Below are 60,854 nucleotides of genomic sequence, written 5' to 3' on the forward strand. Positions count from 1 at the left end.
GCTATAAAAGGCCCCGATTATGATTGTTATCTAATTGTTACAAATTCCGTTCCTTTAATAGCAGACTCATTACTGTACTTGAATGAACTATTAAAGGTGTTGGTTAAGTTAAGTAAAGATGCGTCTAACTTTTATTTCATTGGTAAACACTTATAAATTGCTATTTTCTTTCTCCTAAACAATCAAAAACTCCCTTATTATAATGCGGAAATTCATCTTAGCGAACTTATCTCAAATATAATTTTATCAATAATAACCAGTGTTGTCCTTTTCTAGATTTGAATATCAAAATAAAATAACGAATTTTTAAAACGTGTTTCCTATTGCAATTCTCCTTTTTCTTACGGCGATACACTTGTGTCTTTTGTTTAAGTATTGTTTCCCCAAACAGTAGAAATCAACACTACCAGTTGATTTTCTACCTAAGAAAATTGAAAACGTGTGTTCATTGTCAAGTACTATTTCAGACTATATTCTTATTATGTTTCAGTACTTTGAATTTAAATAAAACATGAGTTATATGAAAATTAGTATTTCCCTGCTTTTGTAACATACTATTTAGAATATTTACATAATGAATTGAAAGAACGTATGTAGCATACTTCAAATTAGATACAGATAATGAACATTCAATTGTATAAACATGCGCAATTAGAAATGAGTCAGGATTTATTAAATCACGACTGGTATAGCACGTGTTATTATAACTACATTTGTATAAATTTATTAATCACGTACTTTCAATATGTTTTTTTGAAATTTTAAATTTCTTGAACTTCTTTATTGAATATTCCATAATTGGAAAAATTATATTTGTAACACGATAAATACATCTAACCAGAATTGTGTAACCTGGTTAGACTGGTCAGAAAATGGAGAACGAAGCACTATCGTATGAAGAGCCAATCTTGGAACAACAAGACAATGAATATTTGGAAATAGTTGAAAGTCCACGGAGGAATATAAATGGGATATCAAGCAGGATGTACTTTGGCTTTGATATGCCACGAATTCAGAAGAGATCTGACAGAAATCAGTACTTCATGTTTTTTACCATAGGGTGTGTGACTTCGGCATGTATTATTGCTCCTTTGCTCGTTGCTTACAGTCCATCATCAAGACAAAGTGTTCAAAACGAAGGTAATATATTTATTACTTACTTCTTTATCATTGAAATTGCAATTTAAGACTGCAAATTCAAAATATCTTTACGACATTTAGAAAATCTAAAAGTAAATTGTGTTTAGCATAATATTACCGATGCCATTCGTTTTGTATCAGATGCGCATTTCACAATTAATGCCTCTTTAGAGATGCTCGGGGCCAAATTATTTTCAAAAGTTTAATAAATAAAGAAGCAGAAAAAGCTGGGGAAAAAACCAAAAGGACCAAAAGTAATGCCAAACCAAGGCAAGCTATCAGAGCTATTGATGAGGAAGATGGTTTCTACTTTGCCTACTACATGTATAAGGAAATAGCATTAAAAAACCAAAAAAATCATATAATTTAAATGTTTAAATCTTTAAAAAAAAACAAAAAAAAAAACCAACATAAATATGGCATGACATCAACTTTTTTGGTAAAATTGTATTTGTGCATGGTTAAATTTTGATACAGTGTTTGTGTACTTTCTTCAGAGAAATGTGAATATTCCCCATGTATGAACAATGGTCACTGTATAATCTTCAATGGTTCCAACTTTTGTATTTGTCCAGAAGGTTTCCTCGGCACTTCCTGTCAAATTCAAGGTGAGGACAGTAAAAATATTTATCGTTGATCAAATGCATGTTTTCGAGTGCACTCGACTCTCAGTTTTCCTGTTTAAGTGTTACTAGGTACGGCGGTATACAATTACGGTTGCCAATGTGATAGGAAGAATTGAAACGTGTCAAAGATATAACAACCCGACCAAAAAAGAGCATGGTAGTACATGTACATCATGATTAAATTAATCAGTCTTTTTTTTCAATTTTATCCACGGTGCTTGCTCAAAACTAAAAAATTGAAATGCTATTGGAATTAATTGTCAGAAAATATATATTTTGTTTTTAAGATAGTTTAAAAACTGTCTGTTCCAAGTTAGGAATATTCGTTTGATGTGTTTGAGCTCAATGTCTTTGGGTAACGGACTTTCCGTTTGGAATTTTCTTCGGAGTTCTTTTTTTGTTGTTGTTATTTTTTTTTTAATATTTTACCACCTTTCAGTGATATTATGATTAACCAATACTATATTTAGATGAATGTATTTCATCAATACCATGTCATCATGAAGGAACGTGTATTACTACAGACAATTCTTCATATTGTATATGTACAGATGGATTTCTCGGAAAGAATTGTGAATATAGAGGTATTTAATGAATAAATAGTATGTGTCTTCTTCTTAAAACACTCTCCATCAATTTCAGCTAACTGCACTATTATCCATGGTTCCGTAGAGTTAAAACTTTCGTAAATGTTTTCAATTAAGCAGAACTGTCATAATCTTTTCTAGGTAAAAACTATCCAAAGAGCGACGAAATATACCAAAGAAGGATTCAAACTCATAAGTGGAAATCAAACTAATAAAGCCATATCAAATAAAGAAAACAGATCAAAACACAAAACCAAAACAGTACACAAAACACAACATACAAAACTAGACTGAACAACAAAAATATTTCTTTTTTAAATTGTTATTTGGATGGAGAGTTGTCTCGTTGGCACTCACACCACATCTTCCTATATCTATTGTTTAAAAGAAAATGGTCCAAACTGGTAATGAACATTTTGATGATCATAATGACCTGGCATAAGCTTATGCAGGCAGAAATTGAGTGCAGGTTTCGGTTTCAAATTTGAAGGAAATATTTATGCACGATTTTACTCATTTCTGTATAGTTACTGTCCCGAAACTATGTCCTCTATTTATATTTATTATATACTTAGCATTAATATGATAGCTTTTGCATATGTGTAACGAACGGAAGGACACAAGCCATAATTTCCCACCCAGGCTGATAACTCATATCAGCCCGGGCTGATAACCCATATCAGGGGCGTCTCGTGCAAAAACCCATAACAGTGCTTATCTTGCGAGTTACTTCCAGTTTTTCCGGTGTCGGTTGTTTACTTTTCCATTGTGACGTCAGATATGTTTTATGACGACGTTAAAATTTACGGGAACTTTTGTGGGGATAGTTTAGTTCTTGCTAACAAATGCCATTGGTAATTATGAATCATTTCATAGTAAAACAAACATGGAGTAATAATGATAATAAAACTCTTCCAAATGTTCAATGTTTCAAAATGCCTCTATAGGAAATGTTACCATACATATATATGGAGGCAGTGATGCTTTTGGTGGACAATTATAGTATATTTGATTCATAACTCAACTTCTTTATACAGTTTTTGACTGTTTTAGTTGTTGCATTTGTTTATTTGCATTACATAAAACTTTGTCGGAAGTATATGATAAAGCGATTAATACATGGCCTTTTCCATATCAGCCTGGGTATCATCCCTCGTCCTCGACCCATATCAGCGCATCGACTCCGTCTCGGGCTGATATGGGGGTCTCGGGCTGATACCAGGCTGATATGGAAAAGGCCATGTATTAATCTCTATTTTACATATGTGCTTTCTGTGCAACACTTTTTATTTATCAAATCGGCCTTAATAATTAGATATTGACTAGTTTTACTTAACTGTTATGTCTTATTATTATGTCTTATTTATTAGACATATCAAACAGGTACATTACGATATCGGGAACTTTATTCAAGTTTGTACTATTGCGTATTTCACGAGTCAAATTATATTTTAGGTCCTTCAGGTTACCAGTTCTTCGTAGTGTTTAATCCGAGACAGAGGGAATCTACTCTTTACCTGTCATCCCGGAAGCATGGACATTGTGATATCATTTACCCGTCTTTTGAACAAACCAAAACGCTGACATTGGAAGAAAAATATGTAACATTTGATCTGTCGAATAAACATTATTTTGCTAACCATTCAGAAAACAGTGATTTCCATGTTCGTATTTTCTGTGACGTCCTCATTACTTTATTTCATTTCGTCAGAGATAGTTATGGCTCAATTTGGGAGTCATACATTGTGATACCCTCTGCATTGTTATCTACACAATATGTTGTACCACAGTATAAAACTCAGAAGAAGTTTGATGCACTTGGAATAATAGCAATCGAAGAGGATACACAAATCAATGTTAGTTTTACATCAGCACGGTGGATCCTGAGTAACATTACGTTTCGTCAGAGCATTTACCATAAGAGCCAGTTATTGTCGTTTACAACAGATCCATACGTATACAATTATATAAGTTGCGAAGAGTGTTATCTTACCGGAACGAATATTACATCATCTTATCCAGTTGCTGTGATGTTTAAATCTTCCATTACTGAGGTAGTTCCGGTCCTACCTTATAAGGAATTTGGTTGTCAATTCATAGTACCAAAACTTCATGCTGAAATAAAGACTATGGGGCTAAGAATATATGCACATACAAGAACTAAACTGGATTTAAAGGATGATAATAATGTAGTTTCTACTTCAGTAATAGATGCAAACAATTACCATAACACAAATCATAAGAACACTACGGCAATAACGGCCGACAAAGATATATTGTTATTCCTTAAGATTTACAGTCCTCATACAGGTACTATTGATGTTAATGTTCCAAGTGATACACAATATTTACCTGAATATCAGTTTATTATTCCAGAAGGCACAATGAAAAACATTGCAACGTTTATCGTCAAGTTAGGTTATTTACAAGGTATTCGGCTAAATAATAATATAATAGAATATGACGGGTTTAACCAGAAAATGACAATTAAATTAGATACCCATGTATACCAGATTTTCTCGGTCAATGTTACAACCGGGTGGCACATAGTTCATCATATTGAACATGTGCCGTTTGGAATTTTAATTCAAGGTATTTCAAATTTTCAAAACAAGCAATTTTCAAGTCCTTATGCTTATTTTCCTGGTATGAACTACAGCATGTACAGTGTGGTTTAAAATTAATACGTATACTCGTACTATCTAGAACTTTATTATTTTCGTATCTACTTATCAGGTTTAGACCAAATGCTTTATTTTTTTTGTGACAAATAAATAGAATGTCAGATATATTTCAATAGATATGTTTTTTCAGTTTATGAGCTTACATTGCTACCAGTAAATCGTCCGATGTATCCAATCGAGAAAGTTAAGTAATCAATTTTAAAGTCATAGCCTCGGAAAATTCGATAAAACCGATACTCTACGAGTACGAGTTTGTTTCCCTTTTGATCAAACAATCATTCTTCCTTTTTTGCTGAACGAAAATTCCTTTTCGAGTGCCTACCTGCTTGTCAATTTCATTAACACCTGTTAGCATATTTTGCGTCATCCAGTGAGCTGATAAAGATTATGCCCCTTAAACTCATCCAATTATTTTCTGAGAACACCGAAAACACCGATTATAAAAAAATATACACTGGGTTCGGAAAGGGTGAAATTGCCATAAAATTAGAGAAATTTAGTTTTTCCCATAAATTAGTATGAGGCACGTGCTACCTGTTAAGCTGGTAAACTTCCAAAAGTTGTTTGTTTTTATAAGTTAGTCGAAGATGAGGTCTACGCATTTTGTATTATGGTAAACCAATGTTCGCCCGTCAGTCCGTCCGTCCGTACGCACAGGACTATCACTAAAATAAGTATTATCTACTCCTTATGTTTTTTTTAAAACAACAGTTGGAGAAAAGTTACTTTACGTTACTTTAACAGAATGAATTAGGGCAATTTTTCACATATCACTCCGTGACCCCAGTATGTCTGGAAAGATTTCCTCAATACCATTTATTATTGTTGGGATTGATTAAATTGTGAGACTTTGATTGTCAGATTTTCACTTGCTTTTTCTTAAATAATTATTGGAATTGGTGCATAACACATCGTTCAATTAAAAAACCCGATATCATTCTTTGGTGGATCGTTGGCCGCGAGATATATAAAAGTCATTTTTTTAATGTACTTTTGCTTTTGTGGTGATTGTGTACCTTCGGTTATATTGTTTACCTTAGTTACAGAAGTCTTATTTTATGTATTTGTATATACTTTGATAAAACATAGACAGGAAAAAGATGTTTCGCAGATAAACCTTGAGTCAGGTCAAAGTGAAGGGATGTTCCAAAGGAAACTGTAATACGAGTTAGGAGGCACTTTGGTAGAACATCGCTCATTCAAGAATGGTACGGCTTTCATTGGGGTATATAAGCAGGAGAGAATCCTAGCTCTTTGCCATTCGTCTGATGCTACGAAGACGATGGCAATGATACGTACGGTATGTGATAATTAGAGAATAGATATTTGAGATCGTTGTCTCTTTCATAGTTTCTATTACTAAGTGTAATAAAGAACAGATTGGTGCCTGTTAATCTCTAATATAGAATTGCATTTATGATTGGAATGCAACAAAGGATAAGTTTGAATCCTGTTCTTTAGACTTGTGCAACTTGTATTTTGTCAAGTATGAAGTTTACCGTACAAGACAAGTGTGTTTACTTGTAGGGCACCACAATGTACCGTTAAGAAAAGTCTTAGCTTGAAGGGTACCAACATGTATGGGACCAGTATGGATCTGTGTGACCAATTTGTAAGGTACATATTTGTACCAAGAGATCCATTGACGTATTGGTTAATTTGTAGGGTATGTAACTGTATCAGGAAGACAAGTTTGTTCCTGACCCAGGACAAATTTGTAAGAGTACAAATTTGTACCAGTTAATATAATTTAAGTAGAATATGGATAACGATAATTTGTTATATATTTTGTAAATAGAATATTTTGGATCCAGTATCAAACTGGTAACGAGCTCATTCTAAATAGAAATAGACACGCTTACACTGTAGACGTTACACTTTGATAACATTACTACACACTTAAAACTGTTGTTGGGATTGATGAAAGTAATCCTTTGATTTTGAAAACTGTCCTTGTTTGTCTTCTTTTGACTGTTAACAGTCATAATTGACACTTACTGATACAATACGGGGTTCCTCTTAGATGTTTTTCTACGAATCAATTTATTTGTTTCTGATATAATGACTTTCCCATCACTTTGGGTCCGGCGTCCGTCGTCGTCCGTCGTCGTTAACTTTTACAAAAATCTTCTCCTCTGAAACTACTGGCCCAAATTGAACCAAACTTGGCCACAATCGTCATTAAGGTATATAGTTTAAAAAATGTGTCCGGTGACCCGGCCCACCAACCAAGATGGCCGCGATGGCTAAAAATAGAACATATGGCTAAAATGCAGTTTTTGGCTTATAACTCAAAAACCAAAACATTTAGAGCAAATCTGACACGGGGTTAAATTGTTTATCAGGTCAAGATCTATCTGCCCTGAAATTTTCAGATGAATCGTACAACCTGTTGTTGGGTTGCTGCCCCTAAAAAAATAGAGATCAACTGTAAACAGCAAAAATGTTCAGCAAAGTAAGATTTACAAATAAGTCAACAATGACCGAAAGGGTCAGTTGACCCCTTTAGGAGTCATTGCCCTTTATAGTCAATTTTTAACAATTTTCCGTAAATCTTTGTTATCGTTTACAAAAATCTTCTCCTCTGAAACTACTGGGCCAAATTATTCCAAACTTTGCCACAATCATCATTGGGGTATTAAGTTGAAAAATTGTGTCCGGTGACCCGACCAACCAACCAACCAACCAAGATGGCCACCATGGCTTAAAATAGAACATAGGGCTAAAATCGGACAACCTGTTGTTGGGTTGCTGCCCCTGAATTGGTAATTTTAAGGAAATTTCACTGTTTTTGGTTATTTTGAATATTATTATAGATAGAGATAAACTATAAACAGTAATAATATACAGCAAAGTAAAACCTAAATAAGTCATCATGACCAAATGTTCAATTGACCCCTTAAGTAGTTCTTGCCCTTAATAGTCATTTTTTAACAATTTAAAATTTGTAAATTTTCACTAACATTATCTACTGTAACTACTGGGCCAAGTTCATTATAGAGAAAATTGCAAGCAGCAAGAATGTTCAAAAAAGTAAGATCTATAAACACATCACCATCACAAAAACACAATTTTGTTATGAATTCATCAATGTCCTTTGTTAAGTATTTACATAGACCAAGGTGAGCGACACAGGCTCTTTAGAGCCTCTAGTTAATATTAATTTTATTTTGCAACTATTTTAATATGCTTCATGAACCCTCTTGGCTTACCTTATTAATTGGTGGAGTGTGCATTATGTTTTGTTGTTATCATACTTTATGGAAATATTATGATCCTTCTTTAAGTGTCACCAGATAAAAATTTGCAGCAAATTGTATGCTTCTTATATGTGTTTTACGAAAATTTCTCGAAAATAACGAAACAAAAAAGAAGTTTTATAGCTGCCGTGTTTTTGGATAATTTTAGAACATTATACATTATTTTAAATTTTATTGAAGATTGAAAATCAGACATACAAAAAGGGAAGCTATATTTTCTATAGAAGATACTTGCCTTGGTATTAGTGCTCTGAAGTTTTTACCAACATACTTTCATTCAGAATATCAACTGAAGCATCGACCATGTAGCTTAATTCCTTTGATTATTCGAAATCAATTGCATATAAATGGAGTTGAATTTTCATTGGTAAAACAGGGATAGGGGTCAATATACCATGGCTCAGTAAAATGGTCAAAACATCTTTTTCAACATGTTTTATATATACCATATATAGTTTTGAAAAGCAGTTTAAAACTAGAATGTGTCCAAAGTACACGGATACCCCAATCGCACTATCATTTTTCATGTTCAATGGACCGTAAAATTGGGTAACAAATCTAATTTGGTATTTAAATTAGAAAGATCATAACATAGGGAACATGTGTACTTAAATTCAAGTTGATTGAACTTCAACTTCATCAAAAACTACCTTGACCAAAAACTTTAACCTAAAACTCGCACTTTCATTTTCTATGTTCAGTGGACCGTGACATTGGGGTCAAAAGTATAATTTGGCTCTAATGTCAGAAAGATCATATCATAAGTAACATGTGTACTAAGTTTCAAGTTGGTTGGACTTCAGCTTCATCAAAAACTACCTTGACCAAAAAATTTAACCTGAAGCGGGACGAACGGACGAACGGACGTACAGAAGGACGAACGAACAGACGAACGGACGCACAGATCAGAAAATATAATGCCGCTTTACTATCGTAGGTGGGGCATAAAAAGTAAGGAGTATAATTACTATGTGAGGGAGTAAGCATAGCTATAGTTCTTGAAATAGGAAGTGTTGTGTTTAAAGGGAGGCAGGGGGTAATAACTAAATGAAATATCTAATCATCTTTAGGCATGGTTACGACAGCCGTGAGATTGTCGCATGACAGCCGTGCGACGATTGTTTTATTAAAAGGGTTTTGTTGGTACCCAAGATAATGTGTTTATCGGACAACAGTCGCACAAATGTGGTAAGAAACTCTCACGACGGCCACAAGACAGTGACACGACAAAAAATCGTAGAGCAAAAAAGGTGCATGTCCAATTTTCGTCCAACGATACACGACAGGGCCACGATGCTCAAAATTTGGCGCAATTGTCCCGCGATTGTCGTATGACAATCACAGATGATCCGCGATTTGACCAAACTTCAAATTTGTCGTGGGTTCGTTGTGACCAAGCTCTACTTATGAATATAATTATTTTCTGTGACTGTATCTTACATTAATTTGTAGGATCCTTTACTATAGATAATTCAGCTGATCTGTAACAATAACATCTTCATGCCTTATATATCATGTACTGTAGTACGCCGCTAGATAAAAACTGACGTGGAAAGGTAACATATGGCTACCGAAAGCTCTTTTTTGAGAGCCCAGGTGGTCGTGTGGTCTAGCGGGACGGCTGCAGTGCAGGCGATTTGGTGTCACGATATCACAGTAGCATGGGTTCGAATCCCGGCGAGGGAAGAACCAAAAATTTGCGAAAGCAAACAGATCTAACATTGTTGGGTTGATGTTTAGACGAGTTGTATATACATTATGTACACAGCCATGTATCACCATCATTGATGGCGATCCGATGGATACATCTGTTGTAGGGTTGTCACTGACTCAGGCGTACTTATATATATATATATATATATACAACTCGTCTAAACATTAACCCAACAATGTTAGATCTGTAAATTTGCTTTCGCAAATTTTTGGTTCTTCCCTCGCCGGGATTCGAACCCATGCTTCTGTGATATCGTGACACCAAATCGCCTGCACTGCAGCCGTCCCGCTAGACCACACGACCACCTGGGCTCTCTATATATATATATACAACTCGTCTAAACATCAACCCAACAATGTAAGATCTGTAAATTTGCTTTCGCAAATTTTTGGTTCTTCCCTCGCCGGGATTCGAACCAATGCTACTGTGATATCGTGACACCAAATCGCCTGCACTGCAGCCGTCCCGCTAGACCACACGACCACCTGGGCTCTCAAAAAAAGAGCTCTCGGTGGCCATATGTTACCTTTCCACGTCAGTTTTAATCTAGCGGCGTACTACAGTACATGATATATAAGGCATGAAGATGTTATTGTTACAGATCAGCTAAATTATCTATAGTAAAGGATCCTACAAATTAATGTAAGATACAGTCACAGAAAATAATTATATTCATAAGTATGTCTGAGTCAGTGACAACTGTAAATTTGCTTTCGCAAATTTTTGGTTCTTCCCTCGCCGGGATTCGAACCAATGCTACTGTGATATCGTGACACCAAATCGCCTGCACTGCAGCCGTCCCGCTAGACCACACGACCACCTGGGCTCTCAAAAAAGAGCTTTCGGTAGCCATATGTTACCTTTCCACGTCAGTTTTAATCTAGCGGCGTACTACAGTACATGATATATAAGGCATGAAGATGTTATTGTTACAGATCAGCTAAATTATATATACGAGTCTAAATTGAAAACTACGTTCAAGCCTATGACTGCGTTGGATAAAAACCGCAATTTTTATACGTGTGCATGTCAAACAAATTTCGTTGTAGAAGGGTCTAAAAACAGCACAAACAACATTTTCCAAAAGACCAAAAGAGTGAAAAAGTATATTTAAACAAAACGCATTTGACTAACAGGTCGAACAACTGATGTTCTTTAACCCTGCTGACTGCCATTGGCGATTGCCAAATAAAATTGATCACAAGATGTAACAAAATGGATCTTAATATAAATTTAATACGTCACAGAAAGAAAAAAAATGTTAACTTGTGGACAGGATGTTGTGCCACAAACATTTGGTGTCAATATTTCTTTAGTACACCATATTCGGATTTCGACAATAAATGTCTCTTCAGTGATGTTAGGGATCGAAATGTTCAGTATTTGGAAGGCCATATTAAAAGTACCCTCAGTTTTAGGGAAAGTACCCTCATTTTTAGATTAACTCTTGAATTTTAAGAGTCAATATATAGGATGAACGGATCATATAAACCGGAGAGAAAATATGATACATGCCCAAACAAAAAATATAAACGAGTCTAAATTGAAAACTACGTTCAAACCTATGACTGCGTTGGATAAAAACCGCAATTTTTATACGTGTGCATGTCAAACAAATTTCGTTGTAGAAGGGTCTAAAAACAGCACAAACAACATTTTCCAAAAGACCAAATATATATAATTATATTGACAATCCTGACTTTAAAGATAGCGTTATTTTCCTTTTTTCTAAATTTATGAGAAGATGTATTTATTATATGATAGCTAATTTCTTACAAAAATCACGTAATTATGTCAGAATTATATTTTAACAGATTGCCAATTTTTTTTCTCATGAATTTTAAAGTAAAGTAGTGATTTAGTCCAGCTGAAAAAGGTTAAAAATTAGATGTAACTGATTGTGTCCTATCCCCGACTGAAACATTTTGACTGATTGACTGATTGTGTATTCGAGGATGCGGTAAATGCATCACATCATGGTATGCTAACCCTGCCGACACACCCGGTCTTATCACTTCCGGAGTTCACGCTATTTCCTAAGTCATTGTGTTCTTTCAAAATTGCATTGGTTATTCATTGTATCTTCTTAATCTATTTATAAACTTTGAACATCGGTAAACTTTACCAGAATAAGACTAGTCTATACAAGTATGCAGAGCAAAATAATTTAAGTGTCAGTTTTATTCGAATTTGTTTCGTATTGATAGTATTCTTCTGGGCTGTAATGCTTAAAACCACTCAAGTTAAGGTATCCAATGTGTCACATGTGGAGCAGAACCTGCTTCCCCTTCCGGAGCACCTGAGATCACCCCTAGTTTTTGGTGGGGTTCGTGTTGCTAATTCTTTTAAAGTTTGTCTGTTTGTCTTTTTCATTTGAAGCCATGACGTTTTCAGTTTATTTTCTATCTATGAGTTTGACTGTCCCTCTGAGATATTTCGTTCCACTTTTATTGATGGATATTAAAAAAAAAACGTCTGTTCGGAACTAATAAGTAATTTGATGCATATCAGCCTTCATTTTTATTAATATCGAGATTTTTTTTGCCACATAACGTAATTTTTTAACTTTCTTTTTACGGTTGCTTATTTCATATATAAATTCATTGAGAAACTTCCCTTCACATCGGGGGGCAAACACGAACGGGGTATTAGTGACTGCATCAAGTTGCACTAATCCATAAACGGTCTTACTTAATAAACACACTCGTTCATGTGAACCGAAATGAATATTTAAAAAGAATACTTGAATCGAGGACTGAATAATTTTACGACGCATTTGGTTTTCGTACGGTAAGTTTATTATTTTTTGTTATTATAATTAATTTCACACACATGAAAAACTTACCTTTCAAGGGAATTTAGGCTTTACTTAATTTTTAGTCCGTTTTTATTTATTTACAGACCTTGCGTATTTTCTTCTCGAAATTGAGTTGAAATTTAGGTAGGTCAGGTTAACTAATCGTCCCTACCAATTTGACAACATTTCAAAAATGACACAAAAATTTTACAAAAATACCATGACAAGTCAGCACCTTGCATGTCCTTTATATTCACTGTTGTTTACAAGAAAAAACAATTCATGTATTTTTGTTCACTTTTCGTGAAATAGCAATGTTTACAAAAATAATGGAAATATCTGTCGAGATTGTGACATTTTGTCGTGGAAGTGAGACATAAAGATCATAAATTTCGGCGTAATCGTCAACATGTAGGTTCATTCTAGCTTTGAAAGTTTCATAATACTTCCATGGTTTTATAGACATCAATAATATTGTCAAAAATGTTTAGAATTCTTATATAGAAGCAAAGTTTTGAAACTATTAGTAATATTTTTTTCAAATTTTAGTATTTTTCAATTATTTTTTCCAGTCAACATTTATTTAATTTTACTCGTACATCTGCAATAGCAGGTGTATAGGACACAGGGTTCCGCTGAACCCTAAATCATCTAATTTTTTTATTTTTATTAGGCAAATTTATCTGTTTTTCTTTATTTTACCACTTTGCAATTTTTTGTAAAATAGTCGTTTTTCGAGGTTTCAAATCGGCTTAGTTATGATGTAAAATGATATATTTCTATATTTTAATAACTTTTTGTATGTAAACCTTAAATGTACATAGACCTTGATGAATGCATCATATACACTTTGCCGGTACATTTATTTTGTGTCTGATTAGATCAATATTAAACCATATCTGAATGAAAACCGGTTATTTTGTTAAAGTTTGTTTTTCAATAAAAGAATTTAAATATCAGCGAAACTACGTTCGGCCTTCTTATATTTTAACCTGAATTTTATATTTTAAAAAATAGAGTATCATATTTCAAATCACATGATGATATTACATAACGGTATAATGTATAATCATATTTGTATCTCGTAATTACGCGACAGTTTTCTCGTAATTACGAGATAATTACGCGATAGTTTTCTCGTAATTACGCGATAGTTTTATCGTAATTATGAGAGATATTTATTTATCTCGTAATTAGATAAATATTTTTTTTGTGACCCTAATAGGCTTTCGTAGATTTGTGTTCTTTTGAAAATAATCCGTGTTGTAATCGGCAGTCAGTGAGACCTGGTCAAAATAATCTTTGACCAAGTTGACAAATGGGTTAAAGACTACTGACTTGTGTCCTTGACAAGAGATAAATTGCTTGAACAATCCTTCATTTCCACAATAGTATCGGTCTCACTTGTCAAGGCTTTGGGAGCAGGGCCACCGCCAGTTTGGGCTCTATATTTCATACTTTCCGCATACTCCTATTTTGCTTTTGTTTGTAAGTTTTGCCATTTTGATTTGACTTTTTTATCTGAACGAGAATGCAAACCAAGAGCATTTATTTTGGACGAAATGTCTTTCCAAATGCCGTTTTTCTTGGAAATAGTAATTGAATTAGTCAATTTGCTCCGTAAAACAGTAATATTGTCATTGACCAACTGTTGCTGCATGGTTATCTCCGCTGAATCCCAGTTTGAAGATCTTATTTTCTTATCAGCGTCGTCTGGAAACTCGGCCATTTAGTTCTTGATAATAGCCGCTAAAATGCACGTGAAGGAATGAATGTTGGGAAATTGGAAATTAAACATGGTTTAAGTACGAATTATCATTTTAATTTACATTTAGTTAAACGTGGGACTAATTACGCTTTGTGCAACGGTTTTTAAAGTCTTCTTCAACTAATTGGGAATTCTAATTTTAAGTACTGTAAGACCTTTGTGCAACCCAGTCCAGGTCTTTACATTGCAACTAATGATCCAACGGTTACACGTTGTAAACTTGCAGTCGTCCCTTTCAAAGTTTTAAGGACGCCATTGCAAGTTAATTGACCGTTATCGAATATCTGTGCCACAGATAACCATGGATATAGTTCCATTGTCGTAAATACATCCCCTTACTCATTTCTTGAATGTGACATCGCAGATTGAGACTTACGGACGAATATGTCCTAACTATGTTTAACATAAGGGGTGCAAATAGTAGACCAGGATTTACCAAGCCATCCGGAGCACCTGAGATCACCCCAAGTTGCATTCCATGATGTCATTTGTAGAGGGTTGCTATTTACTTTGAAACTAATGATCCAAGGGTTCCACGTTGTAAAGTTACAAAGTTTTAAGGACGTAATCATGAGTTATTTGACGGTTATAGAATGTATTTGTCACAGATGACCACGTATATAGTTCCATTGTCGTAAATACATTGCCGTCCTCGTTTTCTCGAGTGTGACATCGCAGATCGAGACTCGCTGCCGAAAATGTACTGACCATGTTTAACATAAAGGGTGCCAAAAGAAGATCAGGATTTACATAGCCTTCCGGAGCACCTGAGCTCACCCCAAGTTTTAGATGGGTTTAGTTTTGTTCTCGTTTTCGTTATAGTGTTTTCTGAGCTTTTGAGAAGTTTAAATAGTATTTTTATTGGTTCTAAAGTTGACTTTGTTTTTTATAAATTGAACCATCACTAAATATGTATTGATTCACATTCACATAAATCCGATATTCGTATTTCGGCATTAAACAAGGTCATGTCTTTTATTGACTGTTATGACGTTTTACACTAAATCCGTTTAATATGTACTGATAGTCCGTGAGAGCATTATGTATTTCTTACTTTAAAAAAGCTCTCAGTTACTGTGAGTACTAATATATCGGTAATTTGTTTCTTGTGACTATATATTATTTGCTTCTATGCTTTGTGTTCATCTTATGTGTCAATTCGTTTCCAATTGACGGTTAAAGATGGTATCATCGTTGTGCTGTTTCACCATAGTCCCAAGTTAGGGTGTTTGGCCCTTAAACACGTGTTCAACTTCGCCACATTCTGAATGTCAGAACCTAAATGCAGTGGGTTTATTTATGTTGATGTCTATCATATCTGTTGTAGTTATTGTTTTGTCATATAGTTGCTCTTACCCACGTCATTTGATCGGTGTCCTATTATTGCTTAGATTCTTATCATTTTGGACAGTGACCTTTATTGTCTAAATCCTAATCATTTGAACGTTATACAATAGTAATCTCGTAGGCAATCAAACCATTAATCCTTATTGTATTATGTTTGTCTGGTTGTCATCTTTTTCGGTTATATTTTGCCATAGTGTTAGTTTCTCTCAACTAATATTGGAACGTCCCCTTGGAATCGTTCGCCCAATTTTAATATTTTTCAAAGACAATTACTTTTTTGAAAATTCTATATGGATTATTAATATAAATTACATTCATTGTATAGGTTGTTCTAGTGTTACACATGCATTGTATTTATGCAGTGAAGCCGTGATTATAAACCATTAAAAGACAATAAAAAAAATATACAATAATTCAGCTGACATTTTAAATCAACTGTATTATCGTAGTGTATTATGTCGACTCGCTCCATAAACAATTGTTCAGTAAAACACAAACATATATCTTCCTTGTTAATTTCTTGGTAATTATAAGTTTCGTTGTTAATATAGATACTAATCATTTTCATATTTATATCCGGTGGCATATTACAAAATATATTTTCGTTATAGACATTTAGACTGAAAGGATGTTGTTTGGAGCGCGTTTTGCAAGTTGTTTGGTAGGATTCTTCTTGTTAGTCGCACTGCCGTATATTCATATAGGTAAGAGAGAAAGACCCTTCAAATAGTTTCAATATCGATACCAAACAAGCCTAGTATCGAGTCATTATCGAAAGAGTAGTGTCAATTCTAGTCTATAAAGTTGTGAAAAATTATACTCACGCCTTTTAACTTGAAGCGAGTTTTTATCAACTTCAACTTTTGCAGATGACAAAACATTATATAAAAAGACGTTGACATTTACAAGGGAGCTTAAATTTACTAAATAGTCCTACCTATCTTGTATATGCATGCAGATAAATATGCGATATTCATTCAACACAAATAGCTGGTTTGATAACCCTTTGAAATCATGCTCCATCGTCAAAAACACACGGATTTTACGTCAGATACGTGCGGTAGGTATGAATTATGTTTAGTTTTGTTTCATTTTTGCGCCTGTCCAAAGTTAGGAGCCTCTCGCATTTGTTAATCTTCGGAGTTTAGTATGACGTTCCTTATCACTAAACTAGTAACATATTTGTTTTGGAGCCGGCAGAAGGATTCCTCAGTGTGCGCGAGTTTCTTGCTGCATTGAAGACCCATATGTTGCATTCGGCTGTTGTCTGTTGTCTGTTCCATGGTTGGGTTGTTTTCTCTTTTACACATTCCCCATTTTCATTCTCAATTTTATTGTCGAGTTTAGTAACGTTGGAAAAGGCTCGTAAAAGAATGGCTAGGATACACAAGTTAATTAACCGAACAATAAACATAAGTGAAGGAAAATCACTGATCAATTATACATAGATATAGGAAGATGTGGTATGACTGTTAAACATAATTATAACAAAAGCACTAGAACGAAGAAAAAATTATAAATATTATACTTTCAGTGAAATACAGACAGTTCACATAGGGATCAAAAATAGACATGTCACTGAGCTTTAAATTACTATCTATGACACACTATTAATTGCATATACCTTATACAAGTATACAAAGTACTTTATATTCTAATTGACAGTTTATACAAGTATATACAAGCAGAACCAAATACAATGAAAGTTCCTACTACATTGTATGTATGTAAACTTCTCATCATGTAGTTCAAATGAAGTGGATGTAAGGTTTTCAAGCAATAACAGTTTCCACTTTGTTTTATTTAATCAAAAATGAAAAAGGAATATCGCAAGAAAAAAGTGTGTCCCTAATTCTTATGGTAATGCAAACCGCCAAAATATTGCACGTACCGTCATTCAAATAATTTAAAAAAATTATATATAAACAGAATCACAAGTTTAGTTTGAATCATTTTCTTTGACATACAATTTTGCGTTTTAGATCTTACATTCAATTTACATTGTTTCTGTAAATTATTGAACGAATACTATTTGGTTTTCTTTATAACACATATCAAAGTAGAGGAAGTGTTCATTGGTTTTTTATGCTTTTATTGTTATTTTTTAATCTAGGAATAATTAATGCAAAAATGTGGGTTCCAAACAAGACACCTGTCTCCTATAATAACTGTACTTGTAGTTGCTGGGACACGGTTTTTAAAGGTTTGTATTATTGTTTAGTTACATTTCAACAAGACCGCTAGTGGTGTAATAAATGATATCTTGGTCAAGGAGTCATGGTTTATTTGTAAGTTAGAAATGGGACCATAAATAGTTACTGCGAGTACTCTCCTATCGGTAATTTGTATCTTTTGTAAAAAAAAATCTTAATGTGTAGTACCGATCTGGTGAGGCCAGCCCTTTCCAACTTATTCTATTACATACTAGTCAAAAATATATAAAGACCGAAGAAAAAAGATGCAGTAACAGATCACCATGCACCCTTCAACAATAAGCAAAACCTTTGTCGTATAGTAAACCATAAGTGTTCATTACAGATGTGTAATTAAGAAAATATTCAAATTAGTTTTTTTATAAAGGTTAATAATATACTTTATAAAAGTATCAAAGATGATAAATTCAATTTGGCACAAATAATTTATATAGACTATCAAATCAAATGTCATTCTAAAAAGAGGGGCCCGTGTGCTCGTTTTTCAAGATAATTATTAAAAATAACTCTCGAATAAGTGCATTCTCAGATGTGTCACAGTTTAACGTCGTGAAGAAAAAAAACAGTTTACGTTAGTAGCCTCTTTTCCTTCCCTGGAACTGTATCGTTTGCCCTTAAAAGTTAGGTTAGATTTTGAGATAAATGACGATATGTTTGCTCTTTTATAGAAAATCACTATAAAAGATTGGCTGTGAAATAACTGAACGTATCATAAGTCGGCACCTTAATTTAAATTTATGAATGATGTACTTATACCGATGATAGAAATTCGTTAAGGTCAATGGTATTTTCCGATTTTTATTTTTAGGTTCATATGAAAACCAGAAAAAAATTGGATACAAACACATGTACTTTAATGCTACTAAACAAACATTCATTATGTGGACAATAACAATGGCTGCTGTTTTGGCATTTTATGAGTTAGTGAAACACTTATTGCGGTTATACGTGGAAAGAAATTTGAGATATTCAATGCTTTTTTTAATTATACTGAGTATTTATCCACAGTACTTTTCTTGGTGGGTATATCTAAACTACCTTAATGATGATTTCTACAAACAGTTCGTCCATCAAATGTTTTTCACAGTGACAGAGCTGATATCCTTGATGATAATTGTGCGCATGTGCTCATATGGAAATGATATTGCGATAAATCACTTGATTGGAGTATTATCTATTAACTTGGTGCACATTGCTGTAGGGGGTTTAGACCAGTTCTTTGACCATTTGGTGTTAATGGATGGAAAACCATTTAAAAGAATGCGAAGTCTTGCACTTGTTATACCAGACGTCCTGTGTATTGTAATATTCATAATAGAATACAAAATATCACATGGTCGATTATTAAGTAGGAAAGAATCCTTCTATGTATTTTGGTTAACTTTTTTGTTGTTTCTACTTTTCAAATTTGGATTGTTTTAATGTAATGTAATGTTGTCTTTTGAATATGCATTAGTACATACTTTAAAAAATATTAGAAATATATGAAAATATGAATATTAGTTATCATTTGATATAACTTTGATGTTTAAATATTATTTGATTGAATAGTTCATTTTCAATATATGTCTGTTTGTTCAACAACAAAAAGTTGCTCTTATGTTGTTGTCAATATAATTGAATTCAATGCAACTGTCATACAAAATTGTTTTGCTAGCTATAAAACAAGGATGATTCCGTCATTTTTCTATATTATCAAATGCCTGTACAAAATAAAGACAACAGTTGTATACCGCTGTTTGAAATTCATAAATCGACTGAGAGAAAAAAAACAAATCCGGGTTAGAACCAAACCGTCAAAGAAACATCAAATATAAGAGTACAACGACACAACAGGAACACTAAAATGCAACACACACAGAAACGAACTATAATATAACAATAGTCATTTTCCTGACTTGGTATAGGACATTTAAAGAAAGAAAAATGGGGGGTTGAACCTGATTTTGTGGCTAGCCAAACTTTCTGCTTCAATAACATTGTTTAATATAACCCTAGAATGACAATATTACATGACAGGACTACAATACAAATAAATGGAAGAACACACAAAACAGAGAACCGCTAATCTTGATTTAAGGTACCAGGCTTATAATTTAAAACACCAGGCGCAATAAGACTCATAAGTGACGCTCATGTCAAAATAGCAAAGAAAGACCAAAAACAAAAATGATGAGCAATGATGACCCAAAATTTCTAGAAATGTGCCAAATACGACTAAGGTTATCTGCGGGGATAACAAAATCCCTAGTATTTAGAATAATTCATATTATGCACACAGTTAATTTATGAAAATGTCCAGACAATTGATATACATGTTTATACCGAATGGGTGACTAACTACAGAATATAAACGAATACGTAAAACAACCTATATCAGCACATAACAAGAGCACAACCGAAAAGGCTTTATATATATTCAGCCGAATAGATCGACGCACAAAAGTGACGTCACAAGTAAAATTCTAAAACATAAACCAAAAAAAGTGTTAAAAAAACCAAGATTAGGTTTGTAGTAATGATATTACATGTATTATAATAATGAAAATTACAATACTTATCAATATAAAACTGTGTTAGTAATGAAATAATTGATTACATTATCTAGCTATATCGGTATTTTTTCTAAATCAAACTGAAAACCAAATGCATAGTGTAAGTTTAGTGTACCCCAACTTAAATCTTATAAATGAACTGGACGATAAATTATCGTTACTTTCGCACAAAACGAACAGAAAAACGTAAGAATTACAACTAAAAACGAAAAGACATTTAACAATAACAAATTAAATATCAAAACATGAATTTTGTATAGCAAAATGCCGTGACACGTCTAATAGCAGTGCTTATTCACTCTCAGCAAAACAGCCAAACACGTGCAAAATTCGCGTTTGGTACTTAAAAGCTCAGATGTAATGGTAAACCACAAGCTAAGACATGATAAAAATGCTCTTAGTCAGTATGGACAAAAACACATAGATTTTTGTGTGCAGTCATTCGTTTTGTCAATTTTGAGGAAAAGATCAATGTATGAACCAGTCTTTCTAGTATCAGAATTAACCATAATTTCAAGTTCAGCGAGATACCGTATAGAGAATTATTATAGGGTGTAAAATTTCGCGATTTAAATTGAATAAGGTATACTAAATATTTTGGCGGTTTCAAAATATATATCAATACCTTTGCATGTGTAGTTTTAAATTGGCGGGATTTATTTTGGCGATTTTGATCTATCCACGAAAATAAGCGAAAATTTACAGCACGCGGGTTATCCGCTATGCGGTATATGATATGTAAGTATTGGCTGAAATATTGGTTATACAACTATAGTCAATAATCGAATCGGGAATATGATAGTTGTTTCCGAATCTTAAGATATGATTGGGTTTTCGATTTTACCATTTTATCAAGGTTTATCCGTACATATTTTCTCCTATGCAGTAAGTTATTCTTGTTACTTTACTTTAAAGTTGTTCGGTATCGAGGTGGCGTAAAGCAAACGCAAATCAATCAATAAAAATTAAATGTGAAATAAAAATTATTTAAAATGTAAAATGTAAAATGTTTATTCGGTAATGTCGTACCTTTTTTTGGGAACAACAAAACGCAAGAACAGCTGAAAGGCCGATATTCCCCATATCGGCCTTTCAGCTGTTCTTGAGTTTTGTTGTTCTTCGTGTCTAAAGATGATAACACAATGTTGACTGCTGTACCCAAATATTTGATTTTTTTACTAATATATCCGTTTGTTTTGTCCACACATCGTTGTCTTTATAGTTAAATTTGAATACGACTGTCATACAGGTGAGATGTTCAGCTGGCTTTAAAACAAGGTTTATTCTACCGTTTTTTTTACCGAATGTCTGTACAAAGTCAGGAATATGAAAGTTGTTGTCCATTTGTTTGTTATTTTTGAGCTTTTGATTTTGCCATTTGATTTCTGATCTTTCCGTTTTTAATTTTTCTCGGAGGTCAGTATTTTTGTGATTTTACTTTTAATTAAAAGAACATTTTGAAATTAACACGCTATTGTTCTGGCTTCAAGCAAGAAGCCATCGATATGGAGTGTTGCCACTTATATTTAAAATTACGCCTGGATTCCAACAAATATCTAAATTTATCATAATTCCCTAAATTATACTATCAGTCTGTTTTGTTTCTAACTTAAAATTTCAAAGATTCATGTGTACGTAACCTTGCACATAGACATATATTTCTATATTGATCTGGTTGTGGTCCTCGGGAAATAATTTACGTTATTTGGTTAGTATTCTACTATCCAGGAACCTAAAATCGGAATTTGATAATAATCCCGAATTGATTAATGGATGATTTAAAATTCACAATTCGAAGAGAAACTGACAACGCCATGGCAAAAACGAAAAACGACAAAAATACAAAATATACCAACATTGTTTAAACGAACAACAGCAACCCTACAAACTATTTAAATAATCTAATATCTTCCGGAAGGGTAAATATATACACTGTCCGCTTCAATAATTCATTTTAGTCATGACGTTGTCAGTTTGTTTTTCGACTTCGAGTTTGAATATCCTTTGGTACCTTTAGCCTCTCATTTACTATTTAGCTGCATTACACTTGTTTTGATGTTATATTTATTATTTTCAGAGAACTTTGTCTAATGCTTAGTCTGTTTCTGTGTGTTACATTTTAATGGTGTGTCGTTGTTCTCCTCTTATATTTAATGCATTTACCTCAGTTTTAGTTTGTTACCCAGATTTTGTTTTTGTCCATGGATTTGTGAGTTTTGAACAGCGATATACTACTGTTGCCTTTATTAATTGGCCAACAAGTCTAAATATAAGCATCATATTTTTTTTAATTGTTATTTGGATGGCGAGTTATCTCACTGGCACTCACACCACATCTTTCTATATCTAATTAGTAGTATACCGCTGTAAACTATTTACAAATTGATAAAGCGGATACAATTCTGGGTCACAATAAAACTGAGGGAAGCACATCAACTATAAAAAGAAAATAACGGAACAACAGAAACTCTGAACTGTAACAAAACAACATACAACTTTCATAAACATGGACCATTAGATAACAAATTACGTATTTCTGACTTAGTACAAGACATTTTACGAACAAAATGGTGCATTTTATCGTGTAAACCACAGAATAACAATGGACACCTCTCATGAATCTGCGACATGACACAGCAATAAAACTATAAACTATGTGTCACAATAATGTATCAATGCTCCAAAAAAGTGACGATTTTTTTGTGATGTTCATTTTAACACGAGTAACGATTTCAAATTTGTTAACTAATTCGTATTTCACCGATTAAAATCATGAGTTCAGTTTCTACCTTTGAATTTCAATTGGATATATGTCTTTTATTTGTTCGATAACATAATTGGTCGTATTAAAGATAGTTATGTTCTAGCGCTAACTAATTTACATCCCGGCGAGAACTTCAATATCTCATAGTGATTGTCTGATTCCTGATCCTTTCACATAAGCCCTGTTTGGCAGTTATTTTAGGCATTTTCTGTTTATTGGCTTTGATTTCTGCAATTGATTTTGTTTTCAAACTGTTTTAATTCGATTTTTACATGAATTTTATAAAGATCAAACAGACAATATTTGATTGATATTTTGAAACACAAAAATAGATTTTATACCGAACATTCTCTTTCAACAATCCGTATTTTTCTAAACATAGAAATTCAGCTACCTCAGCTGAACTTCACATTATCCCATAACGTTAATAATAACCTATGTTCATTTATGACCATAATCAGAGTTTTCCTTAAAATACCAAAATATTGAATGCAATCTATTTACGTTTTCTACTGTTACATTTGTGGAGTTCTGTTGGCCACACTGTGACAAATACAACTGTCACACAAGTTTCGATATTGTTGTGTTTCCAGTCACATCTTTGATTTGATTTATGATCACTTTTTATATTAATTGTTCAAACACATAATTCTTGTTAAACTACTATTTCATTTGCAGGACTTTAATATGAAAATAGGGATCCTACGCCAAGTGTTCACGGTTTCATTATTTATAAGCTTTTATAGGTGAAAATTGAAAAATCATGAACATTCTTTAGTACTGAACCTTTCATAGCTTTGAATATGATACAAATAAGATTGTTTCCTGTTTACCAGAAAATTTTCATTAGATATGACTAAATAAGGTTAAATACTCAAATAAAGTAAACAATATAAAGCATTCCGGATATATTTTATATAATAACGTTATTATGCATCAAAAAGACTTTCCTATTCTCATATTATTTCTTTATTTGGTCTTGAAACTTTTGTGCGTCATCTTATTGAAATGTAAAAAGGGAAGTTGAAATTTTAAATCGTTATACTATCGGGGGGGGGGGGGTATTTTAGTTTAACTGTTTATGACAGATCTTCAATAATCCCTTGTTAATGTTTTGATAACGTTGGTAAAGTTGGTAAAAGGTAGAGCTTGTTGCATTGCATATAAAACACCTGTCGGTTTTTTTAAAGACCGTGTGTTATCTCTTAAGTTTTATGACATTGTGTTGCTGTTACACTAAAGTAAACCTGACATCTTCTTTTTTGTTGTACGATTGTCAATAAGATCTCGCTCCATTAGATGCCAAATAACGTAAGCTAGGGGCTAAAGTTACAATAGGGAGCCATACCACTGAGTAACCTATGAAAGTCCCGAAATGGCAAATGTAAAAATTATCAAACAACTAACATCCTAAATTTAATTACAAATACAAAACGAAAAACAAATAACGTAAGGTTGTTTCTCTAGTTTGTAAGTAATTGCAAACAGCAATTACAATAAAGATAATACTAGTAGAAGTTTATTTACGTTAATTTTACTATTTTCCTAAAGCGTCTGATTCACCAGCAGTATCGTTTCTTTTACATTTCTTCGTAAAAATTATCCCCTTTACTGCTACTTGCAGCGCAGTCTGTTGGTGTTGTATCATTTTCGTGTGTATCATCTTTTTCATCATCGTACAATTCTCCACTGTAGCTGCAACTTTTATTGCTGTCTGCTGATGTTTTAGTACTGGGTATATGAGAAGCATTTTCATACATAAGTAAAGTGTTAGTAGTTTCTTTGTTACGTGTTTGACGAATTTTCCGCTTGGAATCTTTACATTTTTCTTTGTTTTTGAATATAACAAAAACAACGATAATACCAATTATTCCGCATATTATCAGTGGGTATATAATCGTTTCCCTTTCAGACAAATCTGTAAACAAATACATCAAAACATTATACTTGAAGTCATATAAAACGAGTGAGTGGTAAAAGATAATGTTTATCCAATTCTTGAAACAAATGCATGTATATATTATAAACTTAGTCCTCTGTGCACGAATTTATCATTTTTTACGCAAATATATCGTTTAATCGTTAATTTTTTTTCTTTCTGTCTGTTATGATTTAACAAAAATGGCTGATCATTAAATGCCGTGTTTTGAAGCCGAAGTTTACCGATTGTCACCTTATAGTAAACAAATAACAAAAAGCATGGATATTGAGCACGTGTTAAACATGTACAATCAGATAATTGTTTATTTTAATTACAGATCCATGAGTATTGCGATCACCAGATTTTTACGAAGAGGGTTACGCTCAGGTCACTATGCATACGGAATTTATGTCGGCAAATTGCTTCCTTGAAGGAAGCAATTAAAAATAAGTAAACCTCTTCTAAATGTGGACACATTAAAAAAAATATTCGCAGAACAAAGTATATGTACATAAGTTGTATTATTGTATAATGAAAACTATCTATTTAGTTTTCAAAAAACAGAGATTTCTTATGACTTTAAGAGAACAAACCTGGAAAAAGTAATATAAAATATCATATGTTTTTGCTTAAAGATTGAATGTGTTCTTCAAAATAAAGGTACAAGAAATATCTTTATTTTTTATCTAGCATATGTTTGATTTAAACATATACGGCAACTGTAGGAAATTAATACCAGGATTGAATTTTGAATTTACGCCAGACATGCGTTTTGTCTACAAAAGACTAATCAGTGACGCTAGAATCCTAAAAAGTTAAAATGACAAAATAAAGTACGAAGTTCAAGAGCATTGAGGATCAAATTCCTTAAAGTTTTGCCAAACACAGCGAAGGTTACTTATTCCTGAGGTAGAAAAGCCTTAGTATTTCAAAAATTCAAAAGTATGGTAAACAGCTGATTTATAAATATGACCATATGAATGATAATTCATATCAGTGCAGAAGTGAAAACTACTTGGCCATAGATACCTTTGGGGAATTACAAAGGCAATTGTAGGAAGCTTCACGTGTTGTCCATGATACTGTTATCCTTTTATCCATGGTACTGTTATCCTTCTACTAAATCATGTCAGAGAGCTCAATGAAGGTTGATAAAAGACAAGCAATAATGCTATACCCGCCGTGGCAATAGATGTATAATCAAAATGTCACTATCAGAGATTGAACTCGATCGAAAAATTTAGTTATCAGACAACTTTTCTTGTACTAGTATCATTACATACAAGAGTGCGAAAACATGTAATTCGTAGTCGTAAAGAATAAGTTGCGTCAATTTCAGTGTCGATTTCATAATAACACTGTTATGGTAGGGTTTATTTGCAGTCGGGAGTTTTTCTATACTACTAAAATAATGAGGTCCAATTTGTCAGCCGGCATGATTTTCATCGACGAATCAAAGAATTCATCTCAAAATATAACTAATATAGGAAATGGTCTTGATTAAAATATAAAACCATTTCAGACCTTTTATTTTTCAACATATTTGGTTTGACCAATAATTAACAGGTTTTAGGTCGAATGCGAATTCAAATTCGATACTTAAAGTAAATGTCACATGTTACCTAATCTGTATGTTCTGCCTCTGTCAGGAGTACCACCAAACGAAATATTTTGGATTTGCTATATATACGGTTATAAGCACAACTGAGCTTCGTCATTTTCGGAATGACACTACTTAATTCATTCACTAACCAAAAATCTCTTCTAGCATTTAACGGTTGTAGTAAGTGAACCAAGAACAGGTTTAAACAAACAGATTTTGACAACAGAGAACAATGTGTACCTGATAATCAGCATCCAATTGCAGTTCAAACGCGGAAGGGTTCAAGCCGAAAAATTTTAAAAGCGGAGGAAACTGTGCAACTTATACCGTAATCGGTACAAAAGTAGAATAGACTGATATACACATGGATAAAAATTGTATATACATGTAACTGTTATATGATTATGATATATAACAAAAAACAGTATTCTGATTTGTATCACTACTGTAACGATATGAAAGTTATTACGGTAATGTTGATGGTTTGTAACACGAATTTGTTTTTTTCAGTCGATTTATTACTTTTGAACACCGTTATAATGCTATTACCGTAGTTTGTCATAGATTCTTATTTAAAGACGTCTTTCTGTGTCAATATCGAGAAAGGGATCAAAATATGAAGCGAGCATTCAAGTTGTGTTACTCTACATAATTTCAATTTGACATGCATATATGAGATGCAATGCATTATTATGTTTTAAATGACCGGACATTATTGATAGAGCTGTCATTATTTATAACTAAAACAAAAATCATGACATAATACATTTTTGGTTTGTCTTTGCGAACGTTTTATAGGAGTTCAGCTTCAAATTTGTGCAACAAACAAGCCCGCTTGGAGGGACGGACAATAACAACCCAACAGAACACCGTTATGTCGATTTGCATGTTCAGCGTCATCTATTCTTTTTTTGTTTTGTCTGATGATTGAACTAACAAAACGAACACTAAGACAAAATACTAAGCTTCGACAATATCGTCTCTCAATGCATACATCACAAATTTCTAGCAAACAGATTAATATAAACATATACATTAAAACTTTCAACAAAATTGTAGGAGAACCATGGATAATTTTTAAATATTTCTGTCAATGATTATATACTCGTATATACAAAGGAAAAGTCTTCTAAACAGTCGTTGTTATGTGTGTACTAGTATTTTCTTTTATCGTTTAAGGTATTTACCGTTATTAGCGTTCTCAGTTTCGAACTCAAATTCCACTTCAGTTTTGCCATATTTATTGCATGAAACTATATGACCGTTGTAATATGCGTTAGATGACAAACCATTTATTTTGAATAACACCAAATCTCCTTCGTCTTTCTTTTCTGATGGAACTGTAATGGTTCTACTGCCATCAGTAGAAGATTCTAAGATGACAGAAAAATTCTGTGGAGCACCACCATCAAAGCCACTATACCATGATATATATGCTGAATATGGAGCTATATTGACGACATTGATGTTTTTTACTTTCTCAGGATTTCCTGGTAAAAAGAAACCAAAAAAACTCACCTTTCCATTCTCGCAAAGACTATATGAGACACCAGTACTCTGATACTGATTACAGGTCGATAATTTTTTAGTAAACATATAGACTCTTATAGCTGACTATGCGGTATGGGCTTTGCTCATTGTTGAAGGGCGGATGCTGACATTAAGTTGTTAATTTCTGTGTCATTATAGTCTCTAGTGACGAGTTGTCTCATCAGCTACCATACAACACCTTCTTTTTTATATCTTTGATAGTTGTATTAATGACAGTCATTCTGCATTTGCTTATTCTAATATAATGCAAAACTCAACCACTGTCATATGCTTTAAATAAAAGTCTACGGGATCTTATTCTGCATTCGACCTTTGATACTAAACATGTGTTGATCTCCTTATTTTTATATGGTTCATCAACTGGCTAAAGATTATTGGTAAATTGTATCTAGTTGCTCCGGCTTTAAAACAACCAGTAACATATACCACAGAACGAATGAAACGCAATATAAATGCGATGGTAGAGGATACAATTTTACCTCAGGTGTGCGTCTTTTATGAAAAATATGCATTGAATCTAAAACAAATGATTGTAAACAGCAAACAATTTTTGATGTTTACCAAAATGTGTAAATCACTTGAGAGTACAGTATTCTCAATTCCTCTGTCATTTGATAGACTTTATTTAAGTTGTAATATTTTTACTTGGACATATTCAATATGTACATTGTATTGAATAACGAACAAATTCCAATGACATGGACTAAAAACTGAAAGACTATTCGTAGAATCGTTTTTTCATCATGCAACAAATATTATTTGTATAAACTATTTAGCATGCCCTTAAAATGTAATTTACCTTTTGGTACAGTTTTGACATATTTCTTCACACATCCAATTTTATTACATATTAATAAACCAAGCTGCCGCTTAAGTGGATATTTTGAAATCTTGATTTTTGATTGGAGAAAATAGTTATGATTAACCCCTACTCTGCTTATAGTCCAAGGGTATGGAGAATTTTGGATCCACGTCACATTAGGTGTAGGATTGGACACAACAAACATGGTTATTCCTTCAATAAAGTTAAGTCTGACAGCAACTTTACTTCGTTGGAATATTATATTTTTAGGTTTACCTAAAAATTAAAAAAATAAATAAAAATACTATCCACTAAACATTTAGTTATAAAAAAATCTATTTATTTGATGTAATTTAACAGTGAGGCAAAAGATAACAAACGGGTCAACATTCAAACTAAATGCTGAAACAAGGAAACATAAATTGAATCAATCTTAACATTTGTTTAGTTTCAAATGTTCCTTCGCAATGCTATTTCGTTGTCATTGAGTGCATGTTATAAAAGTTTTTTTTGTATTGTGACATAAAACACCATTTCAATAAAAGATGTTTGCCAGTTAAAGCTGTTAATAAATAATAAAATTCATATGAAACATTGTTGCTATTCAATTGCTGAGCTTACTATATTTTTGATGTATCAACTTACAATATGGAGCAATAATGATAATGTCACTGGATGGTGAAATTTGTCCTTTGTCATCAGTCGCTTGACATGTTACCGAAGCTTCTGTATCTGATCGCCTTATAATTGTGTTTGGTTGTCGACTTTCTCCGTTCCAATAAAACTTGTAAGACAGGTTTTCAGAATTATCAGATGGCCAACGTTGTACTTTGGAAATACACGTAAAGTTTGCTTTGTTTCCCACCAAAGGATATTCGTTGTATGCAATAGAGGGTGTAGTAGGTTTGTCTGAAACAAAGTAATTTTGTAGTTACAAAAAGGTGCATTGATTTTTTTATTTTGCGATAAGGTATACATATTCCAATGCATTCCAATGCATTGCTGATTTGTTGTCATTGGTAGCATAATTGTTTATAGAAACTGATTTGTATTTGGACGTATATAGAGGCTAAATGAAACAGAAAAACTAAGTGTATTTATAAGTAAATATGGATAAACAGGTATTTTTTTACAAAATTCACTTCTGGATGCTATCTTTCGATTATAAACAAGCTTTGTCCAAGTTTTGTAAAAATCCAGGATGTATCAGGAAGTTTTCAAAATTTCAAATTTCAAATTTTAACCAGAGACTGAATAGTTGTGGACAACGCCGACGAAGGAATGTAGGATCTCTATATCTCGCTTTTGCGACAAAAAAAGAAGATATGGTATGATTGTGAATTGGACAACTCTTCACAAGACACCCATTCGGAAACCCGGTTGAAATAGAACAAAAGAATCGAAGCTCTTTGATAGAGAAGGCGATAAGTGTGTACTGTAATGTTTACTATAGTGACAGAAATTTTAAAAGTTAATAGAAACAAACAAAATTACAATTTTCTTCTCTATTAAGAAGTGTTTTATTTTAAAAACACCATTTGCATAAGTTTTCAATTTATCTAGTACATAGTTAAGCAGAACAATTATATATCAAGTCGACGACATGGGTATCTTTCATTGCTGGATGAAAAAATGCATAACCTCCGATTTTTCATAAAAAAAATACCATGGATGGAAAACATATCAACCTATCAGTTCAGTAATTTTCGTGTCTGCCCTTCCATTATGTGACTGGAGAAAAAATTCCAAAAAATGAGTAACAATAGCATCGGAAGGAGAAAATCGAGTGCACCTTTTAATGTCAGGGGGGTTGAATATTTTGTCTTGATATCGTACAAATCACAAATATTTCATACATCGTCTCGCTTCATATTCTATTATTCTTATATATCAAAGCTACAGGTTAACTTTATAACATAAACAAATCACAGTACTAAAAGATACAATGTATGGGTCAAGTGAATTACCTATCTAATGAATCACAAACACAGAGTATGTGGGTTCGATTAGCTATTTTTTTACTGAAAGTACTTGATGACAGTCTTTCAAGTTTAATGATGAAAATGCATATCTTCGAAAAATTATAGTTTTGTGTGTGTGATAACTAGGGTTATAGTCTTCAACCACTAAACAAATCTTGTCTTATTTCCACGAAATATTTAATAAGATTTTTTTTTAAATGTATATGAAATTTAGAAAATTCCACCTGACAACCGATCAGACAATAATTTTAAGTTGATTCAATGCAGACAAGATCATTAACTGATGATCATTAGCTAGTTGATCTATTTGTCTTTTAAAATACAACTGACATATAAGGATCGTAATGGTGCAATGTGGATACATTTATCAGTTTCAAAGAGCAAAATTGGTAGCGCGTCATCCCTAAAATGGCTTCCATTTCTACGATTCTGAAAATGAACCGGCGTAATGGGGAGATAATTTTGACGAAGTGGAATCTTGACTGAAACCAAAATGACACAGACATTAACATATAAAAAGGATCCAAGACAATAGTCGTCTGACAAGCTGAAACTTTGAAGCACTATGCATTTCTTTGCACACATTCAGGTCTTTTACCTTCTGAAGAATAAAAAAAGGAAAAAAATAGGTTTTCCCTGGTCACCCCGACGAGGTATCCAGTATGCCTCGCAATCTGCGAGTTTCGTCGCAGGTAAGACCAAACAACTTACCTGTGACAAATACAACAACGCATTCCCCTTTAAGGAGTTCTGAATTTTTCGCTTTGAACATTCCACCGTCCACCTGTTTTACATTATGGACAGACATAACAAAATGTTGTGCTGTCGTTTTTATATTATAACGACCTTGTTCATCGTTATTTACAATAACATGTTTTCCTTGTACTTCCAGTATACTTTTTCCCGTTGGTGAAACGACTGTGTAGAAATGATCCGGTAGTTTTGGTATAGAAAATGTGAAATTTGTATCCACGCTTGCATATAGATACTCTCCTGGAAAAAAATATAAGAAGATTCCAGTCACTTGAAGAAGCATTTTTAAAGCGACAGACCAACGCATGTCAAAATTTTTTTGTCAATACGACATACATATGATTTATCTAGGCAATCTTAAGAACCATTACGTACACAGCTATAATAATAAAAATATATCAAAACAAGAGTCACAAGAGTACACACGCTGAGGTGTGTCGCCTTTTCGTTGACAGTCCTAAATATAAAGCTTTATTACAACTGTCACATAAACTTAACATTAACCAAGAAAACTAGACATTGACCAATGAACCATGAAAATGAGGTCAAGGTCAGATGCCCCATTCCACGCAGACATGTAAAGGTAACAATTCTTCCATACAACAAATATAGTTGACCTATTGCTTATAGTTAAAGTAAAACAGACCGAAACACAAAAACTGAACACAGAGCAATCAATCGTGTAAATGAGACCAAGATAAAATAAAACCTGCACGACTGACATATAGATCATAGATAATTTCTATACACAAAATATAGTTGACCCATTGCATAAAGTATTAGAAAGAAAGACCAAAACTCAAAAACGTAACTATAACCAATGAACCATGAAATTGAGGTCAATGTCAGATGACCCCTGCCAGTTGGACATGTACACCTTACAGTCCTTCCATACACCGAATATACCTGACCTATTGCTTATAGTATCTGAGATATGGACTTGACCACCAAAACTTAACCTTGTTCACTGATCCATGAAATGAGATCGAGGTCAAGTAAAAACTGTCTGACGGGCATGAGAATCTTGCAAGGTACCAAATACCAAATATAGTTATCCTATTACTTATAATAAGAGAGAATTTAACATTACAAAAATAGTAACTATTTTTTTCAAGAAATTACCGAACCATGAAAATGAGGTCAAGGACATTGGACATATGACTGACGGAAACTTCGTAACATAAGGCATCTATATACAAAGTATAAAGCATGCAGGTCTTCCATCGTCTAAAATATAAAGCTTTTAAGAAGTTTGCTAACGCCGCCGTCGCCGCCGCCGAATCACTATCCCTTTGTCGAGCTTTCTGCGACAAAAGTCACAGGCTGGACAAAAACAAGCAGATAATTTGTAAATGTTTTGCCAAGCGGAAATATTCAACAGGTAGAAAGGTTATGTTTTTCATGATCAGATAAAAATGCAGTATTTGTGGTTGCCCATGTGAAGTCCAAATAGTCAAACATCCTTCAAAACATTGACAAATAAATAAATACAAATAATCAAAGGCTATCATATTTTTAGAATAAAATAACCTGTCATCAACATAAGATAATGACGCACATTTTAACACATGATACCATAAAATTGTTTAAAACAATATTTTCACAAGTTCTAACCCAGCTAGTGGCTAAATGTGCGTTATTCCGATTTCAAATGACAACGATTGTAACTTAACCTATCAAATGTCGATGGTTCTCTCCGTGTTTAATCTTCACCAATAAACATAGGTCGCAATTATATAATCAAGGGGTCTTAATGTGTCGTTAAACAAATACATATCCGGAGTCAGAAGCATATAATTTAATTCCATTGTTGTTTATATAAAAAAAGAAGATGTGGTATGATTGCCAATGAGACAACTATCCGCAAAAGACTAAAATGACACAAACATTAACAACTATAGGTCACCGTACGGTCTTCAACAATGAGCAAAGCCCATACCGCATAGTCAGCTATAAAAGGCCCCTATAAGACAATGTAAAACAATTCAAACGAGAAAACTATGGCCTTATTTATGTAAAAAAAAAATGAACGAAAAACAAATATGTAAAACATAAACAAACGACAACCACTGAATTACAGGCTCCTGACTTGGGACAGGCACATACATAAATAATGTGACGGGGTTAAACATGTTAGCGGGATCCTAACCCTCCCACTAACACTGGGACAGTGGTATAACAGTACAACATAAGAACGAACTATAAAAATCAGTTGAAAAAGGCTTAACTCTTCAGATAGACAAAAATACAAGTGGACGTGGCCGGGTACTTATACATCCCGACACAAAAAGACACAATGAACAGATCTGAGAGTACTCGCAGTTATCTGACAGCTAGTTCAAAGCCACTAACAACTAATAAAAAATCATGCCTCTAAGACTAAACAATCAATCCGTACACATCCAACATACAATTGGTTTAATGTAAAGACGTCATAAACAGCCAGAGAAAAACATGACCTTGTGCAATGTTGTTGTTTTTTAATTATATCATATTTACTAATTTTCATTCATTTTATTACCATAAATCTTCCTTCGAATGTTTTACATTTTTTTATGACGTTACCTTTAATAGTTTTGTTTGTGGTTTTGCTCATTGTGTAGGCAAAATAGAATTATATGTGTGTTTCCTATTAGGGAAAAAAATAGGGTAGGTAGGTTGGGATTTGTTTTATTTTACCTTTTTTTATTAGATTGAGTCTATGGGAGACACTCTGACTTGAACAGTGCTTATTGAAAAAATGACAAACAAAAGTTCAGGGAAGGCTGTTTTTGAACTTAAAAACGGTGTGGATACCGTAATAGGAATCTTTTTTTATTTGGCCATAAAAACGTACAGTGCCCGATACTTGTTTTATATTCTCGTCATTTGTTAGCGGGATCGTTGTTTCAGTGGCAATCATAACGAATCTCCTTATCTTCTTATTTGCATATGAGAAACTTTCTAACAAAATAAATACGATGCTGCATAAGCGACTATGAGAGTATTCTCAATCCTAATCACAATGTATAAAAGTTAACAATTATAGGTCAAAGTACGGTCTGCAACACAGAGCCTCATACCAAACAGCTCCCTATAAAGGGCTCTAAAACGACTAGTGTAAAGCAATTTAAACATGAAATCAAACGGTCTAATATATTTTTTAACTTACCACCTATCACAAAGTCTTTATCCACTTCATAATTGCCTCCTGATAGATAAACAAATAATAGTTTAACTTTGTATTTCTGACAAGGCGATAATTGAACTTCGTGTAGAATGTCAGAAACGCCCAAGTCTGCGCGATAAACCGTTTTCTTTTCAATATTATTAACTTCTAATGTTGCTGATTTGATATCACTGGAAGGAATGTTCTATGTAACTGTGACATTATCTCCTTTTATCTTTATTCCTTTTCCTTGTGACTGGTACGAAAGACCTGAAAAGTTATAGTGATTTTAATGTAAATATTTTTATTTTCAGAAGTTTATAATTTGTAAAAAAAATATAAAGTATATCAGTTTATCATACTAATATTATCGTTATTCATGTTTTCCTATACATCCTGCACCAAAAATGTTCATTTTAGAGGTCCTCTGCTGTTCAGTGAGAGTTTACATCATTGACAATATTTAGATAATAGGTCTACATCTTCTTTAAATTATTGTTAACTTATTACGCTGTAACCCCTAACGCTCATATGTTTGTAAATATTTTTAATTATTCAATAATACCTGTTACTATCGTCTCATATGGCTTTTTCTTTAGGTGAAATATATTTACTTTTATTTTTGATCTTTCAACATATGAACTATAAATATAAATGCTTACCTAAACTCAGATTAAATATCAGAATGAGAAGTACATAAGCCTCGTTCATTTCTTTTGATTTTCTTATTCTGTATCATTTATGAATGTTTGTGTGAGTGTAATGCAAATAAGCACGAGCTACACTTATAAGAACAAACTAAACTGATGAATCCTCTTTGATAAATAATTATGGAATTACTCATTATTTCCTTGTAATACAATTCTTTTGTCTTCAATCCTGTAGTCATTTCCTGATGCAAATTTCCATCTCTATTAAATGACAATATCCTGTCAATACAAATAATTACATATACAAGTGGGTTCTTTAAAATTATGATATTGTTAAGTAAATGAATCCCCTTACGAACCCATCCTCACTGAAAACTGTTAAATTTCAGCCTATTTTTCGTTTGTATTTCCGACCTTAAATGTAGTCGTTGAATCAGTGTTGTTTTTAGCATTCAACGAAACAAATTTCAGCAACCCATCCATGTTGACGTCATTTAGAAGTAATTGAGTCCTCATTGTCTTATTTGGTGAAACATTCATAACAATTACAGGCCATATTTACAGATTTCTGACGAACAATGACAAAGCTTCTTCAAAACAGACGTTATCAATACCATTGTGTTTTTGAACTTCATATGGAGACAAAATGGAAAAATTCAGTCATGATCAAATCAATTCCATCTAACCGAATTTGACTTCTTTTACAGTTTTCTGAGAAGTATATTAAGATTGTCATATTTTTATAACAGCATATAAACAAATATGAGGGAATACACGTGCATTTAATATTTTTATGCCTTAACGTACAGTAAACAAGAATGTGTCCCCAGTACATGGATGCCTCATTCGCACTATCATTTGCTAGGTTCAGTGGACCGTGAAGTTGGGGTAAATAAACTCATCATAGATACCAGGACTTAAATTTGTAAATACGCCAGACGCACGTTTCGTCTACAAAAGACTCATCAGTGACGCTCTTATTCGGCATTAAAATAAGAAAAATCATATCATTAGGAACATTTTAATTTTCTACATTGGCTAGAGGTATAGGGGGAGATTTGAGATCTCATAAATAAAGGCAACAGTAGTATACCGCTGTTCAAAACTCGTAAATATATGGACAAAAAACAAAATTATGGTAGCAAACTAAAACTGAGGGAAACGCATTAAATATAAGAGGAGAACAACGACACAACGTTATAATGTAACACACACAGAAACGGACCAAACATTAGACAAAATCCAATGAAAATAACAAATATAACATCAAAACCAAATACATGGATTTGTGATATAAAAGTACCGTGACACGTCTTATAGTAAAGTAAATTCACACTCAAATATAAGAGAAAAACAAACGACATAAACATGTTTAACCCCGCCGCAATCTTGCGCCTGTCCCAAGTCAGGAGCCTCTGGCCTTTGTTAGTCTTATGATTTTTAATTTTAGTTTCTTGTATATAATTCGGAGTTTAGTATGACGTCCATTGTCACTGTACTAGTATACATATTTTTTAAGAGGCCAGCTGGAGGACACCTACGGTGCGGGAGTTTCTCTCTACATTGAAGACCCATTGGTGGCCTTCGGCTGTTGTCTGCTCTATGGTCGGGTTGTTGTCGCTTTGACACATTTCCCATTTCCTTTGTCAATTTTATCGAAATAAGTTTCAAGTTGATAGGACTTCAACTTCATCAAACACTACCGTGACCAAAAAATTTAACCTGAAGTGGGACGAACAGACGTACGGACGTTCAGACCAGAAAACATAATGCCCCTCTGCTATCGTAGATGGGGCATGAAAATATAGGCAAGTCGATTAGTTTTCACTGTTGCTCCTAAATGATGAACGTTTGGAATACATCAGAACTGTGTATATTTAATAATTCTCTAACCTCAATTTCTGCATACCATTAATTAAATTATCAGAGTAACAAATAATATTGTTTGTAGCAAATCATATATGACATCTGAGTTTATCACTTTTACTTTTAAAATACATTAACAAAAGTTTGTCTAAGTACTCGAGTGACGGTCATCTTTAAAAGTTATGACCATCTTGTGTCGATTACGACCATAATCCAAAATACTATAGTTGAATTTACGACCATCACACATTTAAAGTAACGACCATTATCCTCGAATTTTTGAATGACTATTCTATGAAAATTGGAATGATTTTATCTATCAAATTTGGTTTCAATATCAACGCACTCACGATAAGTACCGTTAAAAGGTAAACAACAGAACAACAGAAACACTGAACTGCAACAAAACAACATACAATATACATAAAACTGTAAACCACAAAATAACAATGGACACCTCTCATGAATTTGCGGCTTGACACATCATCAGAATTATAAACTGTGCGTCACAATAATGTATCAACGCCCCAAAAAGTGACGATTTTTTTATGACGTTCATTTGTTCAGGAGTAACGATTTCAAGTTTGGTAATTTATTAGTATTTCAGCGACTATATAGAACTAATAACTAATATTTCAGATCTTTTCAGAAATCACCTGAGCCCTAGTTGACAGGAATTTTCGGCAATTTTCTGTTTTCTGTTAAATTTGCGATTAATTTTTGTATTTATTGTTTTGATTCGAGTGTAACTTTTGAGTTTTGTGTAATCGAAACGTGTATATGCCTTACAACAAATTAAGCCTGATATCTTTTGTGACCTTTTTTGGCTAAACTTTTTAAAGATTAGACAGGCACAATTTGATGGACATTTTGTACAACAGCCAACGATTTTATACGATGCATTCTCTGTCCAAAATTGTTTTTTTCTCTAAATATAGAAATAAATCAGATACCTCAATTCATCTTCACTTCATCCAACAACGTCATAATAATAACCGATGTTCGTTTTATACCATAATTCGAGTTTTCATCGAAATTGAAATACCAAAATACAGACATGTACAATTGTCGCCCAAGTTTTGATATAGGTGTTTTTCCAGTCACATCTTTGGTTGGTATTATCATTTCTTTTGTTTCAATTGTTCAAACATATGATTCTTGTGAAAGAACAATTTCATTTGCAGGAAATTATTATGAAAAAACCGAGTGTTTACGTTTTCATTATTTCCTAGCTTTTACAAGTGAAAGTATAATAATCATGAACATTCTTTAGTATTGACTGTTCATAGCTGTTTATGTCTAGACGTGTTCTTTTGTCTAGTAGAGCTGTCCTGATAATGGATGTTACCTTAACAAATAGTACATCTAAGTTGATTATTTGATGTATGATATATTTGAAAGTGGGCAAAGGAATATGATACAATTAAGATTGTTTCCCGTTTCCCAGAAAAGTTTCATTTGAAATAACTCAACATGGTCAGTAACTTATAAAAAGTTACAACAACATGCAACATGTACCGCAATTCCGGATATATCTTATATAATAACGTTATTATGCATCAAAAAACTTTCCTGCTCTCATTATTTCTTAATATGGTCTTGAAACTTTTGTGCGTCATCTTATTGAAATGACAAAAGGGAAGTTGAGATTTAAAATTAAAATCATTATAATATTTTTATTTTTTTATTTTAGTTTTAACTGTTCATCGCAAATCTTCAATTATCTTGATAATGTTTTGATAATGTTGATATACTTGGAAAAATGTACAGCTTGGAGCATTGAGTAGACATCTCTTGATTTTTGAAGACCGTGTGTTGTCTCTTGGGTTTTATGACATTGTGTTGCTGTTTCATTGACGTATATCTAACATCTTTTATGTTGTGTTATTGTCAATAAGCTAGCTCTCCATTATATACCAAATGATGAAAGTTAGCAAATAAAGGTACCATAGGAGCCTACAGTTAGCCATACCACCGAGCAACCTATGAAAGTCCAAAAACGGCAAATGTAAAAATAATCAAACAACTAACAGCCTGATTATTTTACAAATACAAAACGAAAAACAAATACCATATGGCAAAATAGTTTCCAACTAGCTTGTAGGTAATTGCACAGCAACCATATTAAGCATACTATATGTCTTTTTAAGTTAAAATTTACTATTTTTTTAAAGCATCATAGTCAGAGTCACAATCAGTATTATTTCTTTTCATTTCTTCGTAAAAATTATCTCTTTTACCGCAATTTTCAGCGCGGTCTATTGGTGTTGTGTCATTTTCGTGCGTATCATCTGTCTCATTATCATAAAAATCTTCACTGTTATTACTGTCTGCTGATGTTTCATCATTTGAGTATGCAATTCTTTTATCGTCATTCTTGAGCCATTCTTGATCCACAACTTTAGATTCTGTTCCCTCCATAGAAGCATTTTGACCGAGTTTAGATTGTTTATTGTCAGTACTGGGTGGATAAGAGGCATTGTCATACATAACTAAAGTGTTAGTCGTTTCTGTATTTCCTGTTTGAAGAATTTGCAGTTTGGAATCTTTATATTTTTCTTTGTATTTGAATATGATAACAAAAACAATTATAATATGACCAATTATTCCGCATATTATCAATGGGTATATGATCGTTTCCCTTTTAGATAAATCTGCAAACAAATAAGTCAATATATAATACATAAAAGAACAAATCTTGCAAAAGAATTATCAAATCTCTTTCTATTTTTTAATTAAAGGTATAATGAGTACTTTGATGGTACAAGACCTATTCTTATTCTAGATCTTACAAATATTTGATATAAACATTTACTGATATTGTAGGCAACCTTGCATAAACTAAGATATTGGATTTTAACATGATTTATACCATCATGGATGTCTCAAGTGGAGCATAATCTTGGTTTTAAAAGGCAGATCAATCTTCAATCATGAGATTGTCTATGTTGTGTTTTGTAGACATATATTTTCATTTTGTCCATGGTACTGTTATCCCTCAACTAAAGCACGTTAGAAAAGCAAATGAAGGTTGACAAAATGACATGCAAAACATGCCATGGCAATTAATACAGAATCTAAATATCACAGTTAGAGATAGAACTCAATCAGCAGATTAAGTGATCACACAACCTCTCCGGTATCGTAATATGCAAGAGCGGGAAAAGATGTCACATGTAAGCTGAAACACAGACAAATCGTATCGGACAACGTGGTGTTGATCATGACAATAAAGTAGCGTCATTTTCAGTGTTCATTTCTTTATTACACTGTCATGGTAGTTTTTTTTTTGTGTGTGTCAGGAGCTTATCTATACTACTATAATAATTAGGTCATATTTGTCAATCGGCATGATGTTATTCGACGAATCAACAAATTCAACTTTTTTTTTATATATATACCTAATATAGGAAATGATTTTGATTAAAATGCGACCATTTAAGACCCTTGTGTTCCCGACATGATTAATGTTACCAATATTTTAAAGGTTTCGGGGCGAATCCGAATTCTAATTCGATACGAATAGTATATGTCACATGTTACTTTAACTGCCTTTGTCAGGAGTGCCACCAAACGGTGTATTTTTGATTTGCTATATACAAGAGTCATTATCGCACATGAACTTTGTCATTTTGGGAATGACACTTCTTAATTCCTTCATCGACCAATAATCTCCTCCATTTTCAGGGTGAAGTTTGGAAACCAAGAACGGGTCAAAACAGACAAATTTTGACAGCAGAGAAAACTGTGCACCTTATGATCGGCATGAATTTATCAAATAACAATACGATTTCTACAAATTCAGGAAAAAATAAGTGTTAGATACTTTAACCAGTTATGGGACACGGGTATTTTCTAGTGAGCTCATGAATTAATGATGCGAATAGTGTCATATGCCTGTTAATATAGTCAGTAGGTGTGAAGTAAAATAAAAGTTATGCATTTATTAAGATATGTATACATACGCCAAACAGTTATCAAAGGTACAAGAATTATAATTTAATACGCCAGACGCGCATTTCGTCTACATAAGACCAATCAGTGATGCTGAGATCAAAAATGGGTTAGATGGATGTTACCGCATGTTAGTAACGCAAGTGCGTCATTGTTTTGGACATCCTATACTGATTATCACGGATGTGACCTACCTAATTAGACTAATCTACGGGGTTTGAAATAATTTGAGCATCACGAAGGGTGTCAAATGTACCAAGTCAGGAATATGGTAGTTGTTATCAAATAGTTCGTTTCTATGTGTGTTGGTGTTTGTTTTTGCAACACTTTGGTGTTCCTGTTGTTCCTTTGTTTTCCTCCAAAAAGTGATGTGTTTACCTCGATTTTAGTTTGTATCCCGGATATATTTGATCGATTTATGACTTTTGAACACCGATATGCTACTGTTGCCTTTATTTGTTATAGCTTTTTGTTGAAAGTTGTCTATCTGTGTTGATATCGAGTAAGAGATCAAGATATGACGCGGACGTTCAAGTTGTTTTACACTAAACAATATCAAATTCACATGAATATATGAGATGCAATGAAACTATATATTTTAAATGACCGGACATTATTGATAAAGCTAAAAGTTAAGAAAAGAAATGGTTTAAATGATGCATTTTCGTTTTGTTTTTACTAAGGTCTTTATTAGTTAAGCTTCATATTATAGCAACAATCAAGCCGGCTTGGAGAGGTACACAATAACTACCAAAATGGAACACCGTTATGTCGATTTACGCATTCAGCGTCAGCTATACTTTTTTTTTTATTATGTTCGATGAATGAACTAACAAATCCAACGCTAAGACACAAAAGTAAGCTTTAACCATATGGCCTCACAATGAATACATTATAAATTTATAGCCAAACAGATATTACCCATAAAAAATCGTAAGATTTCCGCGGAACCTGGTGTCTCGCCAACTTTTGCTGTTTATGGCAGGCTCAACACAAATAAGGGAAAAAAATAATTAAAACAAACCCTCTCTGTACTATCTTTTGATTGTAAGAAGCTTCTGTCCAGGTTTGGTTAAAGTCAATGCTAGTTCATGAATATGATAAATGTTTAAAAAACTGTAACTGCAGACTGTATAATTGATCGGTTAATTGTTTAACGTTTAGTGGCAAATATTGAATGCATGTTCAGGACGAGAACAATTTAACAATAAACACAATAGATAGTTCTTGTAATGATTGAGGTCATACGGAATGATGGTCGGGGAAATTTGAAATTTTAAATGAGGGTATATTGGATAAGGACAGCATTTTGCCTTGCAACACGACTCCTACCGACCACTCAGAGACTTGTTGCAATGGTTTTTAACGTGCAAAGAGCGTGACAATCTCATAAAATGAGGCATCGGATTTAACGTCCCACACTGACCGGACGTGGCTGCAAACTTGATACATCCCGCACAGTCAATCGGGCCCCTACTTTGGCAGACGTTTTACTGTCCGTGTTTGGTTTGGTAGAAATCCAAGAAATTTAAGAAAATTATAAAATTTTCAAAAATTTTACAGCGTGAATATTTGTAGACGGCGCCTCCGGCGACGACGACGACAACGGAATGTAGGATCGTTTTGTCTTGTTTTTTTCGACAAAAGTCGAACGCTCAACAGAAATGACTTCATAGAATAAAATATAATGGTTTTACACTAGTAATTTTGGGGCCCTTTATAACTTGTTGTTCGGTGTGAGCCAAGGCTCCGTGTTGAAGGCCGTACTTTAACCTATAATGGTTTAATTTTTAAATTGTTATTTGGATGGAGAGTTGTCTCATTGGCACTCACACCACATCTTCCTATATCTATATACATTTGAAAACAGAAAACTTTCAACAAAATATAAGGTGAATCATGTATGATTTGATGATATTTCTGTAAATAGTAATATAAGCGTATAAACAAAAAAAGTTTTTCTAATAGAAATTGTGATGTGTGTATTTTCTTTGATCATTTAAAGTATTTACCGTTATTAGCTTCTTCAGTTTCGAACTCAAATTCCACTTCAGTTTTGCCATATTTATTGCATGAAACTATATGACCGTTGTAATATGCGTCTGTTGACAAACCGCTAATCATTATTAACACCAAGTCTCTTTCGTCTCTTTCTACTGACGGAACTGTAATGGTTCTACTGCCATCAGTTGTAGATTCTAAGTTGATAGAGAAATTTTGAGGAGCACCACCATCAAAGCCACTATACCATGATATCAGTGCTAAATATGGAGCTATGTTGACGATAGTGATGTTTTTGACTCCATCGGGTTTTCCTGGTAAAAGAAACCAAAAAATTACTTTCTATTCTTGCACGGCCAATATGAAAAAATAATTCTTTGATACTCTTAACAGTTGAAATATTATTTATATAGAACGTAATTGATAGTTGTTTCCTTGCCAATCATTCCGCATATGCTTATAATGATATAATGCCAATCATTTTATTCGTGCTTTAAATAAAAGTCGTCGTGATCTTATTCTGCAGTTGACCATTTTAATTCAACATGGTCATCTCTTTATTTTTATATGGTTCATCAAGTGGCTAACGATTACATGTAAATTGTATATAGTTGCTCAGGCTTTCGGCAATACATAACCTATACGGCCGAACGGATGAAACGCCATATCATTCCGATGACATATGATACAATTTTACCTTAAGTGTGTGTCTTTCATGACAAAACCTGTATTGAATCTCGAAATAAATGATTGTCAGCTGCAAAACAAGTTTTGATATAAATACCAACATGTGTAAATCACTTGAGAATACAGTCATTCAAATTCCTTTGATAGACTTTATTACAGTTATTATATTTTTACTTAGACATATTCAATATGCAAATGGTATTGAATACCGAACAAAATCCAATATCATGCATTGACCAAAAAACTGAAAGACTACTGCAGAATCGTTTTTTCAGCATGCAACAAATATTTTGTGTATAAATTAACTAGCATGCCTTTAAAATTAAATAAAAAAACTTAGTTTACCTTTTGGTACAGTTTTTATATATTCTATTTCACATCCAATTTTATTACAAATTGATAAACCAAGCTGCCGGTTAAGTGGATATTTTGAAATCTTGATTGTTGATTGGAGAAAGTATTTATGACTAACCCCTACTCTGCTTATAGTCCAAGTATAAGGAGAATTTTGGATCCACGTCACATTAGGTTTAGGATTGGACACAATAAACAAGGTAGTCTCTTCAATAGAATTAAGTCTGATGGCAACTTTACTTCGTTGGAATATTATACTTTTAGGTTTACCTACAAATTAAAAAGTCGACTACACGATTTGATATTAGACAAATTTGTGAATTTTAACAGAGAAGCAAAAAAAGGGATGTGCAAAAACGAACCCAAATAAAATCGTAGAATGTTAATAACAAAACTAGATAATAAAAAAATATCCCTCCCTTTTTCATCTCCTGAACAGAAAACAAAAAAAAACCAAAAAAAAAACCAACAACAATAATTAAAAAACAACAGCTAAAAATATATGAGTTGTCAAAGGACACGGGCGTTCTGTCGGTTTATCGTGAATTTGACTCACACTTATACATCTGGGTTTATCAATATCAGTTTCAAATGTCATATCATTACAATTTTATACATGATTCATTTCGTTATAACATGTGTGGCATCATTTAAATGTTGATTTTGGTCCCTTTCACAACACACACGTTTAATTGCAGACAAAAAGGACCCCAAAAAATAAGGTTTGTTTTCGCCAATTTTACCACATATACGAGAAAATTAAATTGATATCGAAAATTGAATCAATATTCTCTTATGCAACGTTAAATAAACTCATCAGAATGATTATTCGATAATCCAATTAACTGCCTTAAAAAACATACAATTTTCTCCAAAAGAATACGTGTAGCAAATGTAAAATGCATGCATAAAATAAAATAGCGTACATTGTATATCCAAATCAAAAGAAATCATAGTTGCCTCGCCAATACCATTGTGAGCTTCGATGGTATATTTCCCGGTCTCTTCGCATTTCAACCCCTCAATATTTGTTGTGTAACTATGGACCTGTTGATCAATGGTACAAACAAGAGGTTGAATCAAATTATCCGGTGAGTGCAGGTTAATCATTGATACTGGAAAACTCTCAATATACATAACGAGTTTTAATGATTCACCCTCGATGATTGATCGCATGTTGTCTTTTTTAAGTCCTGTATTAAATGTCAATCGTCTGAAAACAGGTGAGTCTGAAAATATTTAACAAGTATAAACAAAACAGGATAAATTATACATATACATTAACATACATTTCTAAGGAAATATTCAACATTAGTTCCTCTTATGTACATATTGTATAGCTCAAAGGTTCAGAAAAGAAAGTATACCTACTGATTTGAAAATTTAAATAACGGTTATAACATGTATAATACCTGAACACTTTTTTTTCACAAAAGTACAGAAATATATCAATAAATATCGTAGTTTATAGACATTATGGCTAAATAAATAAACATTTACCCGCGTCTGGCGTACTTAATTATAATCCTGGTACCTTTGATAACTATTTACACCACTGGGTCGATGCCACTGATGGTGGACGTTTCGTCACCGAGGGTATCACCAGCCTTGTAGTCAGCACTTCGATGTTGACATGAATATCAATTATGTGGTCATTTTTATAAGTTTCCTGAATATAAAACTTTGAATTTTCGAGAAAAAACTAAGGATTTTCTTATCCCAGGAATATATTACCTTAGCCATATTTAGCTCAACTTTTTGGAATTTTGGATCCACAATGCTCTTCAAATTCGTACTTGTTTGGCTTTATAAATATTTTGAAATGAGCGTCACTGATGAATAAAGGCAACAGTAGTATACCGCTGTTCAAAACTCATTAATCCATGGACAAATAAGTACACGGATGCCCCACTAGCACTATCATTTTCCATGTTCAATGGACCGTGAAATTGGGTAGAAAATCTAATTTGGCATTAAAATTAGAAAGATCGTATCATAAGCAACAAGTGAACTAAGTTTGATTGGACTTCAGCTTCATCAAAAACTACCTCGACCAAACACTTTAACCTGGAGCAGGACGAACGAACGGACGAACGAACGGAAGCACAGACCAAACAACATAATGCCCCTCTACTATCGTAGGTGGGGCATAAATACAATATCGAGGTAACAAACTAAAACCGAGGGAAACGCATTAAATATAAGAGGAGAACAACGACACAACACTGAAATGTAACACACACAGAAACGGACCAAGCATCAGACAAAATCCCACGAAAATATCAAATATAACATCAAAACCAAATACATGAATTTGGGGTAGACAAGTACCGTGACACGTCTTATCGCAATGTGAATGTACACTCAAAAATAAGAGAAAACAAACGACGCGATGAGTCTTGTGAAGACGAAACGCATGTCTGGCGTACTAAATTATAATCCTGGTACCTTTGATAACTATTCTTTTTTTTTGAACTCGAATGAAATGCTTCAATGTATCTAAAGACATGGATGATCCATTTCTTTTTATATATTATATGTTATTACTGGACAACAACAATCTTTGAATATAAAATCTTACCTTTAGAGTGTATATACTATCCCAGATAAAAACAGCCTACCTGGTCCATCATAAATACATTTAGTCAACGCGACTTTTAGAAATCGATGGTCATGTCGTTTTATATCTTGTTGATTTCATGTCTCAAAATTAATATAGTACAGGATGTTATTTTCATGCATTCTTTTCTCTGTTATTTGTCATTTGTAGTAGAGTCTTATACGTTCTTAGCTGCAAAATTTGTGTCTGATCCCATTGTCATTTGTTTTGGAGGCAAAAAATGTTTCAACTAACAGACAGCATGCATTACTAGTGCCAGAATGTTTTATGCAGTTGTAATAAATTTTGGAGTTAAACGGTGGCAATAATTAATGTTGTCATTTATTCTGTGGCAATCACATTACTATTTAAGAGACAGCTCATTCTACAAAAAATCCTTTTTTTCCCGTAAAATATGTAAAATCAACATAAATCATTATTGTGTTTTGAACCTTCTTGTTCTCTTCGAACAATTGATTTCTAGCAATGAAAGTCGAATAGCATGAGTGTGGCTTTTCTATACCTGATATCTAGTTACAACTTTTGAACTTACACCGAACGCTGACTGTTATATTCAATGCGATAATTTTTTCTGCATTATTTGGATGCATAACATAACAACCATAAACACCACTTTGATGTCTGTTAATTGTAGGTATATATAAGACTGGACTATACGACTGGACCCTGCCTAGATATATCCACTTATAGTTGCACTCTGGATAACAATCTGCTGAACAGTTTACAGGACCAAATGTTTGACCTTCAGTTACAGGAAACTGTTTATAATTTTGGTTTATATGAACATTGTCAGGTCCAACTGGAAAAAAAACCCAAATGATTTATTGTCAGATCTTGTTTGTAACACAATTTGGAATACATTTAAAAAACCAGTAGATCTGTATTATTTTTTTAAGAAAGAGTTTGTCTTAATGGTACATGATGCATGGTGCTATTCAATTCAAACAAACACGTTTACACTATTTTATGCTCCAAAAAGAAGCATGGAATTATCACAATAAAATTACATTCTTAAACAAGGAAGAAATAAACTAATACAACCTATACATCTGTTGTGTTTCAAATGTTGCCTCGCATTGGTGTTTCATTGTTATGGAGTACATGTTCAGTTATAAACGTTAGTTTGAACTTTGACATCTAACATCGTGTTTCAAGAATCATGTTTAATTTCTTAGCTTATGATATATTGTTGTATCAACTTACAATATGGATCAAGAATCATGTTTAATTTCTTAGCCTAGAATATATTGTTGTATCAACTTACAATTTGAATAAGAAATCATGTTTAATATCTTAGCTTATGATATATTGTTGGTTGTATCAACTTACAATATGAATCAAGAATCATGTTTAATTTCTTAGCTTATAATATATCGTTGTATCAACTTACAATATGAATCAAGAATCATGTTTAATTTCTTCGCCTAGAATATATTGTTGTATCAACTTACAATATGAATCAAGAATCGTGTTTAATTTCTTAGTTTATAATATATCGTTGTATCAACTTACAATATGAATCAAGAATCCTGTTTAATTTTTTAGCCTAGAATATATTGTTGTATTAACTTACAATAACGAATCATGTTTAATTTCTCAGCTTATAATATATTGTTGTATCAACTTACAATATGAATCAAGAATCATGTTTAATTTCTTAGCTTTTAATAAATTGTTGTATCAACTTACAATATGAATCAAGAATCGTGTTTAATTTTTAGCCTAGAATATATTGTTGTATCAACTTACAATATGAATCAAGAATCATGTTTTATTTCTTTATAGCTTATAATTTATTGGTGTATCAACTTACAATATGAATCAAGAATCATGTTTAATTTCTTAGCTTATAATAAATTGTTGTATCAATTTACAATATGAATCAAGAATCATCTTTAATTTCTTAGTTTATAGTATATTGTTGTATCAACTTACAATATGGATCAAGAATGAGACTATTACTGGATGGTGATTCTTGTCCTCTGTCATCAGTCACCTGACATGTTACCGAAGTTCCTTTATCTGATCGTTTAAAAATGGTGTTGGGTTGTCGACTTTCTCTGTTCCAATAATACTTGAAAGACATGTTTTCAGAATTATCTGAGGGCCAACGTTGTACTTTAGAAATGCATGTTAAGTTTGCTTTGTTTCCCACAAAAGGATATTCGTTGTATGAAAGAGAGGGTGTAGTCGGTTTGTCTGAAATATGGAAATTCTGTGTATCACATTTTACCATGACGTTATTTGAAGTTCAATTGAAAAAACAGTTCTAGTTAAAGTTACAAAGAGGTGCATCAAATTATTACGATAAGGTTAAAATAGATGATTAAAGAAGGAGGAATGTGTTAAACAAAGCTTTACATTTGTGGTTTCAAAACTCCTACAATCATTGCTGTTTCTTTGTAATCAAAATAATCACTTGACCTCAAAAGAATTTGAACAATGAAGATCTCCGATCCATAGGTCAATTATGAAAACTTCAATCGGTCGGGAAAAGTAAAAATCAGGTAAAGTTAGAAATGTGTTGGTCGACATTAATGTGATATCACACCAACGCCATAAATATTCGTGAAACATTTAAAGGTCAGCGTACTGACTCCCACTTTCAACAGGAGTCTATTGAATATGTCAAATCTCTAATGACGCAAAGAACTATGTGCTCTTGTCTCATTGGTGTATATTCAACATCAACGTGAATATTTTTTAACAAAAACTAATAAAGCTGTCTGAAAAGGTCAAGACCGTACACCTGCAAGACACACAATCATGTTCAACTAAAAGCATTTCTTTATTCAAATATAAACCAAGTATATAGCTTGTATACTACTAACATTTTGAAATACTAAGGCTTCTCGTCCTCTGGAATAGATTACCTTAGCTGTATTTTGCAAAATGTTTAGGAATAATTTTCACAACGTACTTTATTTGGCTTTTTGTATAACTTTTTGGGATTTGAGCGTCTAGTGTACATACAAAATTTAATCCTGGTATCTATGAACCATAAAAATCAGATTAAGGATGTACACATCTGAGGAGCCAAAAATTTCTAGAATTAAACTGCTTTTCTTAACCTGATTTTTGGGTTAATAAGACTGTAACTGAAGAGAAAATCATATGGTGGTGCACTTCTTTTTTTGCTACGGTCCTTTGAAAATTTTGATGTTTTTTCCATTTTCATCGATTTTTACCTATTTTTGGGCTATTATCGTGAAAAAAATCACATTTCCACAATTAAACTTTTTTTCATTCTTTCTATAAGTATGAAGTGGACCAATCTGAATAATTTTTACTTACAAAAACTATAGGTTGGTGTTAAAATAAGAAAGTTTTATCATATTTTGACACTTTTTTGTGTAAAATTTACCATGCTGTCAATTTTGTATTTTTGTGATTTTTTTCAGTTTTAAGAACAAAATGCATATTATTTCAACTTTTTTTTTATAAATTATTGAAAAGATACATATCTAAGTAATTCGAAAGACCAAAATGATATGGGTTGTACATGATTCTTGTAAAACCATTTTTTGTATCCCTCACCCATTTTCTCAAAATTTAGGCTAAAAATATTGACTTGATACGTCGTAAAATTTGAAAACTGAATTACTCAAAAACCATTCATTGTACATACACAATTAAACTTTTTTTCATACTTTCTATCAAGACGAAGTGGACCAATCTGAATAATTTTTACTTACAAAAACTATAGCTTGGTGTTAATATAAGAAAGTTTTATCATATTTTGACACTTTTTTGTGTAAAATTTACCATGCTGTCAATTTTGTATTTTTGTGATTTTTCTCTGTTTTAAGAACAAAATGCATATTATTTCAACTTTTTTTTATATAAATGATTGAAAAGATACATTTCTAAGAAATTAGAAAGACCAAAATTATATGGGATGTACATGATTCTTGTAAAATCATTTTTTTGTATCCCTCACCCATTTTCTCAAAATTTAGGCTAAAAATATTGACTTGATTCGTCGTAAAATTTGAAAACTGGACTACTCAAAAACCTTTCATTGTACATACACAATTTTTTCACAGATTCATGTTTGATTTTAATATTTTTAAAAATTCATTGATATTTTCCACTTCTATCACACGTTTTGGAAATAATTCAAGAACGAGATTTTAACGGGACTGAACGAGACTGAAAAGTCAGAAGAAAACATCCTTAAGGTAAGATAAAAAAAAAACACCTCACAATTTTTTTTAACCTATTGCTTATAGCATCTGAGATACAGACATTAATAACTTACCTGTGACAAATACAACAACACATTTCCCTTCCCCTGATGAGTTTTCAGCTTTGAACATCCCACCGTCAACCTGTCTTACAAGCTGGACAGATATAACAAAATCTTGTGTTGTCGTGTTTATTTTATAATGACTTCCTTCGCCATCGTTTACCATAACATTTTTTCCTTGTACTTCCAGTATACTTTTTCTCGTTGGGGAGAACAATGTGTAGAAATAAACCGGCAGTTTTGGTATAGTAAATGTGATATTTGTATCCAGGCTTGTATATAAATATTTTTCTGTAAAAAAAGGTATTAGTTACAAAGTGTGCTAATGACCTAATACGATATTTATTGGGTCAGTAATTTACATATGGGGTAATAGCGACGCTCGTATTAATGATAGCCATCACCTTACACCGCATATTTATAGCGGCAACATACCAATACATTCCAAAAACTAGTTGTCAATGAGACAAACGATCCATTCGTATCAGTTAACTAGACAATCATATATACTATACTTGTCAGAGTATGACATATAAAGCAATTATACTAAAATATATCAAATTAAGAGACAAAACCAGGGAAAGAATTCGACCATTGACAAATAAATGAAAAGCAAATAATCAAATACTAACATACTCTTAAAAATAGATGACCCGTTATCAATGTAAAATAATGAAGCAAATTGAATTTTAACACACAGTAACATAAAATTGTTTAAAAAATTAGTTTTTACAAGTTCAGACTCAGATCGTCGTGTAATACTACAATTTTGAATGACATTGGTTGTCGCTTTTCATGTCAAATGCCAGTGGTTCTCTCCGTGTATAATCCTCGCCAATACACATCGATCGCAATTATATAAACAAGGTGGCTAGGAGTTGCGTTAAACAAAATCGTTGTCCAAAGTCAGAAGCATGTTATTTAATTCGATGGTTGTCTTTTTTTTTGCTGACTATCATATTTGTTGATTTTCACATATTTTATTTGCATTTAGACTGTTGGTTTCTTCATGCATCAGATAAATTTTACACAAAACGTATGAACACATAAGCACATGTATACAGCATCTGTTAACAGTATCCACCAATTTGTAATATCCCCATATGAATTTTCAATTAACCACAATGACACAAGGACGCTTAGCAGTTGGAATATAATCCGTTTAATTTATCATTCAAACTGAAAGCATTTCGATGATGATTGAAGTTTTTAACGACATTGATTGGCTATGCCACCCTCGCGTGGTCGGTCAGAAACCGTTTCACAACAAATGGAGGTTTTTAACGACCTTGACTAACTATACAGCCCTTGCACGGTCGGTAAACCGTTTCAGTCCTTCATACTTAACTGGGAAGGTAAGTGTAAAATAATGCAAATAAAAACTGTAGGGTTTTTTATGTGACAGAAGGTGTTCAAACCATGGAAAAACTTACAAACATATAAAAACACAATCAAAAGACAGGACAACTGATAGCTTACAGCAAATTAGCTAACATAGATCAATTTCCGTTACACTTAGTGTTTGGTTTTGCTCATTGTTAAAAAGACGTACAGTACCCTATAGCAGTTCTATATCCTCGCCATTTGGTCTCCGGCGGATAGTTGTCTCTTTGGCAATAATTACACATCTTCTTACATCCTCATTTGCAAATACAAACAAGCATTTTATAAAAAAATTATAAGAAGATGTGATATGAATGCAATGAGAGCATTCCCCATTTATTTGCAGAAACATTACAGTACAGTCTTCAACTCAGAGCCTTGTTTTACGCCGTACAACAAGCTATAAAGGGCCCAACAATGACTAGTTTAAAATAATATAAATAGGAAAACCATCGGTCTAATGTATTTAAACTTACCACCTAATACAAAGACATTTTCCGTTTCATGTTTGCCTCCTAATAGATTAACAAATCTTAATTTAACTTTGTATTTCTGACAAGGCGATAATTGAACTGTGTGTTGACTCTCGGTACCAGTCAAGTCTGCCCGATAAACCGTTTTGTTCCTTACAATATTATTTACTTCTAATTTTGTTGATTTGACATCACTGGAAGGTTTGTTCCATGTAATTGTGACATTATTTCCCTTTATTTTTATTCCTATTCCTTGTGACTGGTACGAATGACCTGAAAAGTTATAGTGATTCTAGTTTGAATATTTTTATTTTTAGAGGTTTACAAGCTGCCAAAAAAACAAAGTATAACATGTCAGTTTATCACGGATGTCAAGTTTGACATTCGGTTTTTAACACTCGATTTTCAACATTCAACATTCGTTTTCAACATTTGATTTTCATTTATCCTACTTAAATAAATCATTCATGTTTTCTTATTAGTACTGTATTTAAATGTTCTTCATTTCAAAAGTCCTATGTTGTTTTATAAACAAATGCCAACTCTTAATTTTTATGTTTACCAATGTTTAATTAATTACTTATAACACACTGATATTACTAAGGGACATCAATTTATTGGCTCTATATTACGAAAATAGTAGGCTGTCTGTCCGAAAGATAAGGCTATCATAATAGTGATATTAATTCTTCAATATTCTCGTTTGAGGGTATTCGTGTGTATGAGAATAATACAATGTTAAAGCCATTTTCAGTCCAACTGTATGGAAAGATTGAATATTATTTAGTATAATTTGTGAAATATGTGAAAAGTTTATTATAATGATGAACCTCATTGTGTAGAATAGGTGATAAGAATTCTTGCAATGGTTTATGTCATGACACTTTTGTAAGATATGCATAAAGAGAGAGACAAGAAACCAAGGGGGTATTCAAGCTCACAAGTCCAATAGAAACTGACAGTACATTTGCAAAACAAAACTAAAACAACGAGGAGACAAACAAAATACTTCACAGTTAACTTAAGATATTAAGGTAAGCGAACCCATTAAAATAAAGGCAACAGTAGTATACCGCTTTTCGAAAGCCATCAATCGATTCAGAGAAAACAAATCTTGTTTTAAAGCTAAAACCGTAAGAAACACATCAACTATAAGAGAAAAACGACGGAACAACAGAAACACTGAAGTGCAACAAAACAAACAACAATACAACACACACAGAAACTAACTATAGATAAGAACTTCTATTATATTATCTTGTTACTGGACATTTCAATAAAAAAAATCATCTGGTATTGTGGCTAGCTAGTTTAGTGGGGTAATTACAGTTGCTCCGGACATATTGTGCAATATTTCAGCAAAATTCACCTTAGTGTTGAACATAATTGTGGTCATAAATGCATGTAAAGCTATAGCGACTATTAAAACTCAGTAAGACTAAAACATACAATTGTACAAGACCCATTCATTTTCGGGATAAACCCGATTACATATTTATCCAAAGGATTCGGTTGTGTACAATAATTCACAAACTGACATCAAATGAAGGTCGTAGTGTTTGCAGGAACATTTACACTACAGACAGAAATTAAGCACGAACGAACAAAGCTTGGTACTTTATTCAACTTAACTAGGGGTATTGCTCTGGATAGGAAAAATACAGTTGTTAGATAACATACGATAAATATAGAAAAACAAAGAGACATTTTGTTCTACAATTTCAAATTGAAAGTTTTGTCCTTCCTTGTCATTTTTTTTTATTGTTAATTGATATATAACTCCTTAGTATACATGTAATAATTGATTCCTTATTACTGTCTTACCGCTAATAATGTCTTTTAAGTATTCAAAATTAAATATTTTTTGGAATATTGCTTGGACCTGTTGATATCATCCCGTAAAGAGTTGTCTTTATAAAATAAAGTACATTTACATTTTTTCCTATTTTATCATTTTTCACATATAAAATATAAATATAAAGGCTTACCTAAACCGAGATTAAAAATCAAAATGACAAGAAAATAAGCCTCATTCATTTCTATTGATTTTCTAATTCTGTATCATTCAAAAACATTTAGTTTGAGTATAATGCAAATGAGCACAAGCTGCACTTATATGAACGAACTACACCGATGTACCCTCTTTGATGAATAAGTATGTAATTGACTCATTATTTCCTTGTTGTATTACAATTATATTGTCTTCAATCCTGTAGTCATTTCCTGATATAAATTTCCATCTCTATTTAAAAAATGACAATATCCTGTCAATACAAATAATTAAACATATTAGTGGGTTCTTAGAAATTAAGATTTAAATTATGTTTAATAAATACTTACACTAACGAATCCATCCTCACTGAAAACTGTTAAATTTCAATGCTATTCAACTTTGAACTTGTTTAGCTTTATAACTATAACGATCTGAGCGTCACTGGTGAGTCTTATATTAGACGAAACGCGCGTCCGGTGTATACAATTCTGGTACCTTTGATAACTATACATTTTCAGCCTATTTTCGTTTTTATTTCGACCTTTTATGTAGTCATTGAACGAGTGTTGTCTTTGACATTCAACGACACAAATTTCAGCAACCCATCCATGTTGACGTCATTTAAGAAGTAACTGAGTCCTCATTGTTTTATTTGGTTAAACATTAATAACAATTACAGGCCATATTTACAGATTTCTGACGAACAGTGACCTATTTTCTTCAAAACAGACGTTATCAATACCATTCTGTTTTTGAACTATATATAGAGGCAAAATGGAAAAATTCATTCATGAAGTCGTCATCAAATTAGTCCCAATTAACCTAACTTGACTTATTTTCAGTTTTCCGTAAAGTGCATTAAGGTTGTTATATATATTTTCACATCAGCATATAAAGGGATACGGGTACGGGTTATAAAATGCATGTTTAAACTCCTGGACCTGCTTGGCGTTTGAACCTGGTCCAACCTCCTTCTAACGTTAATAATTAGGTTGCTGTCATATTCAGCTGAGGCTGCTGCAATCACTACATACGGAATTGAGTTAAAATGGGTTATATAGTTTTTAATTCAAAATCATATTCAATTTCATACTAAAAAAATGAAATTATGTTAGAAGGCCAGCTTAATTATAAATTTCATTGTAAAAAAGGTTATGGTCAGATAAACTCTACCAAACGGCAGTGTACACATTACAATCATTCAATACAACAATTACAGATTTTCCTGTTGCGATGAGTATCACAGAAACAGACCTATTCACGAAATCTTTACATTGACCTAGGAATCTTTAAAGTAAGGTAAAGTTCACATGATTCCTGCCAAACCAACATATTACAATCATTCCATACACCAATTATAAATGACAAATTGTCTATAAAAATCAAAGTTGCAGACAAAACCATTGGAATTCAACTTTAATCCCAGATACCATGAAATGAGATCAAGGTCAGACGATCACGGGTCGACAGACACGTAGACCTTGTATTGTGAATTCAAGTGTTGAGCTAATACAGATATTCAAATAGACTGGACTGCAGAATGTGCCACAACCATGAAATCCAACAGTATTGATTTTTTCTCGATCCATAAAAAATTATACTAACAAAAATAATTAAACAAGAGTGTTCACGCTGAAATGTCTCATCTGCTTTACTTATGATTGATTATTTGATTATTTGTTGAAAGTAGTAAGGACCACATAAACATAACTTTGACAATTTATTAAACAAGGTCCAGATCATATGAGCCATGGCAGACAGCCATATTCACCATAAATAAATTTGGAGATCATTTTGTGTATGCTTATAGTTCCTTAGAAGCAGACTAATAAAAAAAAAACACTTGCTATTTAGCCCACGCAACCTTGATGATGAGGTCGAGGTCATATGAACCTGGCAAGATACACATGTTCACCTTACAATCATCCTATAACCAAATATAGTTCACCTATAGCTTGAAGTACATGATAAACTGACAAAACCACAAAAAAGTAACATGACCATGAAAATAAGGTCAAGTTTATATGAACCTGTCTCAGTGATGTGTACCTTAGAATCATTCCATACACCAAATATAGTTTGCCAAGTGCTTATACATGAAGAACCTGATAACTCAATAAAAATGACTTCAAGGTCAAATGAAAGCTACCAGTCAGACATGTACACCTTACAATAAATCCGTATTGCTTTCAGTATCTGAGAAATAGACCAAACGACAAAATTCAAAGCATTGTCCACAGAACCATGAAAATAATATCAGTCAGATGAAAGCTGCCGGTAGGACATGTACACCTTACATGAGCATTTCAGATATGAACTTGACAATGTAAACTTAACGTAATCAAAAAAATCAAGGAACTTGTATAAGGTACGAATAATGCCATCCAATTACTCATAAGCGAGTATCTAACATAAATAAAACTTCTTTTCAAGCAATCACTAAACCATGAAAGTGCAATGGATATAGAACAGAAACGTTTTTAAGGTTTATGGATACAAGGTGTGAAACATTAAGGTCTTTTCTTCTGAAATAAAAAGTTTTTTAAAAATAATATACGCCTTAACAGCTTTCACATTCTTCAGATGATGTAAGAATCGAAATGACCATTCGAGATCAATTTAATTTACTAGTATTATTAGTATTATCTTCCTGGAAATGAGATGCGCTAATATTAATGATGTATTCATGTCAGGTTGAGGAATTTTTGTCAGATGTTCAGACAGCTGGTTTTTTTCGTACAATACAGGGTTATATATTTTGCCCTATATCACCCACTTTCATTGTGATAGAGAACTCCAATAGCTCATAAAGGTCATTACTAAAATTCAAGCAAATTCTAGATTTCTTTTAATACAATTCGAGACCCAAATAACGCCAATTCTAAATATAAGGTAAAAATTCAAGCAAACCTTTTCCTGCCTTTTCAAATATCTTGAAAAAGAATTGCATAACCTATCAATATTATGTCTATGTTGTTCCTGAACTATGGTCGTTTGATTAAAAGTATTAACTTTGTAAACCAGACTTCATTTAATTACACTGGACTACTCTCAATACATCTGCACATAAAATATCATTGACTTACCATTAGAAACTTTAACTTGTAACCCCTATGTAATAGCAGTTATTAGACCATGACTGAGGGGGTGATTAGGTCAAATTTCTCCAAGGAAATAGGATATGCCCATGCTTATACAAGTGAATACGAAATATTATTAATCATAACATATATATCATTACCATAAGAAGGTCTCCTGAAACTGCCCCAATAAAAAAAGCAAATTGTTGATCCCGTCAAACAACACGTGTATGTCTTGCCTATGCCACTCTCATTATGGTAAGCTACAAATCAAAAGATGAACAGTCCCTCTATGTGGACTTATTTGTATTTATATTTTCTTATCAATTTTGTTTTTAATCATTAAGACTTGTGTAGAAAATTATCATAAATAAAATATGCATTTCTGGAATTGTCAATCACGAATGTGAGACAAACTAAACTCAAGAAAAGGCTATTTTTACATATATGAGACAATATCTGAAAAAGTCGAATTTTCATGTTCTAACCTTCACCAGTAAATATTATTTTATTCAACCATCTTTTGGAATAATTTGGTTGTTTCCAATTGTTACGGCCTTTTTGTAAAACATTTCATTGTCTGCACTATAACAGTAAATGTATTGTTATAGTATCTTATATAAGAGGCTGTCACAACGATAGCAAACCGGATCTATTAACATTTATTTTTGTCCTGCCAATATCACAAGAACCATAGTTGACTAATGGTGAAAGTGAAAATCATCAATATCAAATTTGACCTCCATTTTGTCATCAGTATCAACATATTAAAATTTGAAAAGCTTAAGTTAAATGGTTCATGAGTACATGTGCACAGACACCACTAGAAAAGCCATTTTTCAATCTTTCAAGAACCATCACTCCTGAACAGTAAAAGTCAAAATCGTCAATATTGAACTTGATGTCCATTTTGTCATCAGTAATAACATATTAAAATTTGGGAAGCTTTGGTTGAACAGTTCATGCATAAATGCAAGAACAGGACTGGAAATACCATTTTTCAATCTTTCAAGAACCATGACTCCTGAGCGGTAAAAGTCAAAATCGTCATTATTGAACTTGACCTTCATTTTGTTGTCAGTAAAAACATATTAAAATTTGGGAAGCTTTGGTTGAACAGTTCCTGCATAAATGCACGGACACATTTGGTTGGCGACCGCCCGACTGACTGCCCAACCACCCGGCCTCCTGCTGTACATCCCCAAATCAATAACTGACATTTGGTCAAAAAAATCCGGTTAAAAATTGATATGAAGATGGGTGTAAACTTCTACACAATTTCAATACAAGAACAAAGTACTGCGTAATTTCTTTCTGTTACGTTCTATCATGTTACCTAATAAAAAGTAAAAGCAAAGTCATAATCAGTAACAGGAAGGATGTTAAAGACAATTGCATTGATAAATCAAAAAGTTAATCTACTATATGCAAACCATTTCATTTTATATAAGTGATGATAATCATATTAAATAAATCTCAACATAATATACAGTATATTGAATGCAGACAGTTTTTTTTAACTTTTGATAATAGCAGAGAACATTGTGCAATTTGAGTATAGTAGATGGTAACAGAAAGGAATTTATTTTAGAATTTTTTAACACCTAGGCAGATTTTTAATCTTGCAAAAACAGTTTCAAAAGATAAATGACATTGTTTGTGACCAATTTGAAATGATGTATTTTTCTTAAACTATGACACAAAGCAATTTTTTTGAATAAAATATCCTTCCTGTTACCAACTCTGTCCTGTTACTTGTTCTATGACTTGTCCTGTGACTCAAGATTCTTTCATGTAACAGACATATAAGACTAAATTTGAGTATATTTCTTAACCTTTTGTATAAATTCTAAAATAAATAATTGGCATTTGATAAACTATTGCAGGATATACTATTAAATCACAAATAGTATCTTAAACTTATTCCTTATTCCCATTAAAAACTTTTTAAAAATAATTCACTTTGGTAACAGGCAAGTACTGGAATTTGTTTATACCATTTTCAAAATTGCAGTTATTACCACATTTAACAAATGTTTAAATTACAGTCAACAGTTCCTGAATCCTTAATGTTTGTTCTTCAATAAGAGCTGTTAAAATAACAGTTTTAAAGACATTTTGGGGGGATTTTACCTATTGCCAAAAATTATTCATTTTCAGATATTGTCTCATATAAGAGATATTGTAATCATGATGTTCAAGCTTAAATAGTTTAATTTGAAGTATGATACAGTTGATGTACTAATGCCTATTTGTATATGTTTGAAGGTAGAATGAACACATGGATTTTTTTCTGAATTGTTTCCTACACATGACAACATGATATGGA

General features: G+C 32.6%; 4 protein-coding genes across 8 annotated transcripts; 2 read left to right on the forward strand and 2 right to left on the reverse strand.

Annotated features, from left to right (window-relative positions):
- Positions 1 to 686: 686 nt before the first annotated feature.
- Positions 687 to 5,109, forward strand: LOC134704955 (uncharacterized). The gene is made up of 4 exons (XM_063563738.1): positions 687 to 1,140; positions 1,638 to 1,748; positions 2,237 to 2,350; positions 3,809 to 5,109. Exons 1-4 carry the CDS (start codon positions 873 to 875, stop codon positions 5,029 to 5,031), a joined length of 1,716 nt encoding a protein of 571 aa, XP_063419808.1. The 5' UTR covers positions 687 to 872; the 3' UTR covers positions 5,032 to 5,109.
- Positions 5,110 to 12,653: 7,544 nt separating this feature from the next.
- Positions 12,654 to 19,558, forward strand: LOC134706676 (uncharacterized). 3 transcript variants are annotated; one of them, XM_063565823.1, is made up of 3 exons: positions 12,654 to 12,801; positions 18,037 to 18,126; positions 18,945 to 19,558. In XM_063565823.1, the coding sequence occupies exons 2-3, from the start codon at positions 18,054 to 18,056 to the stop codon at positions 19,556 to 19,558; spliced, it is 687 nt and encodes a 228-aa protein (XP_063421893.1). In that variant the 5' UTR covers positions 12,654 to 12,801; positions 18,037 to 18,053. The 3 variants fall into 3 exon arrangements, with proteins under 3 accessions (XP_063421893.1, XP_063421890.1, XP_063421891.1); XM_063565820.1 differs by lacking the exon at positions 12,654 to 12,801 and adding an exon at positions 16,515 to 16,627; XM_063565821.1 differs by lacking the exon at positions 12,654 to 12,801 and adding an exon at positions 16,643 to 16,983.
- A 5,300-nt stretch (positions 19,559 to 24,858) lies between these two features.
- On the reverse strand, positions 24,859 to 36,104 carry LOC134705638 (uncharacterized). The gene is made up of 6 exons (XM_063564359.1): positions 36,015 to 36,104; positions 35,219 to 35,420; positions 29,978 to 30,241; positions 29,330 to 29,608; positions 28,167 to 28,469; positions 24,859 to 25,373 (listed from the first exon to the last, which is right to left on the reverse strand). The coding sequence occupies exons 1-6, from the start codon at positions 36,102 to 36,104 to the stop codon at positions 25,036 to 25,038; spliced, it is 1,476 nt and encodes a 491-aa protein (XP_063420429.1). The 3' UTR covers positions 24,859 to 25,035.
- A 3,200-nt stretch (positions 36,105 to 39,304) lies between these two features.
- Positions 39,305 to 55,871, reverse strand: LOC134706674 (nephrin-like). Of its 3 annotated transcripts, none has more exons than XM_063565819.1 (9): positions 55,793 to 55,871; positions 53,456 to 53,725; positions 51,609 to 51,887; positions 49,283 to 49,546; positions 47,880 to 48,146; positions 45,654 to 45,956; positions 44,719 to 44,997; positions 43,698 to 44,000; positions 39,306 to 40,385 (listed from the first exon to the last, which is right to left on the reverse strand). In XM_063565819.1, the coding sequence occupies exons 3-9, from the start codon at positions 51,760 to 51,762 to the stop codon at positions 39,892 to 39,894; spliced, it is 2,064 nt and encodes a 687-aa protein (XP_063421889.1). In that variant the 5' UTR covers positions 51,763 to 51,887; positions 53,456 to 53,725; positions 55,793 to 55,871; the 3' UTR covers positions 39,306 to 39,891. The 3 variants fall into 3 exon arrangements, with proteins under 3 accessions (XP_063421888.1, XP_063421889.1, XP_063421887.1); XM_063565817.1 differs by lacking the exon at positions 55,793 to 55,871 and adding an exon at positions 55,441 to 55,619; XM_063565818.1 differs by lacking the exons at positions 53,456 to 53,725; positions 55,793 to 55,871 and adding an exon at positions 55,441 to 55,619 and having other exon boundaries at positions 39,305 to 40,385.
- Positions 55,872 to 60,854: the final 4,983 nt, after the last annotated feature.

This window comes from Mytilus trossulus, chromosome 2 (genome assembly GCF_036588685.1).
Source record: "Mytilus trossulus isolate FHL-02 chromosome 2, PNRI_Mtr1.1.1.hap1, whole genome shotgun sequence".
NCBI lineage: Eukaryota > Metazoa > Mollusca > Bivalvia > Mytilida > Mytilidae > Mytilus > Mytilus trossulus.

Bases quoted from the DNA above. Each gene is read 5' to 3' on its own strand.
- LOC134704955 (XM_063563738.1), top strand. From the start codon at position 873: ATGGAGAACGAAGCACTATCGTATGAAGAGCCAATCTTGGAACAACAA. The intron at 1,141-1,637 runs GTAATATATTTA...TACTTTCTTCAG, and splicing joins ACAAAGTGTTCAAAACGAAG to AGAAATGTGAATATTCCCCA. The intron at 2,351-3,808 runs GTATTTAATGAA...ATTATATTTTAG, and splicing joins AAAGAATTGTGAATATAGAG to GTCCTTCAGGTTACCAGTTC.
- LOC134706674 (XM_063565817.1), bottom strand. From the start codon at position 55,489: ATGAATGAGGCTTATTTTCTTGTCATTTTGATTTTTAATCTCGGTTTA. The intron at 51,888-53,455 runs GTAAGTTTAAAT...CTTTTTTTACAG, and splicing joins AAATGTCTTTGTATTAGGTG to AAAAATATTTATATACAAGC. The intron at 45,957-47,879 runs GTAAGTTCAAAA...AAATATTTTCAG, and splicing joins TATAACAGTCAGCGTTCGGT to ACTCACCTGTTTTCAGACGA.
- LOC134705638 (XM_063564359.1), bottom strand. From the start codon at position 36,104: ATGACTACAGGATTGAAGACAAAAGAATTGTATTACAAGGAAATAATG. The intron at 35,421-36,014 runs GTTTGTTCTTAT...ACAGTTACATAG, and splicing joins AAAGAGGATTCATCAGTTTA to AACATTCCTTCCAGTGATAT. The intron at 25,374-28,166 runs GTAAATACCTTA...ATTTGTTTACAG, and splicing joins AACTGAGAACGCTAATAACG to ATTTGTCTGAAAGGGAAACG.
- LOC134706676 (XM_063565820.1), top strand. From the start codon at position 16,552: ATGTTGTTTGGAGCGCGTTTTGCAAGTTGTTTGGTAGGATTCTTCTTG. The intron at 16,628-18,036 runs GTAAGAGAGAAA...TTTTTAATCTAG, and splicing joins ACTGCCGTATATTCATATAG to GAATAATTAATGCAAAAATG. The intron at 18,127-18,944 runs GTTTGTATTATT...TTTTATTTTTAG, and splicing joins CTGGGACACGGTTTTTAAAG to GTTCATATGAAAACCAGAAA.